General features: G+C 42.8%; 1 protein-coding gene across 1 annotated transcript; it reads left to right on the forward strand.

The window, feature by feature from the left end:
- The first annotated feature begins 30,714 nt into the window (after positions 1-30,714).
- Positions 30,715-35,202, forward strand: LOC127341818 (nuclear pore complex protein NUP35). The gene is made up of 3 exons (XM_051367749.2): positions 30,715-31,321; positions 33,606-33,717; positions 34,706-35,202. Exons 1-3 carry the CDS (start codon positions 30,795-30,797, stop codon positions 35,033-35,035), a joined length of 969 nt encoding a protein of 322 aa, XP_051223709.1. The 5' UTR covers positions 30,715-30,794; the 3' UTR covers positions 35,036-35,202.
- Positions 35,203-72,089: the final 36,887 nt, after the last annotated feature.

A 72,089-nucleotide genomic window follows, 5' to 3' on the forward strand; every position in this document is an offset into this window, starting at 1 on the left:
CGGATGAGTGCTGGATTCCGGCTAGGACAAACCCCGTCAAGCTCTCCATCGTCCCAATTGGCGGCATTCACATCTTCATCGGGGAAACCGTCGATTCCGACGGAAACCCACTGGTAAGTAACGCACGCGACCGCCGCATGAGCCGGACGGCCGTCGCGAAGGTCCGATCTGAGATGCAGGAGCTTCCCAAGGAAGATTCCGCCTTGGATCTGGAAATTTCAAAGCCCACCCAATCCGCCCCGAGCGGGAAACAAAGGTGGAAGACCAATGCGAGATCCGCTGGGTCTCCTGGTGTTAGAAAAGCAGGTGCCACTTCGTACACTTCTTGGCCCACACCGCCGGAACCGCCCTCAAGCGATCGGAGCTGGTCTGAGCAGGTAGAGGCACCGGAGCACAACGCGGATCCGGATCAGGCTCAGCTTGTCGGAGAAAGCGAAGCTCCGGTTGAAGAGTCGATCTTGGGCAATCGGAGCCCAATTTCCGGCGACACCCCGTCCACGGAATCTGATGACTTCGTTCGCAAGATAAGGGAGTACGGATATGGCGATCAGCCTGAAGTCGACTCCGCCCAGCCCAAGCAGGTTCTCGCAACGGTAGCAGCGCTGGGGCAAACTGGATCCGGAGACCAAGTGAGCCAATCGACCCCAACCATCCCATCAAGGATCTCCAATGTCTCGGGTGCGACCCCAAAGGGATTCTCCCTCGGAGGAAATCTTGTCGGCGAAGAGGTGGCCGCGCGAGCAGTTCTTAACACACCTATAACCCCGGGCGGCGCCGCAGATCCGGAGGCCCTAGAGACCGCCGAAGGAAATACGGCCACAGCCAAGAGGCTCGCCGACACCGAAGCTGCGTTAAGGATAGGAAGAGGCAGATCATGCGGCACGGACGGAAAACTTCGAGAGACAGGACCGCGAGATTGCTGCCACACTCGAGCAAGTCAAGAGCATGAGGGCTGAGTGGGAGGTAAAGATGACCTATGCGCAGGCGGAGGCCGATCGAATTGTTAGAGAAGCAATTCCGCCTCGCAGAATACCCTTCAACACGCCCGCAGATCACCAGCCGCTGGAAACTCCCAAGGACAACATACAGAAAGCAGCGGAATTGCTGAAGAAGAAGGACGAAGAAGTTGACATCAACTATCTCCGCACACTTGTCGCTTCAGCAATGCAGCAGCAGAGCAAGGCAGATACTTCGCGCAGGTTGGAATCCAATCCGGATAACTGTGTATCTACCGCGCAGAAGGACGATGAATCGCACACCGGATCGTCGGAGCGCAGAAGAAGGGCCAGGGAGCACCCAAATCCGATCCCCGTTCCGTCACAGACGCCTCCGTCGGATCCAAGGAAGGGAAAGGACGCGATGTACTCCGGAAGAGACAAATACCGCAACCCCTCACCTCCACCCAAGGGTTACCCGCGACCCCCTCGCCGCCGTAGTCCAGCCGGAAACACCAGGCCCGTAGGGCATGGTGCGCTTGTTATCCGCGACAACGTGCTGCCAAGAAACAGAAACAGGGAGCGCTCGCCGGAACCTCGCCGGAATCAGAACAATGTTCATGAGCCCGAGCCCGGGAGGAGTCGGAATGAAGACCGCGGTCCAGAGCCTCGCCGGAACCGCGATCCGAACCTCGTAGGAGCCGGGACCCGAGCCTCGTCGGAGCCGTGACCGGATCCTCGCCGGAACGACCAGGGCAGCCAGCGCCAAGGCGAAGGCAGCCACGGGAGCCGGAGTCGGCACCAGGAAGGCCGAGGAGATTCAGACGGCGGAAGCAAGAAGTCAGACCGCCCACCTCGCAGGTCTCCCTCCCCACCACCTAGCGGTGGCGGCGGAGGTGGAGGCGGAGGCAATGGCCGGAGATCTCGCTCTCGCTCTAAGTCTCCTCGCCACGGCTCGTGCGACGCGCGGGACCGCCTTAACGAGTACAGAACCGACTACATTGGCCCGAAGTGCTTTGGCAGGAAGATTCGAGAGGAACCAAACCCAAGGATGAACCTCAAGCTACCCGGAAATCTGAAGCACTACGATGGCACCGAAAGGCCGGATACCTGGATCGAGGATTACTACAATGCTGGAACCTTCGCCGGAGGAACCCCTAACATCGCTGCCGCATGCTCCAGATTGTACCTTGTAGGTCCAGCCCGGATACGGCTCGGTGACCTCGAGAAGAACTCCATCTTTTGCTGGTTCGACCTGAAGAATGCTTTTGAGAAACACTTGGGGGCACCTACAAGAGACCTGCCACAACAAGCGACCTACGAGGCTTGCATCCGAGAAGAAGGGCGAAACATCGAGAAACTTCCTCACCCGATGGTTGGCATGCGAAACGAGTGCGAGAACGTTGACAACCGCACAGCAATGCACGCCTTCATTGGGGGCTTGCAGCGAGGAGGATTGCTGCGACACAAGCTAACCTGCATGGTCAATGCAAATCAAGCGACGTTGGATGACATGATCACCATCGCTAGCGACCACACCGCCGCCGATGATGACGCGGCGGTGATCTCGCAGCCTACAGCAATCCCCTGCACCAACAAAAGAAGAACCGTGACAATGGCGGCAGCAGCAGCCATAAGCGCAAGAACACGATGACCGGAAGAGTGGCGGATCCGAGATGGTCGCCATGGCGTTTCAACGCGGAGGTCCAGGAGGCGGAAGAGGACGCGGACGCGGAGGCGGAGCCGGCAGGGGTCGGCGGCATACCTCCGAGGTCACTGCTTGCCGGATCCCGCGCACCGCAAACCTATGAGGAGTACAGAGACATGCCTGCCCGGCCCATCCGGACCCGGTTACGGGGAAGTCCACTCATACCAACCGCAGCGCAAGTGGGTCAATGATCTAAAAAACGACCCGGAGGCCGGATACAAGCGCGCCGGAAGCACCGCCCTCGCGGAAAAGGTGGCAAGGGCAAGAACAAGGACAAAGAGGATGATAGTTCCGAGGCGATGGATGAGGATGATAACTCGCCGGATCCCAAGGCAGGATCCGCAGGAAAATCCAACCCATTCGACAAAAAGAGCGTGGGGGCTTACCACACTTTCCTCGGAACCCCAACGATGCGCGCCTCCAAGTCAGCTACCCGGATCTGAACGCCATAGTTCCGGCTGTGCCGCAGTACGTCAGGTGGTCGGAAATTCCGTGCACATTTGATCGGAAGGATCATCCCGCAATTGTGCCAAAGGAGTGCTACGCCTTGGTTGTAAGTCCCCGCATAGACGGGTATGACTTCTCCAAGTGCCTCATGGATGGCGGAGCTAGCTTTGAACATCATGTACCTGGAGACTCTAGAGCGGATGAACCTCACCAAGGAACAGCTCAAACACAGCACCACCGAGTTTCATGGCGTGGTTCCGGGTAAGAAGGCGAATTCCCTCGGCGACATCACACTTCCCGTGGCTTTTGGCGATGTTCATAATTTCCACGAAGAGAAGATCACGTTTGAAGTTGTGCCCTTCAAGAGCTCCTACCACGTCATCTTCGGCAGGCCCACCTACCACAAGTTCCACGCAAGAGCGTGCTACATCTACAACAAGCTCAAGATTCCGGGTCCTAAAGGTATGATTACCGTATCCGGAGACTACAAAAAGGCTCATGAGTGCGAGTTAGGCGAAGCCGCCTTCGCAGAGTCTGTGATATCCGGAGAAGAGCTGAAAGGCTATAGAGCCGCGGTGGATCCGACTGAGATGCAGACCACCAAGAAGCAAATCTCCGAGCAGAAAACCTCCTTCAAGCCCGCGATAGAAACCAAGAAGCATGACCTCATTCCAGGTGACTCTTCCAAGCAGGTTTCAGTCGGAGCCAACATGGACCCCAAATAGGAAAGCGCGCTCGTCGAGTTCCTCCGCGCTAACATGGATATCTTCGCATGGCAACCTTCTGACATGTCCGGAGTACCTAGGGAACTCGCCGAGCACTACCTCAACATAAATCCGGGGGCCAAACCAGTGAAGCAAGCTATGCGACGCTTTGGAGATAAGAAGCGCCGCGCCATAGGGATGGAACTAGCAAAGTTATTAGAAGCAGGTTTTGTAATGGAAGTTATCCACACCGATTGGGTCGCGAATCCCGTCCTTGTACCCAAAAAGAACACTGAAATACTAAGAATGTGCATCGATTACTCTGGCTTGAACAAACACTGCCCGAAGGATCCGTTCCCCTTGCCGCGCATTGACCAAGTCATTGATTCGACGGCGGGGCGGAACTTCTGTGTTTTCTTGATGCGTATTCCGGGTATCATCAGATCCGGATGAAGGAATCCGACCAAAAGGCGACTTCATTCATTACCCCGTTCGGTACTTACTGCTATGTTACTATGCCCTTTGGTTTGAAAAATGCAGGTGCTACCTACCAGCGTACGATGCAGCGGTGCCTGAAGGACCAAATTGGCCGGAACGTGCACGCTTACGTCGACGACATCGCGGTCATGACCGGAAAGGATCCGACTTGATCAGCGACCTCACGAAACCTTCGACAACCTCCGCAGGTACACGATGCGGTGGACGCCGCGGAAGTGCGTCTTTGGCGTGCCAGTAGGAAAACTCCTTGGCTTCATAGTCTCTCATAGAGGCATTGAGGTTAACCCGGAAAAGATCAAGGCAATCCTGTGCATCAAAAGGCCAACTTGTCTCAAAGATGTGCAACGACTAACTGGTTGTGTTGCAGCAATCAGTAGGTTTGTTAGCCGTCTTGGCGAGAAGGCATTACCTCTCGTACAAGCTGCTGAAGAAAGCAGACAAATTTATGCCGGGACGACGCAGGTGATGCAGCTCTTCGAGGGTTGAAGGAAATACTCACCTCCCCGCCTATCTTGGCAGCTCCGGTAGAGTCGAGCCAATGCTCCTTTATCCGGCAGCTACCAACAAAGTCGTCGACCTCGTCATCGTGGTGGAGCGAAAGGAAGAAGGTCATGAATATGACGTCCGAGAGACCTGTCTACTACATCAGCGAGTCTTTGACGGAATCAAAGCAGAGATATCATCACTTTCAGAAGCGTGCTTATGGCGTGTTCCTAGGCAGCCGGAAGCTGAGGCATTATTTCCAAGAGCATCCGATGAAGTTGTGAGCAAGGCTCCGCTGTCAACAATTCTCAACAACGCTGACGCAACAGGACGTACGGCTAAATGGGGCATCGAATTATCCGCCTTCGACATCGCTTACAAGCCAAGGACCGCGGTAAAATCCCAGGTTCTGGCGGATTTCGTTGCAGATTGGACGAAGCTCGGATGCAAGTCTGGAGCCGGAACCGAGACATGGGTCATGCACTTCGACGGATCCAAACAGCATCAAGGCTCGGGAGCCGGAGTCACCTGAAATCCCCTACCGGAGAAGAATTGCGGTATGTTCTGCAGATCCACTTGAAGCTACCAACAACATGGCAGAATATGAGGCTCTACTGCACGGTCTGCGCATCGCTAAGGAAATTGGGATCAAGCACATCATATCTTGTGGAGATTCCGACCTGGTGGCACAACAAGTAGCCGGAACTTGGAACGCCGAAATTCCGTCATGGCGGCCTCTGAGACGAAGTTGACGAGATTGCCAAGAGCTTCCTCGGATACGAAGTCAAGTACGTCGGGAGAGACGATAACACAGCGGCAGACATGCTATCCAAGCTCGGATCCGGCAGAAACCAATTCCGCTGGCATTTTCCTGGAGCATCTCCGGATACCCTCGATTAAGGGCGCTAACCGGAAAACCCCGAGAGGTGGCGGTGTCTCCGGCTAGGGAAGTGATGGCTATCATTCCGGCTTGGACCCAGCCTTTCTGGACTACCTCATCGATCGAAGTTGCCGGAAGGACGAGGTCCTCGCACGACGATCATCGACGAGCAAGAACCTACACAATAGTTGATGGACAGCTCTACAAACGAAGTGCAGCGGGGTATTTCTTAAATGCGTCTCCAATCAAGATGGCATTGAAATCCTCGAGAGAGATCCACGCAGGGGATTGCGGGCATCACGCCGCTCCCGGATCACTCGTTGCAAAAGCTTTTCGGTTAGGCTTCTATTGGCTTACGACTAAAGAAGACGCCGATAAAATAGTCAAGACCTGCCGAGGTTGTCGGTACTACGCTACTCAACCAAACGCTCCAGCCCAAGAGCTGAAGACCATACCTATCACCTGGCCATTTGCGGTGCAGGGGCTCGATATGGTTGGTAAGTTAAAAGATCATCTCCTGGCGGTTTTGAGTACCTCCTGGTCGCTGTTGACAAGTTCAGCAAATGGATCGAGGCTAAGCCAGTGAGAAAAGCCGACGGTGCTACGGCACTAAAATTCGTCTGCAGCCTCGTGATGAGATTCGGCATCCCGCACGGCATAATCACGAGATAATGGCACGAACTTTGCTCAAGGAGAATTGAGGGATTATTGTGAGACAATGGGGATACGTTGGACCTCGCATACGTGGCTCATCCACAGTCCAATGGTCAGGTTGAAAGGGCTAACGGCCTAATATTATCAGGAATTAAACCACGCCTTGAAGGACCGCTGCGACGAGCAGCCGGAGCTTGGGCTGATGAGTTGGAGGCTGTTACGTGGAGTTTACGAACTACCCCTAACAGATCAACAGGGGTTTACCCCTTTTTCCTGGTATACGGATCCGAAGCCGTACTTCCCTCCGACATCATCCACGATTCACCGCGAGTTTCCGCCTACAATGAAGAAACAGTGACGAGGCCGGACAGCTATCTGTGGACCTGATCGAGGAAGCTCGGAACTTAGCAGATCGAGATCCGCCATCTATCAGCAAAAAGCTCCGACGTTATCACGAGTCGTCGAGTTGAAACGCTCCTTTATGGCAGGAGACCTGGTCCTCCGCCTTCGACAGGTGAAAGACCATAAGCTGCAATCTCCATGGGAAGGACCCTTCGTCGTTAGCAAAGTGCTTCATAACGGGTCGTACTACCTTGTTGATTTCCGCGAGTTAAGGGATAGACCTGCTAACTGGCACCGGAAACGCAAGCGTGAGGATCCGGATGACATCTACGATGAAACAGATCGCCCTTGGAATATCGCACAGCTACGTCCTTTCTACACTTAGCATATATTTTCCGAGTTCTAAACTCTGTAATAGTTATACATGATCAATGAAATAAAGCTTCTGGTTCACTCTTTTGAGTCTTTTACCTCCTTTACTTGTTCATTTTAGATCGTGTATGTTTTTTCCGACTAAAACCGCAGAGCTGGATTTTTTCCGCCTAGGCGTGTATGAAAGTTGTGATTTTTCAAAATCGTCCTTTAGGACGTAAGCTTAAGTTTTCTGATTAAGTTGTTATTTGTTGCGAACTCGTGGATTCCTAGTAGCGATCTCCGGCACCTATGCCTGGGGGCTTGTTTCCGCGGTTATGGACGGACTGCCATTGGGCTTCGTCGCCGGCGGCGCGTTTCCGGCTAAGGTTTTCCGGCTCGTGGAAGGTCAAGCGAGCAAGCCGGAAAATAGCGAAATCAGCACTTGCTTTCCGACATAAAACGAAACATGCACATAATATTTAACGGATAGCAGGATAAGTGTTTCCGCCCCATGCATTATCGTTTCATTCCTAGCTACTTAAGAATTTAGTCTTATTACAAACCCTCGCTGGGGCCAAAATGATGCAACTTTTTTCAATGTTTCAAACAGGAACTCTACTCGGAGTCCTCCTCTTCAGATTGCTGGTAGCTGGAGCCGTCGTCACTGCCACCAGATCCGGCTTCAGAGTCGTCTCCAGAGTTTTCTCCGGAGAGCTCGCTGCTGGACCCGGATCCTTCCCCATAATACTCGGGCTCGCCCGTTTCCTCCTCCGCATCGGAAAAACCTTCGGGCAGATTGTGCTGCTTGTACCAGAACGAGTGATCCACTCGCCTGACAAACAGCTCTTCATAGCCTTCAGTTTCCGCGAGGAGGGCGCTCATGTCGGAACTCTCGGGGGCTCCGCGTGCAGCTTGCGCCAGGTTGAGTGAGGGGAAGAAAGCCTTGCAGGTGGCCAGGACTAAGGAGGCGGCTCCGCGCGCTGAAGACTTTTGCCAGTCCTTCATAAACTGCGGCACCTGTCGCATAAGTTTGGTCATCGTGTCGATGACACTGGTTTTGGCCTTCTTTAGCCGCAGAGCCGTGGCGATTCCGCGACAAGCTCCAAACAGCGCATCAATTGATTTCCGCGCTTCTTCGTACGCCTCCGTCCTCGTCAGATTTGAATCCTTTGTCCATTCAAAGCCAAGGCTCGCTGCGGAAGAAAGAGGATCAGTTCCGTCAGAGAAAATATGCAAAGGTGGTCGGAGCAACGACGCGGAAACATGCTTACGGAAGATAAGTTTGTCAATGGCTTCCGCCTCCGCTTCCAGGGCTTTCTTCTTGGTAATTAGGGAGAGCGCGCGACCTTGGCTTTTCTCCAGCTTGTCGATCAGTTCCGCCTTCTCACGAGCATGCTTCTCGGAGAGCTCCTTCCTCGCCTCAGTCTCTTTGCTTGAAGATTCTTTCATGAAGTTTTGGAGGGACTCGTTCTCCGCCTCAAGCACCTTGACCTTGGCGGATAGTTCATCAAGCGAGGAATGTTTGGCAGTTTCTTCTGAAAGCAGAATTGAACATGTTATGCACCCTGAACAACTGTCAGCACAAGTGAATATCCGGATCTCGTACCTTGAAGTCGGGTCTCAAGCAGCTGGATAGCCTTTTGGCTATTTTCCGCGTGTTCGCGCAGTCCCTCGATCTCCTTGATTTGCTCCAGCACGTGAATGCGCAAATCTTCGTGCAATTTCCGCGTGGGTGAGAAGCAGCGAGAGAGTTAGTCGGATATTAAAATGGGGGTGGCGAAGATTTCAGACTTGGCGAAGATTTCAAATTTCCGCCTAACAGTACATTTTGAGAAAGCATTGGCTAATACATTTTACACGAAACTATATCACCCAATGCTTGGGGGCTAGTATTACCTGCCGCACTTCCTTGTGCTTGGCGAAAAATTCCTTCAGGCTATCCTCCAGTTCCGCGAGATAACCCACTTCCTCCTCCGGTTTCCCCCATACCTTGTTCAGCATGGCGGAAACTTCCGCGTGACGCTCTGCGAGGGTAAGTTTTCGGAGGGACGGAGTTGGCTCGAGGCTCACGCGGGTCGCATTGGTAACTTGGAGGAGCTTGGCCTTTTGCTCTTGCTCCTCATCAGTAGGTCCCGCGAAAGCGGGCCGGTTGATCTGGTGGAGGCATGGGAGAGGAGGTCCCCTGGGTGGAGTCGCCATGGTGGGCAGGGCCTTCCGGAAGGTCATCAAGGTCAATGATGTCCTTCGGATCCGGCTTGCTGGCAGATGAAGCCTTAGGTGGAACTTCCACCTCAGGAGTGATAGGGAAGGAAGCCGGAGATGGTTTGGCCTTCTTCTTGATGACCCTTGGGGCCTTGGGAGGCTGGCTTCCGGAACTTCAGGAAAAACATACAAATATAAGAGCAAGTGTTAACCAGAACTTGGGTCTCGGAAGAAGACGCTTACCCGGAAGGCTTGAAAAAGTGCTGGATGGCAGGCTGCCCCTTGTTGCTGGTATTGATCAGCGCGAGGCGCTTCTTTTCCGCTTCAGCTTTCCGGGTAGCCGCGATGCTGAGAGTTTCGCGGGGGCGTTTCGCGTAAGGGCTGGAAGGGGCTGGCTTCTTCCTCTTCGCGGGACGTGGAGCTTCAGGAGCTTCCGCCTCTGACGTGGCTTCCGGATCCGTGAGGCCGGTGGATGGGACTCGGAGGAGAGTTCCGAGCTCATTTTCCTCAAGCGCCTCGAGCTAGTTCAAAGTTACACTTAGCCAAAAGTTTGAAGAAAAGCGATAAACCAAAGTCAAGACGACGTACCGCAGTTCCGGATCCCTCCGTGTGGATGTCTTTGTTGCATACGTGAACGTGGAGTTCACGTGGGATCTTGATGAGGACCCGGATCCTTTTGTCGATGGCGTCGGCGGAGAGGTTATCCTTGGTGGCGCGCATCGGATCGTCGCGCCCTGTGTATTCAAACATCAGGCGGTCCCGATGTTGCAGCGGCTGGATCCGCTTCGTAAACCACGAGAGGGTTAGGTCTTTTCCCGTCAGCCCCTCCTCCGTAAGCTTGCAGATCCGCCTGACAGCGCGGGTCAGCTGAGGCGAGTCGGAGAAGTGGGGGCAGTGCGTCCAAGACGGAAGCTCGGTGGCGGGGCAGTTCTTGAAAGGTGGTAGCTTCTTGTCGCTCGCAGGGTCGGAGACGTCCTTCAGATAGAAGAAGCCCCAGAGACCGGTATCTCGCGGATTCGTGGCGGTCGGTGGGGGTAAATGCGGCCCGGGCGGATGATGAAGGTGACGGATCCGCAAGTCGCCAACTCGGAAGTTTGGCGGATCTTCTCCTTCTTGACGAAAAGTAGTATTGGAAGAGAGAGAGCTCGGGGTTACCCGGAGGTGGCCTTCGCAGAGCAACGTGGTTGCTGATGGCGAGCACGCTGTTCGGAGATATGTTGTGAGGTTGGAGTCCGTATGTCTTGAGAGAATCTCCTGGAAGAAATCTGAAGGCGGAAACGAAAATCCGCGCTCCACCAGTGCCTTCGTCAGCACCATCTCGTTGTCCCTTGGAGCCGGAGCTGGTTCATTTGGAACTGTTCTCCAGCTTCCGGGTTGCAGGAAGCCCTCTGACTCGAGATTCTTTAACTCCATCTCGGTGGTGGTACAGGGCCACCACTTCCCCTTAGCTTCGGAGTCGCGCTTCCGAGCTTTTGATTTCTTGGCAGCCTCTTCTGTTTGCTGCTCCGGTAGCCCGCCTCGGAGGTTTTCTCCGGGTGAGCAGAGGTCCCCTCAATCTCCTTGCCGGAATCCTTTGTAGGATCCAGCCTGATGGGAACAAAGGGAGGAGGGGCGGAGGAAAGGGGCGTCGCCATGATCGGTTCCGAGCTCGGAGGCGGAGTCGTCGAAGACATCTGAAGAAAAAAAGGTTGGCGGAAACTTTCCTTAGTCGGATCTCAATTCGTCTTCCCCAAGTTCATCCCTACCAACTACGGCGCGAAGTTTGAGCTCGAGGATTTACCGTAATGGCGCGTGCGGTGGTCGGGGTTGCCGGCGACGAGTTTTTCCGCGCGGTGGTTCGCCGGAGTTAAGAACACGAAGAACACTGCGGCGGAGGGCTTGCTCCGGCGATGCTCCGGCGACTTTCCGGCAGGTTCCGGCGCGGCGGAGAAGGGGCTCGCGGGCGGCGCTCGGAGGAGAGGTGAAAAGGGGGTGAATGGGGTGAGAAGGGGTCGACGGCTGATATTTATAGGCTGAGGGGATAAGATTCGTGTTCCGCATCCTGTGGTCGAAACGCAAGCGTCGCGCCGTTGGATGCGTGACACGTGTCCCAAACCCTAGCGGTAAAAATGGCTAGAGATAAGTTACCGCGCAAATCGCGCGAAAATGGCGCCAGAATTGGCGGAACCGTTTGAGTCTTTTAAGATTCCGGGTGATTGCGTGAAGATAAGTTGGCTCTTGTTCGCAAGCAGGGAGTAACCCGGAAATGTTCTTTGGAACGTCGATGGATGAAGTCCCGCAGGATGAGAGCATTTTCCGGCAATAAGATGGAAAAAGACGAACCTGCAAAGTTTGAGCTCTTCAAGTTTCTCCGCGTGGCCGACGCTGCCCGAAACCTAAGAAACAAGCATGGCGGAAAGCTGCAGCGAAACTCGGAGAACTCACGGGGGCTACTTGTTGTGGGTATACTTCATGGGTGTACCATCGACGGTGCCTAGATCCGGCAAGCCCGGGTGGCCCACAGAGACGGTGATGAGGCATGTGGCCCATCGGGTGGCCCGATTCTTGTTGATCATGAAGGAAGAAGTCCAGCCCAGGATCAGCAGGCCGGATCCGCACCGACCTAGGAGTGACCCGGATCCAGGGAGGCCCATGAGGAACCCGGATCCAGTACGACATGTATGGAAGGCGGATCCGTGACGTGCACGGCAAGATATTGTACCGTAGCTAGGCTATCTGTAATCCGGCTAGGACTCTCCGTGTAAACCCTAGATCCGTGCGCCTTTATAAGCCGGATCCCGGGAGCCCTAGAGGCACAACCACAACTCATTGTAACAACGCGAAAGCGCCCAGATAATTCGGACAAGCAAGCGGTAGGCCCTGTCATCGTGCAGGTGTTCCGAAGCTGGGTAACTCGCGTACCACCGTCCCGAGAGCACTCCGCCCTATGGCCCCTACTTCTTCTCCCCCTCGTGAGGATCCCTCCTCCGGGGTACCGTCGATTAGGCAACGACACACAACTCCTCCAACCATCCTGGAAGAGCTACTTATCATTGGAACCATCTGTGGTTTTAGTTCCTTTTGGATCAGCTTCAAGCTGCTCCTTTGTCAACTTTTCTGGTGCAATGCCCAAAGCAGCCCCAACTCTCTGCATGACATGTAAAGGGGTGACTGGAATCTGATGCTCAGCATGTTCTGTGGATCCCTCCTTCTCCTCCTTATCTTTCATATCATCAGCCTCCTCTGATGGAGTATTCACTAACAGCAGCTTAGCTCTGCTTTTCTTCTTAATCTTTGGCTCAACTGTCAACATAGGCTGTGGCCTGTACCCTTCCTTATTAAGACAGCTTCTAGTAAATCTTCTTTCAGACAACTGTACCACAGGAGTGGCACTTCTCTTATTCCTTCTTTTCTTTGGAGTGGAAAGGGTCATAGACACATCCACTGTCAGCACAGAATGTACATCAGCAACTTTCTTCTGCTGCTCATCATCATGCAGCAATATATTGGGGCTCATACCCATCTTACTCCTACCCCATGTAGACTTATCAATAAAAGCAAATACTGATCCTTGCACTGGAGCAGCAATAAACTTGGACAACATAACAGGCAATAAGCTGCCCTTTAGTCTATTCCATTTCATCAGAGGTGGTAGATCAGGCCCAATAAAGCAAAGGGACAATTCACAGTGCATAATCTGGACATTAACATTAACATTACCATGCTGCAACTGCTGTGGCACTTCCATAGCCAACATATTAACTGATGAACCAGAGGAATCAGATAAATTGACCACCATAGACTCCTGCTCCTCTTGCTGCAAGTCATCCATCTGAACAGGCTGATTCCCATTATCTTGTCCTGCTGCATTATCTGGAAAATCTTGCACTGCATCCCATCCAATCTCAGGGTACTGGGGATTCACAAACAGATTCTGGTTTGGCATAAGTTCACCAGGGAAAGGATGTGGATTGCCATCCAGAGGCATAGGGTCCTCATCAGCTGGCAGGACCTCAGCAAAATCAGCTGTAAGAATATAAACAGGGGCAGTCCAAGATTCCTTAACTCCACCAATAGATGCAAATTTCCCAAACACTACATCCCTAGGAACCAGCTGAGGAGAAGGGAACGAGGCATAAACAAGAACTCTGTCCTTCACTGGATCATTGCTATTCCAGGTATGGTATTGACCAAATGTAGCAACAGCATTAGCAATATCAAGATTATTACGATAATCTGGATGTACCCCCAAGAACATAAGCCATCCCCTTTTTTGTATCACTATTCATCTATGTGCTACTCTAGTGATGTTATTAAAGTAGTCTATTCCTCCTGCACGGTGTAATGGTGACAGTGTGTGCATCGTGTAGTATTTGGCGTAGGTTATGATTGTGATCTCTTGTAGATTATGAAGTTAACTATTGCTATGATAGTATTGATGTGATCTATTCCTCCTTTCGTAGTGTGAAGGTGACAGTGTGCATGCTATGTTAGTACTTGGTTTGGTTATGTTGATCTGTTATGCACTCTAAGGTTATTTAAATATGAACATTGAATATTGTGGAGCTTGTTAACTCCGGCATTGAGGGTTCGTGTAATCCTACACAGTTAGTGGTGTTCATCATCCAACAAGAGGGTGTAGAGTCTAGCATCTATTTATTTATTCTGTTATGTGATCAATGTTGAGAGTGTCCACTAGTGAAAGTATGATCCCTAGGCCTTGTTCCTAAATACTGATATCGCTGCTTGTTTACTGTTTCTTTGCATTTATATCGCTGCAATATTACTACCATCAATGCACGCCTTGACAAGCACTTTTCTGGCACCGTTACTACTGCTCATATTCATTCATACCACTTGTATTTCACTATCTCTTCGCCGAACTAGTGCACCTATTAGGTGTGTTGGGGACACAAGAGACTTCTTGCTTTGTGGTTGCAGGGTTGCATGAGAGGGATATCTTTGACCTCTTCCTCCCTGAGTTCGATAAACCTTGGGTGATGCACTTAAGGGAAACTTGCTGCTGTTCTACAAACCTCTGCTCTTGGAGGCCCAACATTGTCTACAAGAATAGAAGCACCCGTAGACATCAAGCTATTTTAAAGCTTTGTTGCCGGGAGGAAAGGTAAAAGGCACTCATACTCCGGTCCCAGGTAAAGTACTTTTCTGTTGCCGTTGTGTGTATGCTCGAAGCTATTTCCTTTAGATCCTGCAATTGCATCTTTTTGTTTCTTGTTTACACTAGTTAGGCATAATGGACAACAATGAGCTTCTTATTCTATTTCCTGATTTAAGACATGGATGGTTTGATGCGAAAATTAAAAAACCTATGGAACATATTAGTATGAACGCTTTGAACACCATTGTTGCTAATGATATGGAAAATTCTAAGCTTGGGGAAGCTGGCTTTGATGAGCATGATATTTTTAGTCCCCCAAGCATTGAGGAGAAAATTTACTTTGATGATACTTTGCCTCCTATTTATGATGATTATAATGATATTGGTCTTTTAGTACACTTTGTTATGGAGGATAAATTTGATTATGATTACAATATGCCTCCTATATTTGATGATGAGAATAATAATGATAGCTACTTTGTTGAATTTGCTCCCACTACAACTAATAAAATTGATTATGCTTATGTGGAGAGTAATGATACTTTTATGCATGTGAATAAGAATGCTTTATGTGATACTTATATTGTTGAGTTTGTTCATGATGCCACTGGAAATTATTATGAGAGAGGAAAATATGGTTGTAGAAATTTTCATGTTACTAAAACACCTCTCTATGTGCTGAATTTTTTGAAGCTACACTTGTTCTATCTTCCTATGCTTGTTACATTTTTCTTCATGAACTTGTTTATTTACAAAACCCCTATGCATTGGAAGCATGTTAGACTTAAATTTGTTTTGAATTTGCCTCTTGATGCTCTCTTTTGCTTCAATTGCTATTTCTTGCGAGTGCATCATTAAAACTGCTGAGCCCATCTTAATGGCTATAAAGAAAGAACTTCTTGGGAGATAACCCATGTGTTTATTTTGTTACAGTACTTTTATTTTATATTTGTGTCTTGGAAGTTGTTACTACTGTAGCAACCTCTCCTTATCTTAGTTTTGTTGCATTGTTGTGCCAAGTAAAGTCTTTGATAGTAAAGTCAATACTAGATTTGGATTACTGCGCAGAAACAGATTTCTTGCTGTCACGAATTTCGACCTGCCTCTTTGTAGGTAGCTCAGAAAAATATCCAATTTACGTGCGTGATCCTCAGATATGTACGCAACTTTCATTCAATTTGGGCATTTTCATTTGAGCAAGTCTGGTGCCACTTTAAAATTCGTCTTTACGGACTGTTCTGTTTTGACAGATTCTGCCTTTTATTTCGCATTGCCTCTTTTGCTGTGTTGGATGGATTTCTTTGTTCCATTGACTTCCAGTAGCTTTGGGAAATGTCCATAAGTGTTAAGAATGATTGTGTCACCTCTGAACATGTGAATTTTTGATTATGCACTAACCCTCTAATGAGTTTGTTTCGAGTTTGGTGTGGAGGAAGTTTTCAAGGGTCAAGAGAGGAGGATGATATACTATGATCAAGAAGAGTGAAGAGTCTAAGCTTGGGGATGCCCCGGTGGTTCATCCCTGCATATTTCAAGAAGACTCAAGCATCTTAGCTTGGGGATGCCCAAGGCATCCCCTTCTTCATCGACAAAATTATCAGGTTCCTTCTCTTGAAACTATATTTTTATTCGGTCACATCTTATGTACTTTACTTGGAGCGTCTGTTTGTTTTTGTTTTTGTTTGTGTTTTAATAAATGCTTGTGTGGGAGAGAGACACGCTCCGCTGGTTCATATGAACACATGTGTTCTTAGCTTTTAATGTTCATGGCGAAGGTTGAATCTTCTTCGTTAAATTGTTATATGGTTGGAATCGGGAAATGCTACATGTAGTAATTCTAAAATGTCTTGAATAATTTTATACTTGGCAATTGTTGTGCTCATGTTTAAGCTCTTGCATCATATACTCTGCACCTATTAATGAAGAAATACATAGAGCTTGCTAAAATTTGGTTTGCATAATTGGTCTCTCTAAAGTCTAGATAATTTCTAGTATTGAGTTTTGAACAACAAGGAAGACGGTGTAGAATCTTATAATGTTTACAATATGTCTTTTATGTGAGTTTTGCTGCACCGGTTCATCCTTGTGTTTGTTTCAAATAACTTTGCTAGCCTAAACCTTGTATCGAGAGGGAATACTTCTCATGCATCCAAAATCCTTGAGCCAACCACTATGCCATTTGTGTCCACCATACCTACCTACTACATGGTATTTCTTCGCCATTCCAAAGTAAATTGCTTGAGTGCTACCTTTAAATAATTCAAAATTTATCACCTCTTATTTGTGTCAATGTTTTATAGCTCATGAGGAAGTATGTGGTGTTTATCTTTCGATCTTGTCATTTACTTCGGACAGACTTTCACCAATGGACTAGTGGCTCATCCGCTTATCCAATAATTTTGCAAAAAGAGCTGGCAATGGGGTGCCCAGCCCCAATTAATTAACTTGCATTAATGATTCTCTTCACATGTTTTGCTCTGATCTATCAGTAAGCAACTTAATTTTGCAAATAGACACTCCTCCATGGTATGTGAATGTTGGAAGGCACCCGAGGATTCGGTTAGCCATGGCTTGTGTAAGCAAAAGATTGGGAGGAGTGTCATCCATAAATAAAGAAAAACTAAACTAAATTACATGTGTAAACAAAAGAGAAGAGGGATGATCTACCTTGCTGGTAGAGATAACGTCCTTCATGGGAGCCGCTCTTGAAAGTCTGGTTGATAAGGTAGTTAGAGTACCCACTACCATTCGTTGACAACAACAAACACCTCTCAAAATTTTACTTTTATGCTCTCTTTATGTTTTCAAAACCAAAGCTCTAGCACAAATATAGCAATCGATGCTTTCCTCTTTGAAGGACCTTTCTTTTACTTTTATGTTGAGTAAGTTCACCTATTTCTCTCCATCTCAAGAAGCAAACACTTGTGTGAACTGTGCATTGATTCCTACATACTTGCATATTGCATTTGTTATATTACTCTATGTTGACAATTATCCATGAGATATACATGTTATAAGTTGAAAGCAACCGCTGAAACTTAATCTTCCTTTATGTTGCTTCAATACCTTTTACTTTGAATTATTGCTTTATGAGTTAACTCTTATGCAAGACTTATTGATGCTTGTCTTGAAGTACTATTCATGAAAAGTCTTTGCTTTATGATTCAGTTGTTTACTCATGTTATTACCATTGTTTTGATCGCTGCATTCATTACATATGCTTACAATAGTATGATCAAGGTTATGATGGCATGTCACTCCAGAAATTATCTTTGTTATCGTTTACCTGCTCGGGACGAGCAGGAACTAAGCTTGGGGATGCTGATACGTCTCCGACGTATCGATAATTTCTTATGTTCCATGCCACATTATTGATGATATCTACATGTTTTTTGCATACTTTATGTCATATTTATGCATTTTCCGGAACTAACCTATTGACGAGATGCCGAAGGGCCAGTTCCTGTTTTCTGCTGTTTTTGGTTCCAGAAATCCTAGTAAGGAAATATTCTCGGAATCGGACGAAATCAATGCCCAGCATCCTATTTTTGGACGAAGCTTCCAGAACACCCGAGAGCCGCCAGAGGAGGGCCCTGTGGGCCCCAGACGACAGGGTGGCGCGGCCTAGGCCTTGGCCGCACCCCCCTAGTGTGTCGTGGCCTCGTCGACCCTCCGACTCCGCCTCTTCGCCTATATAAAGGTCCCTGACCTAAAAACCTCGACACGTTCGACGAAACCAGAGAAAACCTTCCAGAGCCGCCACCATCGCGAAGCCAAGATCTGGGGGACAGGAGTCTCTGTTCCGGCACACCGCCGGGACGGGGAAGTGCCCCCGGAAGGCTTCTCCATCGACACCACCGCCATCTTCATCAACGCGGCTGTCTCCCATGAGGAGGGAGTAGTTCTCCATCGAGGCTCGGGGCTATACCGGTAGCTATGTGGTTCATCTCTCTCCTATGTACTTCAATACAATAATCTCATGAGCTGCCTTACATGATTGAGATTCATATGATGATGCTTGTAATCTAGATGTCATTATGCTAGTCAAGTGGATTTTACTTATGTGATCTCCGGAGACTCCTTGTCCCACGTGTGTAAAGGTGACAGTGTGTGCACCGTGTGGGTCTCTTAGGCTATATTTCACAGAATACTTATTCACTGTTATGAATAGCATAGTGAAGTGCTTATTTATATCCCTTTATGATTGCAATGTGTTTTGTATCACTATTCATCTATGTGCTACTCTAGTGATGTTATTAAAGTAGTCTATTCCTCCTGCACGGTGTAATGGTGACAGTGTGTGCATCGTGTAGTATTTGGCGTAGGTTATGATTGTGATCTCTTGTAGATTATGAAGTTAACTATTGCTATGATAGTATTGATGTGATCTATTCCTCCTTTCGTAGTGTGAAGGTGACAGTGTGCATGCTATGTTAGTACTTGGTTTGGTTATGTTGATCTGTTATGCACTCTAAGGTTATTTAAATATGAACATTGAATATTGTGGAGCTTGTTAACTCCGGCATTGAGGGTTCGTTTAATCCTACACAGTTAGTGGTGTTCATCATCCAACAAGAGGGTGTAGAGTCTAGCATCTATTTATTTATTCTGTTATGTGATCAATGTTGAGAGTGTCCACTAGTGAAAGTATGATCCCTAGGCCTTGTTCCTAAATACTGCTATCGCTGCTTGTTTACTGTTTTACTGCATTTATCTTTTGCAATATTACTACCATCAATCGCACGCCTTGACAAGCACTTTTTCTCAGCACCGTTACTACTGCTCATATTCATTCATACCACTTGTATTTCACTATCTCTTCGCCGAACTAGTGCACCTATTAGGTGTGTTGGGGACACAAGAGACTTCTTGCTTTGTGGTTGCAGGGTTGCATGAGAGGGATATCTTTGACCTCTTCCTCCCTGAGTTCGATAAACCTTGGGTGATCCACTTAAGGGAAACTTGCTGCTGTTCTACAAACCTCAGCTCTTGGAGGCCCAACACTGTCTACAAGAATAGAAGCACCCGCAGACATCAGTGTGCATGCTATGTTAGTACTTGGTTTGGTTATGTTGATCTGTCATGCACTCTAAGGTTATTTAAATATGAACATTGAATATTGTGGAGCTTGTTAACTCCGGCATTGAGGGTTCGTGTAATCCTACACAGTTAGTGGTGTTCATCATCCAACAAGAGGGTGTAGAGTCTAGCATCTATTTATTTATTCTGTTATGTGATCAATGTTGAGAGTGTCCACTAGTGAAAGTATGATCCCTAGGCCTTGTTCCTAAATATCGCTATCATCGCTTGTTTACTGTTTTACTGCTTGTTTACTTCCTGCAATATTACTACCATCATCTGCACGCCAGCAAGCACTTTTCTGGCGCCGTTACTACTGCTCATATTCATTCATACCACTTGTATTTCACTATCTCTTCGCCGAACTAGTGCACCTATTAGGTGTGTTGGGGACACAAGAGACTTCTTTCTTTGTGGTTGCAGGGTTGCATGAGAGGGATACCTTTGACCTCTTCCTCCCTGAGTTCGATAAACCTTGGGTGATCCACTTAAGGGAAACTTGCTGCTGTTCTACAAACCTCTGCTCTTGGAGGCCCAACACTGTCTACAAGAATAGAAGCACCCGTAGACATCAAGCACTTTTCTGGCGCCGTTGCCGGGGAGGAAAGGTAAAAGGCATTCATACTCCGGTCCCAGGTAACTAAGTACTTTTCTGTTGCCGTTGTGTGTGTGCTCGAATCTATTTCCTTTAGATCCTGCAATTGCATCTTTTTGTTTCTTGTTTACACTAGTTTGGCATAATGGACAACAATGAGCTTCTTATTCTATTTCCTGATTTAAGACATGGATGGTTTGATGCAAAAATTAAAAAACCTATGGAACATATTAGTACGAACGCTTTGAACACCATTGTTGCTAATGATATGGAAAATTCTAAGCTTGGGGAAGCTGGCTTTGATGAGCATGATATTTTTAGTCCCCCAAGCATTGAGGAGAAAATTTACTTTGATGATACTTTGCCTCCTATTTATGATGATTATAATGATATTGGTCTTTTAGTGCCGCCTACTATGGAGGATAAGTTTATTATGATTATACTATGCCTCCTACACTTGATGAGAATAATAATGATAGCTACTTTGTTGAATTTGCTCCCACTACAACTAATAAAATTGATTATGCTTATGTGGAGAGTAATGACACTTTTATGCATGTGAATAAGAATGCTTTATGTGATACTTATATTGTTGAGTTTGTTCATGATGCCTCTGAAAATTATTATGAGAGAGGAAAATATGGTTGTAGAAATTTTCATGTTACTAAAACACCTCTCTATATGCTGAAATTTTTGAAGTTACACTGGTTTTATCTTCCTATGCTTGTTACTTTGCTCTTCATGAACTTGTTTATTTACAAGATTCCTATGCATAGGAAGCATGTTAGACTTAAATGTGTTTTGAATTTGCTTTTTGATGCTCTTTTTTGCTTCAACTCTTATTTCTTGGGAGTGCATCATTGAAATTACTCAGCCCATCTTAATAGCTATAAAGAAAGCACTTCTTGGGAGATAACCCATGTGTTTATTTTGCTACAGTACTTTTTTTTATATTTGTGTCTTGGAAGTTGTTACTACTGTAGCAACCTCTCCTTATCTTATTTTATTGCATTGTTGTGCCAAGTAAAGTCTTTGATAGCAAGGTTGATACTAGATTTGGATTACTGCGCAGAAACAGATTTCTGTCTGTCACGAATCTGGGCAGAATTCTCTGTAGGTAACTCAGAAAAATCTGCCAATTTACGTGCGTGATCCTCAGATATGTACGCAACTTTCATTCAATTTGGGCATTTTCATCTGAGCAAGTCTGGTGCCACTTTAAAATTCGTTTTTACGGACTGTTCTGTTTTGACAGATTCTGCCTTTTATTTCGCATTGCCTCTTTTGCTGTGTTGGATGGATTTCTTTGTTCCATTGACTTTCAGTAGCTTTGTGCAATGTCCAGAAGTGTTAAGAATGATTGTGTTATCTCTGAACATGTGAATTTTTGATTATGCACTAACCCTCTAATGAGTTTGTTTCGAGTTTGGTGTGGAGGAAGTTTTCAAGGGTCAAGAGAGGAGGATGATATACTATGATCAAGAAGAGTGAAAATTCTAAGCTTGGGGATGCCCCCGTGGTTCATCCCTGCATATTTCAAGAAGACTCAAGCGTCTAAGCTTGGGGATGCCCAAGGCATCCCCTTCTTCATCGACAACTTATCAGGTTTCTTCTCTTGAAACTATATTTTTATTCGGTCACATCTTATGTACTTTACTTGGAGCGTCTGTTTGTTTTTGTTTTTGTTTGAATAAATGCTTGTGTGGGAGAGAGACACGCTCCGCTGGTTCGTATGAACACATGTGTTCTTAGCTTTTAATGTTCATGGCGAAGGTTGAAACTGCTTCGTTCATTGTTATATGGTTGGAAACAGGAAATGCTACATGTAGTAATTGGTATGATGTCTTGAAAAACTTGATACTTGGCAATTTTTGTGCTCATGATTAAGCTCTTGCATCATATACTTTGCACCTATCAGTGAAGAAATACATAGAGCTTGTTAAAATTTGGTTTGCATGAGTGGTCTCTCTATAGTCTAGATATTTTCTGGTAAAGGTGTTTGAACAACAAGGAAGACAATGTATAGTCTTATAATGCTTACAATATGTTCATATGTGAGTCTTGCTGCACCGTTTATACTTGAGTTTGTTTCAAATAACCTTGCTAGCCTAAGCCTTGTATTGAGAGGGAATACTTCTCGTGCATCCAAATCTTTGAGCCAAAAACTATGCCATTTGTGTCCACCATACCTACCTACTACATGGTACTTCTCTGCCATTCCAAGCAAATACTTCATGTGCTACCTTTAAACAATTCAAAAGCTATTATCTCTTATTTGTGTCAATGTTTTATAGCTCATGAGGAAGTATGTGGTGTTTTATCTTTCGATTTTGTCATTTACTTCGGACAGACTTTCACAATGGACTAGTGGCTCATCCGCTTATCCAATAACTTTGCAAAAAGAGCTGGCAATGGGGTTCCCAGCCCCAATTAATCAACCTTCATTAATAATTCTCTTCACATGTTTTGCTCTGATTCATCAGTAAGCAACTTAATTTTGCAAATAGACACTCCTTCATGGTATGTGATTGTTGGAAGGCACCCGAGGATTCGGTTAGCCATGGCTTGAGAAAGCAAAGGTTGGGAGGAGTGTCATCTAAAAAATAAAAAAATAAAAACTAAACTAAAGTACATGTGTAAACAAAAGAGAAGAGGGATGATCTACCTTGCTGGTAGAGATAACGTCCTTCATGGGAGCCGCTCTTGAAAGTCTGGTTGATAAGGTAGTTAGAGTACCCATTACCATTCGTTGACAACAACAAACACCTCTCAAAACTTTACTTTTATACTCTCTATATGATTTCAAAACTTGAAAAGCTCTAGCACATGATTTAATCCCTGCTTCCCTCTGCGAAGGGCCCTTCTTTTACTTTATTGTTGAGTCAGTTTACCTATTCCTTCTATCTCAGAAGCAAACACTTGTGTCAACTGTGCATTGATTCTTACATGTCTACCTATTGCACTTGTTATATTACTTTGTGTTGACAATTATCCATGAGATATACATGTTGAAGTTGAAAGCAACCGCTGAAACTTATATCTTCCTTTGTGTTGCTTCAATACCTTTACTTTGAATTTATTGCTTTATGAGTAACTCTTATGCAAGTCTTATTGATGCTTGTCTTGAAAGTATTATTCATGAAAAGTCTTTGCTATATGATTCATTTGTTTACTCATTGTCTCCATCATTGCTTTGAATCGCTGCATTCATCTCATATGCTTTACAATAGTATGATCAAGATTATGTTGGTAGCATGTCACTTAAGAAATTATCATTGTTATCGTTTACCTACTCGAGGGCGAGTAGGAACTAAGCTTGGGGATGCTTGATACGTCTCAAACGTATCTATAATTTCTTATGTTCCATGCTACTTTATTGATGATACTTACATGTTTTATACACATTATATGTCATATTCATGCGTTTTCCGGAACTAACCTATTGACGAGATGCCGAAGTGCCAGTTCCTGTTTTCTGCTGTTTTTGGTTTCAGAAATCCTAGTAAGGAAATATTCTCGGAATTGGACGAAATCAACGCCTAGGGTCCTATTTTTCCACGAAGCTTCCAGAAGTCCGAAGGGGAAACGAAGTGGGGCCACGAGGTGGGGACACAGTAGGGCGGCGCGGCCCAAGCCCTGGCCGCGCCGGCCTAGTGTGTGGCCCCACCAGGACTCCACCGACCTTGCCCTTCCGCCTACTTAAGGTCTCCGTCGCAAAAACCCTACCATGTTCAACGAAAAAGCCACGGTACGAGAAACCTTCCAGAGCCGCCGCCATCGCGAAGCCAAGATCTGGGGGACAGGAGTCTCTGTTCCGGCACGCTGCCGGGACGGGGAAGTGCCCCCGGAAGGCTTCTCCATCGACACCACCGCCATCTTCATCAACGCTGCTGTCTCCCATGAGGAGGGAGTAGTTCTCCATCAAGGCTCGGGGCTGTACCGGTAGCTATGTGGTTCATCTCTCTCCTATGTGCTTCAATACAATAATCTCATGAGCTGCCTTACATGATTGAGATTCATATGATGATGCTTGTAATCTAGATGTCATTATGCTAGTCAAGTGGATTTTACTTATGTGATCTCCGGAGACTCCTTGTCCCACGTGTGTAAAGGTGACAGTGTGTGCACCGTGTGGGTCTCTTAGGCTATATTTCACAGAATACTTATTCACTGTTATGAATGGCATAGTGAAGTGCTTATTTATATCTCTTTATGATTGCAATGTGTTTTGTATCACAATTTATCTGTGTGCTACTCTAGTGATGTTATTAAAGTAGTTTATTCCTCCTGCACGGTGTAATGGTGACAGTGTGTGCATCGTGTAGTACTTGGCGTAGGCTATGATTGTGATCTCTTGTAGATTATGAAGTTAACTATTGCTATGATAGTATTGATGTGATCTATTCCTCCTTTCGTAGTGTGAAGGTGACAGTGTGCATGCTATGTTAGTACTTGGTTTGGTTATGTTGATCTGTCATGCACTCTAAGGTTATTTAAATATGAACATTGAATATTGTGGAGCTTGTTAACTCCGGCATTGAGGGTTCGTGTAATCCTACACAGTTAGTGGTGTTCATCATCCAACAAGAGGGTGTAGAGTCTAGCATCTATTTATTTATTCTGTTATCTGATCAATGTTGAGAGTGTCCACTAGTGAAAGTATGATCCCTAGGTCTTGTTCCTAAATACTGCTATCGCTGCTTGTTTCTTTGTTTCTTTGCTTGTTTACTTCTGCAATATTACTACCATCATCTGCACGCATGACAAGCAATTTTTAAGGCGCCGTTACTACTGCTCATATTCATTCATACCACTTGTATTTCACTATCTCTTCGCCGAACTAGTGCACCTATTAGGTGTGTTGGGGACACAAGAGACTTCTTTCTTTGTGGTTGCAGGGTTGCATGAGAGGGATACCTTTGACCTCTTCCTCCCTGAGTTCGATAAACCTTGGGTGATCCACTTAAGGGAAACTTGCTGCTGTTCTACAAACCTCTGCTCTTGGAGGCCCAACACTGTCTACAAGAATAGAAGCACCAGTAGACATCAGTAGCAAAAGGATTTTCAAACACCTCATCCCCAAGCTTAGAGCTTTCTATATCATTATGGGAGGAAGCATGGATAGTACTGATACTATGGCAATTATTAACATTATCATTTTCAGAATTAGTTTCCCAGAGATTTGCAATATCAAAAGTAGTATGCTCTTTAAAATCATGGTCACTAATGTAGGTAAAGGGCATAGGAAGATCATTGTACTCAGACTCATTATCATAATAATCATCAGGAGCAACATACTTGCGGTTACCTATCGTTATCTCATACACGCGGGGATATGCCGTTACCTCTTTCTTTTTATTCCCCCTCTTCTTCTTCTTCTTCTTCTTCTTCTTCTTTGTTTCCTTCTTCTTCTTCTTCTTTTCCTTCTTCTCGTTCCCTTCTTCAGGAGGGAGAGGCTTGAAGGGAGGCTTCTCCACATAACCTGATTTATTTCCAGAAACAATAGAAGAAACTTGGGAGGATTCCTCCTTTTCATTAATAAGTTCAAAACACACAGCGGTCCTATCATATTTTGGCAAGGTGTCATCTTCTAAAATGTTTTGTATGTAAGTATTTGTATGGCAATTATCAATGCAATAAGAAAAACACCCATGTAGGACATCATCCTTATCAAGATCACTCATATGTAACAAAGAGATTTTTCTTGATAACTCTTCACACCACAAAAATAAAGTAAGTTCATCATGCTGATTAGGAGTAATTTCATCATCACAATACAAATTTGCAGCACTCATGGGGTTCGAATTATCATTGGAGGAGCATTGAAAATTAAAATGACCCGCTCTATGGCAAAGTTCACAAATAAAGGGATAGAGGGCACAAACTTTTTTACCAAGATCATCTAGAGCCCTAGACCACTTTCTAGTTTTTTCATTCATATGGTGGATACAATATTCATCTTTGATTTGATTAATTCCACAGGGTCTATGCATTCCACAAAAATTAACATGCTTATAAGAAATAGTATTTTCAGAAGTTTGGGCATGCTTATTGCAATCATTAATAACAATTTCATCCTTCATGCAAGCATCTTTAAAAGGTTCATGATACTTATCAAAATTCTTCCTAGGCAATTCAAAATGAGAGGCAAAAGCTTTATAAAGATTTGCAACAACTTGAGAGTCAAGACCATAAGTAGCACTCATATTTCGAATTTTATCAGTATCCATAAAAGTTTCAATGCATTCATAATCATAATTTATACCTGACTCTTTACCTTTGCTGTTCTCCCAACCTTCAGCGTTCTCCTGAATCCGATTAAGAAGGTCCCATTTAAACTCTTCTTTATTGCGTGTGAATGATCCAGAACAAGCAGTATCCAGCAAAGTTTTATCTTGAAAAGAAAGTCTTGCATAGAAGTTATCAATGATGATATTACCAGGAAGCTCATGATTGGGGCATTTGAGCATTAAAGACTTCAATCTCTCCCATGCTTGGGAAATACTCTCTCCATCATGAGGCCAGAAATTATATATGCGGTTTCGGTCTTTGTGAATTTCACTTGGAGGATAGAATTTAGAATAAAATAGAGGCACAATATCCTTCCAATCAAGAGAATGCTCATCCTTCAGCAGTTTATACCAATGCGCCGCTTTACCAGACAACGATATAGAGAATAATTTCTTCTTCACTTCATCCATAGAGATACCTGCACACTTGAATAACCCGCATAATTCATGCAAAAACAGTAAATGATCTCCAGGATGGTCAGTTCCATCCCCTTCATAGTGGTTATCCATAACACGTTCAATAATTTTCATAGGTATTTTATATGGAATACTTTCAGTAGGTGGATTTAAAATATCACAAGCATCATTAGAGTTATCGCATATGGGAGATAAAGTATTATCAGAGCAAATTTTCTCCCCTAAAGATGGGAAGCTAAAAAGATCATGAAAACTAGCTTCCCCAAGCTTAGACTTCTCCATAGCATTAGCAGTAATTGCGTTCATACTAATAACATTGCTACTAGCATGCAAATAAGGTTCAATAGTTTTTTTAATTTTCGCATCAAACAATTCTAACTCAGGAAAAAGATTAAAAAGCTCACCAAATTTTTTGTTGTTTTCCATTATGCCTAACTAGTGAAAATAAAAACAAGAAACAAAAAGATGCAATTGCAGGATCTAAAGGAAATAGCTTCGAGCACTCACACACCGGCAACAGTGCTAGGAAATAGCTTAGTAGTCGGAGGATGTGAATACCTTTTACCTTACCTCCCCGGCAACGGCGCCAGAAAAGTGCTTGATGTCTACGGGTGCTTCTATTCTTGTAGACAGTGTTGGGCCTCCAAGAGCAGAGGTTTGTAGAACAGCAGCAAGTTTCCCTTAAGTGGATCACCCAAGGTTTATCGAACTCAGGGAGGAAGAGGTCAAAGATATCCCTCTCAAGCAACCACCAATCACGATACAAGAAGTCTCTTGTGTCCCCAACACACCTAATACACTTGTCAGATGTATAGGTGCACTAGTTCGGCGAAGAGATAGTGAAATACAAGTAGTATGGATGTATATGAGTGGTAATAGCAATCTGAATAAAATATGGCAGCGAGTAAACATGCAACAGAACAGTAAATAAACGGTGTTTCGATGTTTGGAAACAAGGCCTAGGGATCATACTTTCACTAGTGGACACTCTCAACATTGATCACATAATAAAACCACTCTACACTCTCTTGTTGGATGATGACCACCACTAATTGCGTAGGGCTACAAGAGCTCCCTCAAGCCGGAGTTAACAAGCGCCACAACATTCGATGTTCATATTTAAATAACCTTAGAGTGCATAATAGATCATTGCAATTATACCAAGTACTAACATAGCATGCACACTGTCACCATCACACTATGAAAGGAGAATAAATCACATCAATACTATCATAGTAATAATTAACTCCATAACCTACAAGAGATTATGATCATAACCTACGCCAAGAACTTCACGATGCACACACTGTCACCATTACACCATGAAGGAGGAATAGAGTACTTTAATAACATCACTAGAGTAACACATAGATGAATAGTGATACAAAGCTCATCATATGGATCTCAATTATGCAAGGCAATTCATGAGATCATTGTATTGGGGTACATGAGAGAGAGATTAACCACATAGCTACCGGTAGAGCCCTCAGCCCCGGGGGAGAACTACTCCCTCCTCATCATGGGAGACAGCGATGGCGATGGAGATGGCGGTGGTGTCGATGGAGATGACTCCGGGGGCAATTCCCCGTCCCGGCAGGGTGCCGGAACAGAGACTTCTGTCCCCCGAATTGGAGTTTCGCGATGGTGGCGGCGTCTCTGGAGTCTTTCTGGAGTTTCGTCAATCGGTATCGCGTTTTTAGGTCGAAAGGGCTTATATAGGCGAAGAGGCGGCGTAGGAGGGGCACCAGGGCGCCCTCCCCATAGGCCGACGCGGCCAGGGGCCTGCCCGCGCGGCCCTATTGTCTGGGGGCCCCAGGCCTCCCCTCCGGTTCTCCTTCGGTGTCCTGGTCCGTCTCGGTGAATTATGATGTTTGGTCTTCGTTTCGTCGAATTCCGAGAATATTGCCCGAACAGCCTTTCTGGAACCAAAAACAGCAGAAAACAAGAACTGGCACTTCGGCATCTTGTTAATAGGTTAGTTCCGGAAAATGCATCAAAACGATATAAAGTATGAATAAAACATGTATGTATTGTCATAAAACTAGCATGGAACATAAGAAATTATAGATACGTGGAGACGTATCAGGCGGCCTTCGCCGTTGCTCATCAGATGCAGATAGGCCAGTTCCTAGTCTTCCAGAAGGTGTCCACCTTCCAGTACAATGTGGTCACCTTCGACTACACCTGCAGTGAGGTGATGACCATGTGTCGTTACCATGGCGACACCACCAGGTGTGTCATCCTCCAAAGTCATGTTTGAAGCTACTGGTGTGTTTGTACTTGTTGTTCCAGTCGTCCTATGATCGTCTATGATGTGTCCTGAACAATAATCGTTCTCTGTCCTGAACTATGATCGTCCTGTATCCTTAACTATGAACGTGTTTCAACTATTATCACCGCTAAGTTTGTCTGAACTGTGAACTATGTTCTTCCTTGTGCTGTTTGATCGTTGGTAACCTCACCACCGAAGGTAAGAGGTAAGTAGAAGCAGTTTCTGGATTGCAACCAAACAACAGCGACGCCGTTTTGGGCTGCTACGAGGCCTAAAAACTGACCTACCAAACGGGTAGAGCCCAAATCTCCATGGGGACGGAAAAACTCTATGCAGGCCACCAAACAACGTGGCTTTTATGACCCATGGCCCGTCTGCAACGCGCAGGGGACTCCTTCCCGCTGCGCCAGTGGTGCAGGAAAGTGATGCAGCCTACCAAACGCACCCAAAGCGGCCCACTCTCACACACTTGACCGTGCCACTGCTTCTGCTAGGGTTTCTCCTCCTCGCCCCTCCTCCAACTCGCCTGCGGCCTCAAGTACAATGGTACAATGGTGGGACAGCCTCAAGTATAATGGTAGCATCTTTGCTCTTTCTACAGTACTGTTTATGCTATGCTTTGAGACAATTCTTTCATATCCAATGCATACAATCAAGACTATCAAGCATTTCAGGCCAAACTTTTTCTCATTTATCTCCATCAATTTTTTTATGTCATCCTCATTAGGAGCTCGAAGATATGTTGACCCAAATAACTTGATAATCATGCGAGCAAATCTACGCACGGACTCCATGGTTGTATCTTCACCAGTTCGAAGATACTCATCGGTGTAATTCACATGAATGCCATACGTAATCACCCTCATGGCAGCCGAGATTTTTTGGAACGGGCTGAAACCCATCACGTCGACAACATTTATACGTTGCTTGAAGTAATTTAAGTTTGCTTCGCATGCCTTCACAATTGCGACGAACAAACTATGGCGCATGCGATACCTCCTAAGAAATAGATGGGGCGGATAGGTAGGTACCTCGACGAAGTAGTGCTCCATCAGTTGCTCGTGGTCGAGGAGGCGATTCCGTTGGATGTGGTTCCGGCCAATCACCGAGTCGCGCCTCCGATTCAGCAGCTTCGCGCGGTCCTCCAACTTCTTGACGGGGAGAAGGAGGATGGTGGCCTCCAAGTCATCGTCGTGGAGCAGCTCGTCGAGGTAAAAATCGTCCGAGCTCGACAAATCGAACAGATCGATATCATTGATCTCGTCGGCCGAGCTAATCCTCGATCCGGCCAACGCGGCGACGGCGGGACCCGAAGCTGAGCGAGGAACCGCAGGTGGGATGCGGGGCAACCTACGCTAGTTCCGCTTCGCTGGGCTACGCCGAATCGAGCGGTGGCGGCGGCGGAGTGTGCTAGAGGCGCGCGGGAGGAGGGAGAGACTGAGTGATTGCGTGAGGTGAAAATTCAGCGCGCCCAAGATATGGATCCATGTTCGGTTCGCTCGTTCAACCCATACAAATACATGCCAAATTGAGTTTTCGGTGTCGGGCTGAAAACTTTTTTTGATTTTAGCTCGTTTACAGTGACTGATCGGCGCCGTTTTTCGGCCACCCGTAAACTAGCGGTTATTTTCAGTTTTAGGTCTTTACAGGCTCTATTAGACGTGCTCTAAGTGACGTCTCAAAAAAAAAGACGTGCTCTAAGTCGCTGACAAGTGGGCCAGGGCGCCAGTCCGAGAGACCTTCGATAAACCCAAAGCGGCCACTCACACACTTGACCGTCTCACTGCGTCTACTAGGGTTTCTCCTCCTCGCCCCTCCTCCGACTCGCCGGCGGCGATGAGCGCTACCAGGCCGGACCACCGGCGGCACCAGTCGCCGTTCCTCCGGGACCTCTCCTCCCCGGTATCCTCGTCCTTCCGCATGCCCCCGGCGTCAGTGCGCCGCGAGGCGCAAGCCTCCACCCCGCCGCCGCCTCCGCCGCTGCTCTCCCTCGACGACCTCTCCCGCCACTCACCCTCCCCGCCGCCCTACACCCCTCCGCAGGCAGCCGGGTCCCCGTCGCCTCCTCCCACCCGCGGCGGAATCTTCTCCACCCCGCTCCGCTCCAACGGCTCCCCCGCCCCCGCGGCGTGGTGGTCCGCCTCCAGGGAGGAGAAGGCTAGGGATGGCTCCCCGGTCGACGGAGTCGTGCATCAGCAGCAGTCCCCGCCGACGCCGTCCGGGCCGCAGCAGCAGCAGCAGCAGCTCCAGGTGGCGCTTATCACGCTTCCGCCGCCCAGGGAGGTTGCGCGTCCCGAGATGCCGAGGGATTCGGTTCTCTCCACTGGCCGTGTCGACGAGGAGGAATGGGTCACCGTTTTCGGGTACGTGTGGTCTCTCCTCTTGCTGATTCGATTGGGCAAATGCACTAGGTTTGTGCTGGAATTTTGACTCTGGATTCATATAGTCATATGTATGTCTCGACTGCTTTGTGTTTTGTAATTGTGTAGGTATGTTTATAAGATAAGTGACTTAAGTGAATATGTGTGCAAAGGATTTATAATTCTGTTATTTATGCCTCTAGAAATTATTTGCGTTACGAGAGAGGGAACAATGTGGTGATACGCCGATGCAGTTGAGGGATTTATGTTTTCTGAAATTCAGTTGAGTTATTGATAGAGTGATGCCAAGATTAGCTATATAACCTTAGCTGCAAACAGAAGACTTGTTAAAAATGATCATTGACATCCGTTTCTCCTTATGAATGCTTGAAGCAACGTCCAAATACCCCACTGATGAAGAGCTGGGACCAAATTTTCAATCGTTGGCTTGTTGAACTTTTGGAGATCCATTGGCGAAAGAACTGTCATTCGGTGACACGTTACTGTTATGCTATTAACTCTTGCTCTCTTACCCTAACGGCCTAACCAAACTCATAACACATTAGTTGATTCTGTTCTGCTATTTTTCTTGCTCAGACTGTCTTATGTGGTTTTAGTTATTGGTGTTCTGATGATGAAGTGCTACACTTCTGTTGTTATTTCAACTGTGTATTAGGTAGCTGCTATATCTTTTTTTTTACCACCAAACCGTAGGGGAGGCCCCACGGTATTTTTATCTTATAAGGAATAAAAATAGTATCAGAGTCTTACAGGAAACAAACCACAGGAAAATGAAAATAAAAGCAGTAAACCAGAGAATTAGTCCAAACTTTCAGACTCTCAACTCTAGATTTTTTGATACGGTAGCAGGTTGTTTGCAGATCCTCTTGTTTTAAAAAATAAAACCATTGCTCTCTTTCCAGATGTTCCATGCTGCACAAATGGTTATTTCCAAGAAATTAGGCCCTTGAAAGTCTCTTTTAGCATTCATCAAGATGTCACTCATAGAAGCTCCGGACTGCCAAGTAATCTTGCAGTGGGCCCAGCAGCGTTTTGCAAATGGCATGGTTTTAAAGGCGTCTCAAGGCGGAGGAGGGGCGCTCTGATGCTTAGGTGACGCCTAGGTGCCTAAAGCGGCCATTTTTCCAAGGCAAAGGGGGAGCGCTTGGACGCCTAAGCGTTGCTTAGCCGACGCCTTTAAAACCATGGCAAAGGGACACTCAATGAACAAATGATCTCTGGTTTCAAGTAGGCCACGGGTAACGCAATTTGGTTCAGATTGTAGGTGCCAATGCCTTCTTATCATCATGTCATGAGTATTGAACCGATTTATCAGTAATAGCCATGTGAACACTTTCATTTTTGGCACACACTTGCATTTCCAGAGCTTTGGAAAAATAGGCTGCACCACTACTCCTTGAAACATCAGATCATAATAGCTTGCCGAAGAGAATAACCCAGAATTTGAGCAGCAAGTCCAAACGTCATTTTGCTCTATTTGAGTTGTGTTCAGCCTGATCGTATTTATGATATCATTATCAACTTGGAGCTCCTGGAACGCCTGTTCTGAAAGCGGGAGGTAGAAACAGAGTGTGCAGCTCTGTGCTAAGTTGAACAGATTGTAGCTGCTATATCTTATTAATACATGTTCTGTCTTCTGTGTATTAATACGGCTCACTTAAGTAGACTTTATGATTAGATGCCCTTCAAAGTTTACTGGTTCCCTGATTGTATTTAATGCCCATATGTAGATGTATTAGTCTCGTGCCCAAAAATGATGTTTTCCCGTGCTTGCTTTACTTGCTCATCTGTGATCATGCTACTGGAGATAGCTACATTTGGTGATAATCTGTGGTTATTTGAGTTTTGGGTGCCGAAGTTAGGAATTTGGGAAATGAGAACCACACGCAATTTCGTTGTGAACAGCTTGAGTAATCTTTTATGGCATGTTCTAGTTCTGCGTCTACATTCTGAGTTATGATGTACTATGCAGTTAGACAAACCATCCAGATGTGCTCATCCTTGTTATCTTTGGATTTCCAGAGATTTGATTAACATATTGATAAGACCATAACCCCGCAGTGCCAGTTATACGATTGCATCTGTTAGCTTTCAATGTTGATTCTCATTGTTGTATGTAATTGTTTATTCTGTTGAGCTATCTCATTTAAAGTAAATCGTATCTTCAATGCATGATCTGATTTATTGATTGGTTTGCTGTCCGGATTAAAATCTTTGGGCTCTGCCATTAATTTTATTTAATAATGTATTCATGCCTTTCTTCCAGATTTTTGCCTGGTGACACCAACTTGGTACTACGGGAATTTGAGAAATGTGGGATAGTCTTGAGACATGTTCTGGGTCCGAGGGATGCGAACTGGATGCATATCTTGTATCAGGTAAACATTGATTATTTAACTTTTTTTACATAATAATGTGCCAAATCTCTGTTCCCTACCTATGATGAATAGTTTTCTCAAGAACAAGACCACAAAGTATGATAGATACAATTGTATGTGTGCTAATTGCACCTTATCTTTAAGGATGTGTAGTGGGACAAATGAGATAAGTGGGTTCTCCTTCTACATCTCTATATCCCACTTATTACACTTTTAATAAATCCGATTTTTATTATCCTGTTTATTCCACAAAAATAAGGGTATATAGTCTAGATGTGGAAGTAGAATCCCACTTATCCCACTTGTCCCACCTACACTATCTTGGTTTGAGAATTTCAGGCTCCTTTTTTCATGTATGCTTCCCTCTTTTGTAGCTCTTTGCATACTTTTTGCTTTTCCTTTGATTTTCCTGAAAGCCTCATGCTTCGTGTTTTTTGAGAACATGATTATTGTAAAATAAGTGTAGGACAGTCTGTGATTACAGAAGCAACTAGCTGCATTACCTAGGAGAAAGTAAGCAGCTTTTATTGATATAAATAGGCAATCAAATTCGTCTGAGGATAACTCAAACCTGAGTGGTTTTTGTAAACATCAGCACCTCATACAGTCCCACCAACTGGGTTAGGCTCAGTTCCTAATTACAGAAGCAACTAAATATACCTGTTTTCTTCTATCTTATTATTCGTTGTAAGAGTAGTGATAAATGAGAACTGAAACAAATCGTGGGCGACAAAACAGTTCCTTTAGGCATCTAGTAGTATCAGCATATCATACGAAATGACGTTGGTCTGCGTTTATTTTGATTGTCTTGTATCATTGCACAGTGCCTTGATGTGATAAACTCTGCCTACCACCAATAATTTCTCGTGGGACCATGCTAATGTGCTTAAGTTACATGTCAACAGCTTCTAAATATATGAAAATTCCACTGGAGGCTCAAGTTGATACATCTCATCACTGATCCGCATCTTTTTTATATCCTTTTTAGAGCCGTCATGATGCACATAAAGCACTAGCCAAACATGGTCAGCAGTTAAACAGTGTTCTTATCATTGGGGTGAAGCAAGTGGATCCATGGCAGAGACAGTATCTGAACGACAGCACCAATGAGAACTACCAAGGCAGCGCATCAGTTGGATTTCCATCCCAGCCTGTAGCTCCGAGCGGCTTTGCAACCAGGAATGCGCTTGCACCTTTGCCTAGCAATGCCATGCAAAATGGCAGCTGCAACGAGAGCAGCCGTGGTGCTTCTGGAGCCATTGCTTCCCCAGCAAAATCAGCGTTGTCCAAAGTGATGGACCTAATGTTTGGTCTATAAAATCTGTTATCAAAGCTGATGTTGGAAGAAAAATATATTCTTTGCTTTTGCAAGGGGCTAGTGATTATTGGTTACGGACTTATCTTAACATGGCGAAACATCTCTGCGGACGACACTTATGTTGTGTTTTGTTGTGTGTGCTAGTGATGGTGATTCTCACTTGTCAACCTGTGGTTGTGTGCTCGCGATGGTGGTTATCACCTCTTCTTAACATGATAAACCTAATCTCAATCTGATCTACATGACCTCAAATGCAAATAACTTTTAACCACTTGGTCTACGATCTTTTCTACATGACCACAAATGCAAATAACCTGAAACCACTTGGTCTATGATCGTTGAAATAGAATCTAACGACACAGAGAGTTGTGGACAAAAGCAAGATGAAGCTACATATTAAAGAAATTTTTAACCGATTAACAAGGTGAGATGATTTTTCAGAATTGTTCTAGAAAGGTCCAAAGATAAAGTTGAAATTGCATGCTAGTGATAGTTCTTACCTCTCAACATGGTAAAACATATCTACTGTTTGGTCTAAACCACCCACATTTGCAAATAACTTGTAACCACTTGGTATGTGACAGGCGAAATGAAAATTTTACAAAACGAGAGTTGTGGAGAAAACAAGCTGAGGCTACTGGCCAAACAAATAGTGAAGCCATTGAATTTGATAAAATTGGTCTTTTCGTGTCGACCTCATTAATAGGTAAATAGAGACAAACCAAGAACTCCTCAACCTAGGAGTATAGAGATAAATAGCAAATTGAAAAGTTGCAACTAACAAAACTCGGAACCGATTTCTGAATGGAATCACATTGTCAATGCACATGTTGACCTCATCATGAACCAACAAATAGTTATGTAGATAAAAAAAGAGACACGTAAAATTGTTGTAAGCAGGTGAGTAGAACAGATTTGTATACAAGGTCATCTACAATGGTTTGAGTAAATGCATCAGTATAATCATCGCATGTAACCGCATTGAGAATTCTCGAGCAAAGCTTGCCTCTTAAAATGGCCGAATCAAGCCCTATGCTAGAGTAGTCGCATGTATGATTTGTGCAGTCACATCTACCACTAGAAAAAATCAATAATGCTGAATTCGGCTTAGTAGGCCCAACTAGTTCTCCTGATAATATCACCACTTTGTGCTTAATATTGTGTTGACATATGACATTTTGTCTCTGGGTTTACCGTGTTCCATTCTAAGCATTGAGGATTCAGGAGTTGAGTTCACATTTCATATGCACATTGGAATTTTTACACATCATGACTTTTAATTTTGTAGCGTTAGTGATTGCTGTGTATTGTTTGTCACTTTCTAAATTTTTTTATGAAGTTTTTATTTAACACAAAAGAAGTGGTATACCAACACGAGTTAACTAAATATAGTTTATACCAAACTTTTATATTTCCTTACAACATTATAGTATAGTCTTAAGGAGTGTATGCACAGTTAAAAAATATAAGATATTACTAATATTAATTGTAACGTTATTTGTATTATTATGTACATTAAAAATAAATGTACCTTGTGCAAAATTAAATATATTTCTACAATAAACTATGTTATTTTTCTACATATATACTGTATATATATTCCAAAAAGTGAAAATTGTACCCTTATTTTTTGCAGCTGCACCAATATTTAAATATATTTAATATTTCAGTAGACATATCTATTACAAACAATCTACCAAATATCTTAATGTCACTTCATAATGTATCATTAGGTAAGAACATTTATAAACCCTCTGATTCAAATTAGTTGACTCAACTTTGTCTAGATACGGATGTATCTAGATGTATTTATTGACCAAATACATCTATATGTAGAGAAAGTTAACTCCAATTAACATGAATCGGAGGGAGTGTAAATTTCAATTTCTACATAATAAATTGAACCATTAGCTTGGCTCTCTACCTTTTTTTGCAGTTAATTAAATGTGTCCAAGTTACAACATGCCCAATTATAGTCTGGCAACACATGCATTTTATGGACCTGATATTGAAATATGATCACTAATCACCAACGATCATAAATATGTTACGGGTTCTACAACTTTCACATAAATAATACTTGATCTATTAGGCTCATCGATCGTAATGCGTTTGATATCATCTATGTACAAAATCATACCAGGTTTTCAAATAAATAGTCGTGCACAATATTGAGACTGAAATTTTAGTTTACCATAGCTTTTAGTAGGGCTTTCATCGGAGAGAGAGTAATGGCCTAGATAAACATGTCAGCCCCGATCATATTGCCAAATATTGGTTTGTTCCCACGTGACACGCGGTTTGTGGTGCGGACTTGCTCCAGCAAACGAAATGTGTTTTTTAGATGTTCAATAAGATAGATAATAGTGCAATGATTATAAGAATACCTTACTTGTTGGAGCCATTGCTTCTAGCAGCTGTCGTGATGTCCATTGGCCTGGAGAAAAGGGCACAAAGTGGTGGTGATAAATTTGGTGAGATAAAACTAGATTAAATTTTGGGAGAGACCGGCGGGGTGCTTCAGGAGCCATTGATTGGCCTGCAAAATCGTGATGGACCTAATGCTTGGTCTCTAAAATACTCCCTCCGTTCCTTTCTATAGTGCCTATTGTTTTTTGGCACGGAAATTAGCGCGAGCCATTTTTTCACACAAAACCCCCTAGCGATATCACAAACAAAATAGGAAACTGAAAACAGATCTCAGAAATACATGACCAGATCGGTTTCCAGATTTTCTGGACTTGACCTGATCGGTGGAAGGGGTTCTTTGCAAAAAAAACATAGCTTTACTCTTATATTCTGAAACAAATGCGAAAAAACAATAGGCATTATAGAAAGGAACGGAGGGAGTACGTTTTGTCATATCTAATGGTGGGAACGAACATTTATTTGCTTTTGCGAGCCGTTAGTGATTATTCGTTGCACGGACTTTTGTGTTTACTGGCTTTCCACTATCGTTTTGTAAGACGGAGCTATCTATGCTGGTGTCTACATGACGCAGTTCATCAGAAGTATAATGTGGTGCGGCTCCATCGTGCTTCATTCTAAATTTGACACATTCGGGATGCAAATTGCAAAATTTATCCTGCCTGATCTTGCCTCCTAGCTACTGAACTTATTGTTCTGGCATATATGTTCATCACGTCTTTAAAATCGTAGCTGAAGGATTTGTTTATAACACACACAAAAAAGAACAATATCTGGTCGGCTGGTCAACCTGGAAACAGGACGGGAATGGTTTCCCCAGTGGAGACACCGGACCCGGCTTTGCTTTTTGTTCGGTTGTTCTCTGTATCTTGCCGGAGCAAAATTGGAAAACACAGAAAATAGTAGCACGTTCTGAAGTCTTCATGATTATGATACGAAACAGCAGCGATTTGTCCAATTGGAATATCTGGCAATCGATCATTCGTTGACATAGCACATAGCATGGTTGAGTCAATAGAGCTCACTAATTCAGCATTACTAGCAGTACTACGGTACTTAGTAATACATGTTAGAGATAACGAAATATAAGTACGTACGTACCGGTGGATCCAGGTCACAACTTCAGCACGTCTATTGAACAAATCAACGATGAATGCACTACACGGAAATGTCAACCAAAATTAATATTGTAGTACAAACTGTACTAGATCTTTCCAAAATTTGTGGGTTAGCCTACACTGACAAAATGTGTGAAGCCACCACGTTGCGATCTTTGCTCAGACAAAAAATTATATATGTCCACTCCAAGTACACAATAATGAACATTTGTTTGAATCAAACCTGTACATGTATTGTACCATTCAGTTAATCTCCAAGGTTTTTCTTAGAGATAATATTATCCAGGAGTACGTCCCACAGCATTAATATTCAAATTTTGTTGAGTCGGCCAAGTGTCTCGCACAAAGTTATCTTCGTTGCCGAATACCACACACAGAAACATTGCATTTTATACAGACCTGGGGTTGTCATCTTGCCTATCCTGGACATTTTGTATCATGTGGAAGCAAAGAGAGCACATACTTAAAACCTATAATATCAGTACTTGGTGTACCAAACATAATTGATTTATGCAATAACGCTATCATTTGGAATCTTGCTATCATGTTATGACACAAACCTCCTAACCGAACCGAAGAGGCAACTTGCAATCACTATATGCATAGAGTTTTTAATTAAGAAATACAGTAATGACCCAATTGGGAAGGGCGAGGTGGGATCATCGTTAGTTTGGTCATCGGTGCTGAGCAATCTTTGTCAAAAGAAGGTAGTTAATGACCTGATCATAACCGTATGAGTTAGAAGTCTTAAGAAAACCGCACCACAAATACTCCTTTTAGTAGTAGCACTGTAGCAGTACTCTGCCTATTAGCTCTGTGGTCACTGTTTAATTTGGAATTTGGTTGTTACTTGTATGTACTAATTCCACCAAGATCTTATCTTTGCACTATAGATTTATGCTTGCAAGCTGCAACTAGTTATGCATACAGAACTTAAAAAAAAGTGCACCAATCCCGTCAAATTGATTGTATAACTTATTTTTCGGCCATATACTCCAACAGCAAAGTTCTAGGATGATAAGTCAGAACCGTTTTCGGAAACTTGGAGAAATCATCCTTTTAACTTAAAAAATATAGCATACTCCTGCACATCCCTATTGGGTTGAAACTTCTGAGTGCCACAAAAAGAGTTAGTCGTTTGCTCTAGTACAATCCCCTCCGCCCCCACCCCCACAAAGTTAGATAAACTCAAACATAAAAACTGAGATCACTCGATATTTCTTCATAATTAAGGGCATGTTGGTCTTTTAATTAAAAGACTAAACAGGTATACGTAGCCTTATATAAAACCCGTATGACTCAAATTATTTGTATGAATATGTAGAGTACATATAGGTAGGAGTAGTATGTATCTTTGTCATTTTTGACTCATCGGCAATAACTTAGCCTGGCAGTAGCGTTCGTGTCCGGAGGGCAGGGGCATGACAAGGTGGTGCTTGCCGGCCATGAGGCACTGCGAGGCAGTGCAGGCCTGCACGAGCCTCGGCAAGGCCTTGTAGGTGCATGCCAGCAGGGGTGACGACGTGAAGGACGGCGATGCAATGTGTCTCAAGACTAGCCGGATTGTATAGAGGCTAGCTGGACTGTCTAGCTCCATTTTTTGAAAGTCTCGCTAGACACGCGCCGTAGTGTCCGGCGTACACTTGATCGGAGAGATAAGCAAATATTTGTGTTTTCTTTCATGAGCCAAACTGTTTTGCGCTAATGGCCGAACTGTCTTGTGAATAGTATATGGTATACCTATACGTATGTATACTGGGTTTGTATATGGGCTTAGAAGGGCTTACAATTAATTAATTAGCTAATTATCCAGGAGTCCAAACTAAGTTTCGGGGGAGTGTACCGAAGAGCTATGAAACAAAAAGGCCAAACTAATCGTCAATCAGTTCCTGTCAGGAAAATCATGTCAGTTATATGACTGAGATAACCCCTTTACTCTAGAATCTTCAAGCAAGTTAACTGACTCAAAGGTTCATGCTGGTTAATATTTCGTGTCCACTAATCCTCATCAGTGGTTACACACGGTAACAAATCACGAATATCCGCATGAGCGAGTGGTACAAATCAATAGGTAAATTGGATTGCGAGAGTAATAACTAAAGTACATGGAAATGGTTCATCTCAAGCTAAATAAAACAGCGAAGTTTTTTTTTGAGAAACACAGTATAAACGCAGACGCTCATATACACGCGCATATAGCACATCCCTATGAGCACCTCCGGAAGACTGAGCCGGTGGATTGGATCTTGAAATTGACAAAGTCACCACAGGCGCCTCGCTATCGACGGGAACGTCGCCTCCACTGAAAAAATATTCCGCCTTTATAAGACACACAGATGTCAAACATGGGGTTTGAACTCTGGTGGGCTGGGGGTACAACCACCCTCCTAACCAACCAACCTCAGGTTGGTTCTCAAAGCAACAAAGATTTCTTACATGTTTGTGGAATAAAAGATAAACCACATGTAAATAAAGAAAATAAAAATGTCCTACTGAAAGACACAAAAGTTACGTTTCAATCTAACCAAGTTGACCATGATCAAGGCGAAATGAAAACCCCTTAAATATAAGACAAAATATCTAAAAAAAACATCATAGAGCGTACTACCGTACACGTGTTGCCAACTTTATAAGCACATCGTAAATATATTTAGATGTTGCATATTCCCTTTCATTTTTTCCAAATGGCGGATAAGCGCCCCAGCCACTGAATTAATCAATGCACACATCCTTTGCATAATTCCTTTTGTAAATGTTAGAAAACATCATAGTGTTCTGAACATAGTTAGCTCCTTTTGTCGGGAAAATTGTTATGATATTCTAATTCATCGTCTGTTACTAAGAATATTCCTTTGTTGATGTTTACTGAAATTTTCTTGTACCATTACCTGATGAAATACATATGACAAGGACTTAAGCATGTGGGAGAGAATGGATGGTAACCTCCACCAGAATGATGTTGATGAACTGTAGTCTGAACTTTCGCAAATTCTTGAACTGATGAATGATTCGCCAAAAAAAAAATTGTAGTCACATATTCTTGACGTCTTTACCTTAATTCTCTCTGATGATCGAGCTGTAATCACTTTTTTTTGCAGGACTGCAATCTGTTTATGTTATATTATCATCTCTAATTATTCTTTATCAATAGATCTTTAGACAATGCTATTTGCCTAAACAAAATCTGACTTGTCGTATTTTACAGAATTTTGGGTCGGTCCTGATGACCCAGTGGGTCACTGAGGCCGTGACTTTCTTTTGTTAAAATGGGCCGACCCACGACCCCTCTAATTGGCCTTTGGGCCACGGGACTAGGTCCGGGGCCAGCTGGTCCGGGCTGACCCAATCCCATCATGACTTTAAGTATACATATTTCAAAAGTATGATTTTTTTGTGTGGTTTTTGAAATACAAAAAGCTTTGTCTATTTCGTAGTCATGGATGGCCTATCACATATATATCACGATGCTCAATCTTGTCTCTTGGGTCAAGAAAATGTAAACATGGTTCTAATATTATCTATTTTTTTCTTTATTTTCTAGTTCTATATCCTTTTTTTGCATCAATAAAAACATGAAAATAAATATTATAGCACTTAGTTTCATTCTCGCTCCGTTTCTGTCCCTATTATGGACAACCCTATTTTTTGTGTGCAGCACTCCTTGTGGGTGAGCGAACCGTAAATTGCATATCCCACATGATAATGTTAACCACCTGGCTGGTGTGCTGATAGAGTGATAGGGAGAGTATACCAAGTATATGTATTAATGAGGATAGGGAAGTATTAATACGTAATACATAAAATGGCAATAATTTATAGGTGGAGATTATTTTATGCCTCAGTATAGACCGGTTGAATATACTACTAAGAAACTATAGAAAGAAAGAAATCAATTCACTCCAAATATTTACGTGCTCACTAGTTTTCAATATTTTATTTTCCTCTATATAAACACCAGTGCAGGCAAGGAACATGACTACAATAACATCTACCAGCAACACTAGAAGAAGAATAAGAATAGGAAACCTCACATGGCACGTATCAGGAAGTACACCCAGGCTCTATGCTTTGTAGCTCTTCTGGCAATGGCCACCACTTTCTTGTTAGGTCATGCAGAAGCAATTGACGTAGGTATGTTCTGCTTCATTCTTTCACAATATCTACACTCTTAGTTGCCGACAAGTTATGTGTGTTACTTGAGCTATCTCTATTGTCTTTGTGCATAGGTACACTTGATGGCCAGTGTATATTTCTGGATGTGGACTATTGCTCGCCCACAGATCGAGCTAAAGGCAACATTGCTTGCAAGGCTGACTGTTTTTCCCGAGGTTATGACAAAGATAAGAGTGGGTGCTTCGACGGAAGTAGCAGTAGCTGCAATTGTTGTGGAAAGAAAATCTGAGAAATGTCATGGAAAACATTTATGCTATGTGAGTGCTAGAAATATCGCGAAAGGAATCAGTAGTTTGTACGTGCACAACTTGATTCGGTTCGTACAAAACAATAAATAAACTATATACAAATGTTTATTTAGTATATGTGTTTTCAGCTTGTTTCTTAAAAAATATTTGAAGGCCAAGGCGCACCGAAATAAATCATGATTATCAAAATCGAATATCAACACTGATACTAGTCACCCATGATCATGAAAGCGTTACGGATTCTACAAATTCCGCATACACGTAATTTAATTTATTAGGCTTATTGCAACAAACTTTGGCCCCCTCTGTGTACATAACTTTTCATGGCAGTTTTTCAAATAAATAGCCTTACAGAATATTAAGAGTTTAAGACTGAAAAAGTAGTTCTGAATTTCTCATAGTGTTCAATGGGGCTTTCATCGGAGATCACATGCTCGCGGCCTAACTAAGCTCACCAGCGCCAGCCAAGTTGGATTGTTCATACCTCATATTGATACATAGTGTGTACTCGCTCCAACAAACGAACCAGGCCTTTTTTTCTATCTATTGGATGCAGTAGATAAGGTAATATAGTGCTCCCAATGTTGTGGCTTCAATTTAAATTAAATTTAAACTAAAACAAAGACATTATGGATCGAAGGGAGTACAATGATTGTGAGAAAACATTACTATTGCGGCCCTCCTACTCGCCAGGCTGGGAGCAGTGGCCCTGTTTTCTCAGCCCATGGGCCGGGTCTTGTCACAACATAATGTCTAATGAGGTCTAGGTCGTGGCGGAGTCAGGGGTTGACAGCATGAGCAGCCAAGTTCAAAGGAAGACGAGAACCAACCTGTGGTTGGATGGTTAGGAGGGCAGTGGCACCCCCAGTCCACCAGAGTTCAAATCATAAATTTGACACTTTGGTGTCTCATAAAGACGGAATTTTCTTCAGTGGGAGGCGACGTTCCCGTCGACAGCGAGGCGCCTGTGGTGACTTCGTCAATCTCAAGACCCGTCGGATCAGTTCTTCGATGCAGTATCTTGAAGGTGCTCATAGGGGTAGGGTGTGCGTGCGTGCGTTCATAGGGGTGAGTGTGTGCGCGTATGTATGAGCGCCTTTGATTGTACTGTGTTTCGCAAAAAAAAAAAGTTCAAAGGAAGACTTCAGTGTAGCAACAAAATATGATGTCATGTCTAATGGTGGAAGAATTAAATTGTTGGCTTTTGCTTGCGGTTAGACATTTATTCGTTGCACGGACTTCTGTGTTTACTGGCTTTCGACCATCGCTTTGTAAGATGGCGCTAACCCAACTACGTGACGCAGTTCGTTAGAGATATAATGTGATTCATCTGTATCGTGCTTCATTCTAACTTGACATATTCCGGACGCAAATGGCAAATTATCCTGCCTAATCTTACCTCCTACTTGATTTAATGATTCTGGCCTATATGTCCATCACATCTTTAAAATCGTTTCTGAAGGATTCGTTTAACGCACAAAAAAAAAAGAACAATATCTTGTCGGCTGGTCAACCTGGAAACAGGATGCGAATTGTTTCCTCAGTGGAAACACCGGATCCGGCTTCGCTTTTTCGTTCAGTTCTATGTATCTTGCCGGAACAAATTTGATAACACGGAAAATTTTGTTTGATCCTTTTTCTAGTCAGCTAGCTATGGTTAGACTTTCACCACGCATGCTAGAGTTTCATGATTAGGATACGAAACATCAACGATTTCACAAGCTGAGACAATGGCAATCGATCATTCGTTGACATCCAATGATCCAACTCACTAATTCAACATTACTAGCAGTACTATGCTGCTTAGTATTACATGCTAGGGATAATGAAATATAATTAACTTGATGCAATGAACGATATCAACTACGCACGCCCCCGGTGATTACATGCCAGAATTTCAGCACGTCTATTGAGCACAACAACAATAAAGAAGCACACAGAAATGTCAACCATATTATTTTAGTACAGTCTAAACTAGATCCTTCCAAAATTGTGGGTTAGCTTAGGCTGACAGAATGTGTGAAGCCACCACGTTGGGATCTTTCTTCACGAAAATTAACAATACTCTATGTCAACTCCAAGTACACAAAAGTGAATATTTGTTTGAATCAAACTCGTACATGTATTGTACTACTCAATTAATATCTGAAAGTTTTCTTTAGAGATAATATTATCAAAGAGTGCACCTCATATCATAATAATTTGTTTGTGCTCTGAGCTGGCTTATCTCGCACAAAGTTGTCTTCGACGCCGAATGCTATACACAATAACATTGCATTTTATACAGACATATGCTTGTCAACTTGACAATCCTACACATTCTAAATCATGCGGAAGAAGAGAGAGAACGTACTTAAAACCTATAATTATAAGTACTTGGTGTACCAAACGTTATTGATTTATGCAATAACGTTATCATTTGGAGTCTTGCTATGACACAAACCTCCCAACCGATGAACCGAAGAGGCAACTTTCAATCACCATATGCATAGAGTTTTTAATTAAGAAATACAGTAATGACCCAATCAGGATGGGTGACATGGGCTTGTCATTAGTTCGGTCATGGGGGCCGAGCAATCTTTGTCAAATAAGGTACTTGAGCACCTGCTCTAAAAAAGGTACTTTTAAGGACCTGATCATAACTGTATTAGTTAGAAGTCTTAAGAAAACTGCACCACAAATATTCCATTTAGGAGTACTCTGCCTATTAGCTCGGTGATCACCGTTTCATCTGGAATTTGGTGGTTAGTTGTAGATGTCTGTACTAATTCCACCAAGATCTTATGCTTGCAACTCTGAAATTATGCTTGCAACAAGTTGCACATATATAAGTTAAAGAAAACAAGTGCACCCATCCCATCAAATTCACTATGTAACTCATTTCCTGCCATATAATCCAAAAGCAAACTTCAAGAACCTGGATACGCCAGAACCATTTTTGGAAAAACTTAGAAAAATCATACTTTTATCTTAAAAATTATACAATACTCACGCACATAGATATTGGGTAGATACTTCTGAGTACCATAAAAGTCATGACCATCTAGAATGTGCGAAAAATAGAATATCAGAAAGTTACGGTACAAGTTTTCTCCTTTTCTTATTTTTGTACAAGCCATTGGTGGCCATATTGTTACATAAAAATGTACAATAGTAAACTTCTACGCAATACCTATGTGTACAATTGTTTTTTGTAATTATGTAAAACATATATATATATGATTTTTTAAAATTTCAAAGAGGGTTAGTATAGTAGGCCTATGAGGCCATAATCCCGTTATTAGAAAAGTGGAAAAAACCTCTATATGCATGGTGGACAATATCATAATGGTCACTTTTCCATTTGGAATTTGGTGGTTAATTAATTATACATCTCTAAATTAATTTCTTCAGATTTTATCGTTGCAACTCCAAAACATATGCTTGCACGTTGCAATCAGTTGCGCATAGAAAAAGTAAACAAAATGCTCTTGATAAGCAATGCATTAGATTCAGATAACTAGTTTTCCACCTTATTATTTGAAAGAGAATTTTATGAAATGTATACACAAGAACCTGTTATTGAAAATTTGAAATTTAGCGAAAACCAAGCTCCTAAGTTTTAAGAGAGTAATTCAATTAAAAAAATCATGCATGTACATGTTCGGTAGGAAGTTACTCATCTGGTATATGAAAAATAAACTACTTTTGTCCAATCTTTTTATTTCATACTGGCCACAGATGGCCAAATTGTTTTATGAAGATTTGCAAGATTAAGTTTCTACTCAATACTAGCGTGTATAATTTTTCGCAATTTTGAAAACTAAAAATAGGATTTTTCTGAATTTTGAAACTGGATCAAATATGTACCCAGGTTTCTTGAGCATGTTCCCATATAATCAGATCATGTTACAAAATATCTTCCAGCTGTGTTCCTTTCACATGTTTTTCTCTTTTTTTTTTGAAGTGTATACATCGGTAAGGTGTATAGCCATGCTGAATTTCGGATCCATGTGCATTGATTTGTACACATTTTCATTGAGAGGAGCGTTATCATTGTTAAAGGGCTGTATATTTGAAAAATGTAAGAAATCTGCTACACAATAAATAACTAGATGGAAATGCGGCTGACGCCTGTTGGACATCCATGGGGTCAACACAACCTCTTGACTAGATCCACCATGGATCGTGAACATTGATTGTTTTATTAGTTATAAGTATGCTTAGGTATTCGAGTTGATTACGTCCACTGTTCTAGTTAACAAGCTGATTTCATTGTCATGGATCCACAGTACAAGGATACATAAAAGATTAATAAATTACGCGGTCATGTAGTTAACATTGATAGTTTCATTAGTTAAGTATAAATGTATAATTATGTATTCGAGTTGATTATGTCCACTGTTCTAGTTAACAAGATGATTTCATTGTCACGTATCCACACTACAAGGATACATAAAAGATTGATAAATTACGCGGTCATGTAGTTAGCTTATAGTAGTATGTACATATGGTATGTGCACCAGACAATCTATACTATAGTAACTACGAACAATTAAATGATTCACGATTGATATTTAAATGAGTCTATGGATATTTTTGATGAAACGAGCATAGGTACTAAGTACAGATTATTGTATAATTTATGTTAAATAATAATGCACTGTGATGATAAAGGATGACATTTTCAATTTTAACCTAGTCAATTGTTGTGTATATGTTTGCATGAAGCTAAACCTATTTTTTTTATCAACTTATGATAGTCATGTTCAAAAGTGTAGTTATTATTTATACAAACAAGCCTAATCACTACAATCCATGCAGAAATTGACCATTCAGATCAAATTGGTTGGTCACCCTGAAGGCTACAGTTGAAAAAGGTGTCAAATTATAAGGAACGACTACGCTATACATTTTCCGTGATTGGTAAAAAAAGCTCTATTGTGCTGGTAAGCAGGGTTTTGCGCTAATTTTGCTTTGAGGTGTCCCAAGGTGGGCTAGAGGTGCAAATAATTATTATTTAGAATATGTGGTATGAACGCTCAAATATAATATTGCCACAAATTCGTACTCTCGGTGTAAGAATGACTATAAATCATAAAGGTCCAATTTTTTTTGTTCACTATAGCTTCTAGATAACTGAAAAACCTTTTTTTGTTGCAAAACACAATATTGACGCAGACGCTCACACATACGAATATACATTCATCCCTATAAAAGCACATCACATACGCACACACTATCTCTATAAGCACCTCTGAAAGACTGAGCCCAAGAAGCTGATCCAACTGGTCGATTAACAAAGTCACTACGGACGTCTCACGAAAACGTCATCTACCATGTAGAATATTCCCCTTTTTAATGGAACAACAAAGTATCAAATCTGGGATTTGAAAATGAAGATTGCCACTAAGAAACCTTTTAAAATGTACACGTTGCATCCATGGATTTTTTTAAATTAAGGTCGACGAGGAGCTAGACTGTTAAAAACTCTGAATGCTCTGCACCACCCATGCATGCACCCGTACGTCATTGATTATACCGGGCAATTTCATCCAGCTCAGAGTTGTATTAATTTTCTCAATTGCTACGGCGCGCCTGGATGCATCTCCGTCTGACTGCTGTACATGTAGACATCGACACAGGCGATGCAGTTAGTGGCATTCATGTATACCGAATCTCCGGTAATCTTGAACCAGCCTATTGTAGGCCTACGCTTGTGCACAGGTGGCAACAACTTGTGTCCAACTTAGAGCAAGTACAATAAGTCATAGTCAGCTGGCTACAAGGATTAAAATGGTATATTTGTGTCTAGTTGGAGAAGAGAGAAGAGGAGAGAGATTGTAAGAGCAAGTATAATAAGTCCTAGTCAGCTGGCTATAAGGGTTAAAATAATATATTCATGCTTAGTTGGAGGAGTGAGAGGAGGAGAGAGAAGAGGAGTGGGCTCTCATGCAAGAGCCAGCTCTAGCACGTGCTCCTAGGCACTTTGTGAGAGTGAAATATGGGTCATCCATTGATAAAGTAGTACATGATTATAGCTCACTATTATACATGTTGGCTCTATATTAGCTACAAATGACATGGCACAATGACTTATAGCCAACAGCTGGCTATACTATTAAACTTGCTCTAAGTGGGCTCTTATGCAAGAGCTAGCTCTAGCACATGCTCCTAGGCAAGTTGTGTAAAGTAGTACATCTTTATAGCCAACTATTGTACTTGTTGACTATATGTTGGCTATAGATGACATGGCATCTTGCTTATAGCCAACAACCGGCTAACAGGAGTAATATACATCGCGTTCATACAGAGATCCAACAGGGCTTGTACTCCTATCCTAGCAACAAAAAAATGACCGTACCCGAGTGGCGACTCTGCCACTCCGCCGCCGGCGAGGGACTGTACAGTGAGGTTGGACGGCGCGGCACCGGAGCGCCCTCTCGAGGGTCGGTTCTGGGTTTTGCAGACGCCGCACGAGGAGGAAGATGGGGATACGGAGGAGATCGCGCCGGAGGAGGGTAGCGATGAGTTCAAGTATCTATGTCGCACTCCACCTTCTGTTGGCGACAGAGACGTCCAAGAAGACACGGTGGAGATGGCTCGGCGGGCTCGCAAGAGGATCGAGAGGCAGAAGGGTCAGAGGATGGCGGCGATGGCATTCTTGTCGTCTGCAGGTACGGCGTGTTCACCCTCAATGCCGTTGGGCATGCCAGTTAGCAAGTCAAGGATCAAATCCATGCCGGTATTGGAACCGTCGGTGTTCCATGATGAGAATACAGATGGCTCGACTGTTGTTCGCCCGAGGCATTGGCCGCCGGCGATCAGCACCGATGCTCATGATTCAGAAAAGTTGGGTTTTTCAAAACCCAAAACCCATTGTTTTGGGCTCGGACAAGAATCGGGCCGGTGTCAAGTTGGATAGGGCTCGTTGGGGCCCAATCATCCGAAAAAGCGGAGGCAATCGGTCGTACAAACGCACCGTGTTGACGGTGTAGACCGATCGCATCAACCAAGGACAGGTAACCAAGTCACTGGTCATGCCTTTCAAAGAATCTTAGGGTTAGCGCGGCGGAAAATCGAGTCTGGCGAGGCTGCTGTACCGCGGCGCTGCTTGTCTCTCTCGATGAACGGCGACGGTGGCCAGGGAGGCTTCAACCCTGGGCGAGGAGGTTTTAACGCGGGGCACGGCGGCTTCCAGGGTCGGGGAGGTTTCGGTGGTGGCCGCGGTGCCAATAGGGCGCGAGGTCGGCAGCAACACAGAGGAGGCCGAGGCGGCCATGGTTTTGGTGTTGGCCAAGGCTATGGAGGTGGCCGTGGTACTCAAGGTAATACATCAAACAATGGCTTTGGGTGAAATTTTGTCCAAGGAGATTCTAGTGGCACATCCGGTATGAATGGCGGACAAGGCTATCATTAAGACAATTGGGGAGGTGGTAATGGGAATTACCAAAGAGGTGCTACTTTTCACAATAGAAACAGGAATTTCGGTAGCAACCAACAGAGGTGGAACAATTCTGGTCGAGGTGGGTATGAACAACGCTTCAGGGCTAGTGGGCATGAGGTGCCTGCACGTACTGGTATTGATGCAGATCTTCTTCGGCAAACTGTGCAAGCTGTAGTTGCGGCGGTGACGGCAGCTCAGAAGTCCACTGGTACTGGTGGGAGATCGTTAGTGCATGCGGCAGTAGGGCATGAGGTTGGGTCTGGAGCTCCAATATATCCAGCCTACGGTGGTGTCGGTGGCGGCACCATTTGTATTGTAGCAACAAGAAGAGGCGCCAAACCAGGAGGTTGAGGATGCTCAGGTGGTTGGATCTAAAGGGAAGGAGAGTGAGGGGCCGGGTCCCTCAAAGAAAAAGAAGGAGGATAAGATATATGGCTTGCTTCCGATGTAAGAAACCAGGACATTATATTGATGATTGTCCTACACCCTTTTGCGATCTATGTGAGTCCATTCATCATGTGGCCTCTGCTTGTCATCTACTGCAAGCTCTGAAACCTACTGCGATAATTCATGGATATGCTAATGAAGCCCTTACGTTTTTTTGAGTTACTGATACGTCCAATTTGCATCACTATTTTATATCATAATTTGCTGTTATTCATTGATATATATTTCATATTGGGACACAATACTTATGTTATTTCATCTATTTTGCATGTTTCATCATTATTGGAGGATCGAACACCGGAGCCAGGATTCTGCTGGAAAAAGCACCGTCAGAACGCAATATTTCGGAAGATCAACTCTGGAAGGAAATTATACCAAAAATCCTATTTTTCAAGATGACGAAGGAAGCCAGAAGGAGGAGCCAGGGTGGGCCCACACCCTAGGGCGGCGCGGCCCAGGCCCTGGCCGCGCCGGCCTATGGTCTGGGGGGCCCACGACCCTTTTCGCCTCCTTTTCTTCGCCAAACCCTTCGTCCCGAAGACCTAAGCCACAGAGGGTACCTCGCGAAGAGTTACAGCCGCCTCTGCGGGGCGGAGAACACCAGAGAGAAAAGAGCTCTCCGGCGGGCAGGAATCCGCCGGGGAAATTCCCTCCGGGAGGGGGAAATCGACGCCATCGACACCGTCATCGAGCTGGACATCATCGCCATCACCATCATCATCATCTCCACCATCATCACCGCCGTCTCCACCGCTGGACACCGTCACCGCCGTAGCAATTTGGGTTTGATCTTGATTGTTTGATAGGGGAAACTCTCCCGGTATCGATTTCTACTTGTTGTTGATGCTATTGAGTGAAACCATTGAACCAAGTTTATGTTCAGATTGTTATTCATCATCATATCACCTCTGATCATGTTCCGTATGATGTCTTGTGAGTAGTTCGTTTAGTTCTTGAGGACATGGGTGAAGTCTAAATGTTAGTAGTGAACTATGGTTGAGTAATATTCAATGGTGTGATATTTAAGTTGTGGTGTTATTCTTCTAGTGGTGTCATGTGAACGTCGACTACATGACACTTCACCATTTATGGGCCTAGGGAATGCATCTTGTACTCGTTTGCCAATTGCGGGGTTGCCGGAGTGACGAAACCTAAACCCCGTTGGTATATCGATGCGGGGAGGGATCGCGAGGATCTCGTAGTTTAAGGCTGTGGTTAGATTTAATTCTTAATTACTTTCTTGTAGTTGCGGATGCTTGCAAGGGGTATAATCACAAGTATGTATTAGTCCTAGGAAGGGCGGTACATTAGCATAGGTTCACCCACACAACACTTATCACAACAATGAAGATTATTTAGCCGTATGTAGCGAAAGCACTAGACTAAAATCCCGTGTGTCCTCGAGAACGTTTGGTCATTATAAGTAAACAAACCGGCTTGTCCTTTGTGCTAAAAAGGATTGGGCCACTCGCTGCAATTATTACTCTCGCACTTTACATACTCGTACTTTATTCAACTGTTACATCAAACGCCCCTGAATACTTGTCTCGTGAGCATTTACAAGTGAATCCTTCATCGAAACTGCTTGTCAATACCTTCTGCTCCTCGTTGGGATCGACATTCTTACTTATCGAAGATACTACGATACACCCCCTATACTTGTGGGTCATCAAGACTATTTTCCGCACCGTTGCCGGGAGTGAAGCGCTATTGGTAAGTGGAATTGGTAAGGAAAACCTTCTTGTTGTGCTGATTTTATTTCTGCTGCTGCTATAAGTCATTATGGAGAGATCTTCTCTTCAATTTCTATTTGGGAAATCTACTACTACTGCAACGGTAGTGGATGAGGCGCCAGGTGAGGAAGTGATACCATATAAAATACCTATGAAAATTATTGAACGTGTTATGGATAACCGCTATGAAGGGGATGGAACTGTCCATCCTGGTGATCATTTACTGTTTTTGCATGAATTATGCGGATTATTCAAATGTGCAGGTATTGCTATGGATGAAGTGAGGAAGAAACTATTCTCTTTGTCGCTGTCCGGTAAGGCGGCGCATTGGTATAAATTACTTGGATAATGGGGATTCTCTTGAATGGAATGATATTGTGCCCCGGTTTTATTCTAAGTTCTATCCTCCAAGTGAAATTCATAAGGATCGAAATCGCATATATAATTTTTGGCCTCATGATGGAGAGAGTATTGCCCAAGCTTGGGGAGATTGAAGTCTTTAATGCTCAAATGCCCCATTCATGAGCTTCCTGGTAATGTTATTATTGATAATTTCTATGCAAGACTTTCTTTTCAAGACAAGACCTTGCTGGATACTTCTTGTTCTGGATCATTTACACGCAACAAAGAAGAGTTTAAAAGGGACCTTCTTGATCGGATCCAAGAAAATACTGAAGGATGGGAGAACGACAAGGATAGAGAATCAGGTATAATTTATGATTATAAATGCATTGAAGCTTTTATGGATACTGATAAATTTCGTAATATGAGTGCTATATATGGTCTTGATTCTCAAGTTCTTGTAAATCTTTATAAAGCTTTTGCCTCTCATTATGAATTGCCAAAGAAGAATTTTGATAAGTATCATGAACCGTATAAAGATAAAATTGATTCATCTATTAATAAATGCGTTGTAGTTGAAGCTGCTGATCATGTTATTCCTGAAGTTTATATTGAAAAAACTCCTTTCCACTGCTAAAATGAAGGAGTACTCGTTATAAATAGTGCGGTTCATAAAAGTGAAAAGAAACCTGTAGAACCTGAAGAACAAATAAAAGTTGAACCTGCTTTGTTGCAATAGTTAAAGATCTTGTGACTGAAAATGTGGAGGATGGTCATATTATTTTCTGTGAAGATGCTTCTAATATTGTCTCACATCCTAATAAACCCAAACAAGCTAGTGTTCCTATGCTATCTGTTAAAATTGGTGATCATTGTTATTATGGATTATGTGATATTGGTGCAAGTGTTAGTGCTATTCCGTATGAGCTTTACACGGAGATTATGCACGAAATTGATTCTTGTGAACTTGAAGATATTGATGTGGTTATTCAGCTGGCTAATAGAGAAACTATTTCTCCAATTGGTATTGTTCGAGATGTGGAAGTTTTATGCGGTAAGATTAAATATCCTGCTGACTTTTTGGTACTTGGTTCTCACTGCTAGTGATTATTGTCCTATTATTTTTGGTAGACCTTTTCTAAATACTTGTGGAGCTATTATAGATTGCAAGAAAGAGAAAATTTTGACTAAATTCGCTGGTGAATCTTATGAGTTTAACTTCTCTAAATTTACTAAAACTCCTTATAAAGCTGATTTGCCTAGTAATGATTTTAAAATGGAGCAATGTGCATCTATTGTTCTTGTTCCTAATAATCCTTTGCAGCAACATTTGGAGGATAGCGAGAGCGAAATTTTTAGGAAAGAAAGAGATGAGCTTGAGGAAATTTTTCTTCGCCAAGCTATTCTCAAGCATGATTTACCGGTGGAAGATTTGGGTACAACACCGCCACCAAAGGAAGATCCTGTTTTTGATTTAAAGCCTTTACCTGATAATCTTAAATATGCTCATATTGATGATAAGAAAATGTATCCTGTTATTATTAGTTCTAAGCTTTCAGAGATTGAGGAAGAAAGGTTATTGGAAATATTGAAGAAGCATCGAGGCGCTATTGGCTACACTCTTGATGATTTGAAGGGGATTTCTCCGTCTATATGCCAACATGCTATTAATATGGAAGATGATGCAAAGCCTGTTGTTGAACCTCAGCGTCGTCTAATTCCGAAGATGAAGGAAGTGGTAAGGAATGAGGTATTACGACTTCTTGAAGCTGGTATTATATATCCTATTGCTGATAGTAGATGGGTTAGTCCTGTGCATTGCGTTCCCAAGAAAGGAGGTATGATTTTTGTGACTAATGATAATGATGAGCTCATTCCTCAAAGAGTAGTTGTAGGGTATAGAATGTGCATTGATTTTCGAAAAGTTAATAAAGTTACTAAGAAAGATCATTACCCTTTACCATTTATTGATCAAATGCTAGAAAGATTGTCTAAAAATACTCATTTTTGCTTTCTTGATGGTTATTATGGGTTTTCACAAATTGCTGTTAAAGCTAAAGATCAAGAGAAAACCACCTTTACTTGTCCTTATGGAACTTATGCTTATAGACGCATGCCTTTTGGTTTATGTAATGCTCCTGCTACTTTTCAAAGATGCATGTCTGCTATTTTTCATGGTTTTTGTGAAAGTATTGTAGAGGTATTCATGGATGATTTTTCCATCTATGGGAATTCTTTTGATAGTTGCTTGCGAAACCTTGATAAAGTTTTGCAGAGATGTGAAGAAACTAACATTGTTCTTAATTGGGAGAAATGCCACTTTATGGTTAATGAAGGAATTGTATTGGGACATAAAATTTCTGAGAGAGGTATTGAAGTTGATAGAGCTAAAGTTGAAGCAATTGAGAAGATGCCCTATCCGAGGGATGTTAAAGGTATTCGTAGTGTTCTTGGTCATGCTGGGTTTTATAGGAGATTTATTAAAGATTTCTCCAAGATTTCAAAGCCTCTTACTAATCTTCTTCAAAAAGATGTACCATTTGTTTTTGATGATGATTGTAAGGAAGCTTTTGAAACTCTTAAGAAAGCCTTAACAAGCTGCTCCTATAGTTGAACCTCCCGATTGGAACTTACCATTTGAAATTATGTGTGATGCTAGTGATTTCTTTGTAGGCGCTGTTCTTGGACAGCGAGTAGATAAAAAACTGAATGTTATTCATTATGCTAGTAAAACTCTTGATGCTGCTCAAAGAAATTATGCTACAACTGAAAAGGAATTATTAGCTGTAGTCTTTGCTTGTGATAAATTTAGATCTTATATTGTTGATTCAAAAGTTACTATTCATACTGATCATGCTGCAATTAGATACCTAATGACAAAGAAAGATGCTAAGCCGAGGCTTATTAGATGGGTACTTCTTTTGCAAGAATTTGATTTACATATTGTAGATAGGAAAGGTGCTGATAATCCTGTTGCTGATAATTTGTCTAGATTGGAAAATATTGCTTATGATCCTGTTCTGTTAATGATAGTTTTCCAAATGAACAATTGGCTGTAATAAAGGTGAGCTCGCGAGACAGTCCTTGGTATGCTGATTATGCTAACTTTATTGTTTCCAAGTACTTGCCTCCAACCTTTTCAGCTCAGCAAAGGAGGAAATTCTTTTATGACTTGAGGCATTATTTCTGGGATGACCCACACTTATATAAAGAAGGAGTGGATGGTATTATGCGAAGATGTGTTCCTGAGTATGAACAACAAGAAATATTGAGTAAATGTCATGGTAGTGCTTATGGAGGACATCACTACTGGAGAAAGAACCGCACAAAAGGTTTTACAATCAGGTTTTTATTGGCCAACTCTCTTCAAGGATGCGAGAAAGTTTATTTTATCTTGTGATGAATGCCAAAGGGTTGGTAATATCTCCAGACGCAATGAAATGCCTATGAATTATACTCTTGTTATTGAACCGTTTGATTGTTGGGGATTTGACTTCATGGGACCTTTTCCGTCTTCGGAAGGTAACACTCATATACTTGTTGCTGTTGATTATGTTACTAAATGGGTGGAAGCTATACCTACGAAAAGTGCTGATGGTGAGACCTCTTTAAGAATGCTCTTAGATATTATTTTTCCTAGATTTGGAGTACCTAGATATATTATGACTGATGGAGGTTCTCATTTTATTCATGGAGGTTTTAGAAAAACTCTTGCTAAGTATGGTATTAATCATAGAATTGCTTCGCTTATCATCCTCAAACTAGTGGTCAAGTAGAATTATCAAATAGAGAGATTAAATCTATTTTGGGAAAGACCGTTAATAAAACTAGAAAGAATTGGGCTAGTAAATTGAAGGATGCACTTTGGGCTTATAAAACTGCTTATAAAAATCCCATGGGAATGTCACCTTATAAAATGGTTTATGGGAAAGCTTGTCATTTACCTCTAGAACTAGAGCACAAAGCTTATTGGGCTGTTAGAGAATTAAATAAAGATCCTAAACTTGCCGGTGATAAGAGGTTGTTGCAATTGAGTTCTCTAGATGAATGGAGAAGTGAAGCATATGAAAATGCTAAACTCTTTAAAGAGAAAGTTAAAAAATGGCATGATAGGAGGATTATCAAAAGAGAATTTAATATTGGGGATAAAGTCCTATTGTATCGGTCTCGTCTCAGATTCTTTGCAGGGAAATTACTCTCGAAATGGGAAGGACCATATGTTGTCGAGGAGGTGTATCGTTCAGGAGCAATCAAAATTAGCTCTCTCCAAGGCAATGCTACGCAAGTGGTGAATGGACAAAGACTCAAGCATTATATCTCGGGTGATTCTTATAATGTTGATGTTGATATTATTCAAGTGGAAACACCGGAGGCCTACATCAAAGGGCAAATTGACAGTCCGCCAGAACTCGACTTCGAATAGGTAACGATCGGTAATGAAAAGTACGCAATTTACTTTCCGAACTATATTTTTGCTGTTTTTGGAAAATATGAGAAATTACGAGTTCGAAACGGAGTGGAAAGGACGCACGAGGGGTGCCACCATAGGGCGGCGCGTCTCGACCTGGGCCCGCGCCAGCCTATGGTTTGGCCGCCTCGTCGCCCCTTTCCGACTACGGTTCGATCTGGTGCTTTCCGTTTGTCGTGAAAATTTTTGCTATATAATCCCAGGACCCCTGGAGGTCCGTATATCGTTTTCTCGACGTGTTTTGTTTCGAGCTGTTTCTGCCAGGATCTGTTTTTGGTTTAGAAGCACCATGGTCTCCAAGAACAAGGGCAAGGAGTTTCCGGATGAAGATGATCTAGATCTCGGGTGGAAAGAGGAAGACAAGGACGTCAAGGAAGAAGATGAAGAAGAGGTGGAGGAAGACTCGCGCGCACGCCCGCGTGCTACCATCGCAAGCATCAAGGTGGTGGACAACCCTTTTTGTGCAAACAAGAGCGCAAGAATTCGCACTGGAGGAGCAGTCCCACGTCATTACCTAGCTCCGAAAACATCTCCATCAGGCACTCATCACCCCTTCCACAATCTAATTTTCAATAATCAAATTGAAGGGACTCCCAAGGCAGCATTGCCTAGCCAATGGGATATAGATCGCTCTAACACTGCAGGAGAGAAGGAGCCTGAGGCTGAAGAGTGGGGAAATAACTCCAAGAGCTGGGACTCGCCATCAGACAGACTCTTTAACCGCGTCGAGCACAATTCAGAGATGATTCGCAATCTCATATACAGGATTGACGAGCTTCAGGAGCTTATTGAGAAGCTTGTCAGGAATTCATCACCACCATCACCGAAGGAGTAATTCATCATCGGTATTGGCATCCCCTTGGTTTGTTCCAAGCTTGGGGGAGTGCCGCGGTATCACATTATCACTACCTTTTACTTTTATTGTCAAGTAGTATCATATCATGAGTAGGGAAGTTATCATATAAGATGGGTTGCGTTTGGAAGTATCTCTCCTTTATTTGGTTATCTATGTATCCCTTGGTGTGAGTTATCGTTATGGAATATTAATGAGAAGTCTTATCATTTACATATTGCACATCTTATTTTAGTTTGCAATCTCTACTATATGATTCACCTTGTTGTTAGTATTGGTATCACTTTGGGAGCATTGAATAAATCTATTTGGTTTTGGCAAACTTAGCATTGGTCAATAGCAACAACACTTTGAGGTTTAAATAGAAAAGAGAAATACATGTAGATGTTTCATTGTCTTTCTTGTTAGCTCATAGCTTACTATTCTGAAGTTAAAATTGTTTGTGCTTACAAGGAAGATGCATGATTGTTTCTATCATATGTATGTTTGTTTGTTTCCCTCGACTCTTATGCTTGCTAATTAACCTTGCTAGCCAAAGACCAGGACCGAGAGGGAATACTTCTCGTGCATCCAAACCTTAACCCAAACCTATGCCATTTGTGTCCACCATACCTACCTACTACATGGTATTTTCTGCCATTCCAAGTAAATACTTCATGTGCTACCTTTAAACAATTCAAAACTTAGTATCTCTTATTTGTGTCAATGTTTCATAGCTCATGAGGAAGTATGTGGTGTTTTATCTTTCAATCTTGTTGGGCAACTTCCACCAATGGACTAGTGGCTTCACCCGCTTATCCAATAATTTTGCAAAAAGAGTCGGCAATGGGATTCCAGTCCCAAATTGATTAAACTAAATAGACACTCCTCCATGGTATGTGATTGATGGACGGCACCCGAAGGATTCGGTTAGCCATGGCTTGTGTAAGCAAAGGTTGGGGGAGTGTCATCATCATAATAAAGCTAAAATAAAAGGCACTCCTTCATGGTATGAGATTGTTGGCAGGCACCCGAGGATTCGGTTAGCCATGGTTTGTGAAAGAAAGGTTGGAAGGAGTGCCACACAAAATGAAAATAATATGGGAGCCGCTCTTAGGAGGTTGTCCGGCAAGGGGTTAGAGTACCCGCTACCGATCGTTGACAACAACAAACACCTCTCAAAATGTTACTTTTATTCTCTTTATATGATTGCAAAAATTGAAAAAGCTCTAGCACATGATCTAATCCCTGCTTCCCTCTGCGAAGGGCCTGTCTTTTACTTTATGTTGAGTCAGTAAACCTATTTCCCTCCATCTCAAGCAAGCATTTGAGTAGTTGTGATCAAACCATTATATTGTGATTTGCTACATCATGTCTTTTATTCTTCTTTGTTTAGTACAAGTTTTATCTGAATGAATATAGCTTTGCAAGTTATCAATGATCATGAGAAAACCATTATGATTGAGTATGCAAGTTGTGCCTTATAAACTTTAACATGGGAGCGCTGCTCAATGAGATATAATCTGTTAATTGTTCTCTGACCAAGAACGAAGTTTGCCATCACCAATTATGATTTCTTATGCACCTTTACTTGTGATTACCTTATACTTGTTTCAATATGAGTTATAAGAGATTGTTTACTATAATGTCCTGTGTGAATGAATATGATGCTTCTTGTCCGTATTTTATTCATCGACTCTTCACTCCATAAACATGTGGTCATGTCTATCGAGCTCAGTTTCGCTTGGGGACAAGCGAAGTCTAAGCTTGGGGGGAGTTGATACGTCCAATTTGCATCACTATTTTATATCATAATTTGCTGTTATTCATTGATATATATTTCATATTGGGACACAATACTTATGTTATTTCATCTATTTTGCATGTTTCATCATTATTGGAGGATCGAACACCGGAGCCAGGATTCTGCTGGAAAAAGCACCGTCAGAACGCAATATTTCGGAAGATCAACTCTGGAAGGAAATTATACCAAAAATCCTATTTTTCAAGATGACGAAGGAAGCCAGAAGGAGGAGCCAGGAGGAGCCAGGGTGGGCCCACACCCTAGGGCGGCGCGGCCCAGGCCCTGGCCGCGCCGGCCTATGGTCTGGGGGGGCCACGACCCTTTTCGCCTCCTTTTCTTCGCCAAACCCTTCGTCCCGAAGACCTAAGCCACAGAGGGTACCTCGCGAAGAGTTCTGACCGCCTCGCGGGGCGGAGAACACCAGAGAGAAAAGAGCTCTCCGGCGGGCAGGAATCCGCCGGGGAAATTCCCTCCGGGAGGGGGAAATCGACGCCATCGACACCGTCATCGAGCTGGACATCATCGCCATCACCATCATCATCATCTCCACCATCATCACCGCCGTCTCCACCGCTGGACACCATCACCGCCGTAGCAATTTGGGTTTGATCTTGATTGTTTGATAGGGGAAACTCTCCCGGTATCGATTCCTACTTGTTGTTGATGCTATTGAGTGAAACCATTGAACCAAGTTTATGTTCAGATTGTTATTCATCATCATATCACCTCTGATCATGTTCCGTATGATGTCTTGTGAGTAGTTCGTTTAGTTCTTGAGGACATGGGTGAAGTCTAAATGTTAGTAGTGAACTATGGTTGAGTAATATTCAATGGTGTGATATTTAAGTTGTGGTGTTATTCTTCTAGTGGTGTCATGTGAACGTCGACTACATGACACTTCACCATTTATGGGCCTAGGGGAATGCATCTTGTACTCGTTTGCCAATTGCGGGGTTGCCGGAGTGACAGAAACCTAAACCCCCGTTGGTATATCGATGCAGGAGGGATCGCAGGATCTCAGAGTTTAAGGCTATGGTTAGATTTAATTCTTAATTACTTTCTTGTAGTTGCGGATGCTTGCAAGGGGTATAATCACAAGTATGTATTAGTCCTAGGAAGGGCGGTACATTAGCATAGGTTCACCCACACAACACTTATCACAACAATGAAGATTATTTAGCCGTATGTAGCGAAAGCACTAGACTAAAATCCCGTGTGTCCTCGAGAACGTTTGGTCATTATAAGTAAACAAACCGGCTTGTCCTTTGTGCTAAAAAGGATTGGGCCACTCGCTGCAATTATTACTCTCGCACTTTACATACTCGTACTTTATTCAACTGTTACATCAAACCCCCCTGAATACTTGTCTGTGAGCATTTACAGTGAATCCTTCATCGAAACTGCTTGTCAATACCTTCTGCTCCTCGTTGGGATCGACATTCTTACTTATCGAAGATACTACGATACACCCCCTATACTTGTGGGTCATCAGTTACCATGTGGGGCTTTCAAAGCCAAAGTTGAAAATCCCAAGTTGGCCAAGGTTAGAGTTGATGGTGATGCAATGACTATCCCGGAGATAATTGATCAGTTGAAGAGAATTGTACCATATGACATATTTAATTGGGAGGTTTTTCACTTCAAGGAGAATATTTTCAAAGTCAGGTTACCAAGGAAGCAGGAGGTTCAGAGGTTGAAGAACTTTGGTACATATATATGTCAAGATAGGGAATCTTGCTTATCTTTCTATCTCTGGTCATCTGTGGCAGAGCCTCTTTATATACTACCAGAAGTTTGGGTTCTGGTCTCTGGATTACCATCAGATATGAGTGTTGGAGATATGCCCGAGAGGCAATAATAAAATATTTATTGTTATATCTTAGTTTTCATGATAAATGTTTACACTCCATGCTATAATTGTATTAACCGGAAACATTAATACATGTGTGTTGTGTAAACAACCAGAGTCCCTAGTAAGTGATACGTCCAAAACGTATCTACTTTCCCAAACACTTTTGCTATTGTTTTGCCTCTAATTTGTGTATTTTGGATACAACTAACACGGACTAACGCTGTTTTCAGCAGAATTGCCCTGGTGTCTTATTTTTGTGCAGAAAATCAACTTTCAGGAAAATTCCCGAAAATAATTGCAATGGGCCTATTTTTACAGAAGACCCACGGAGCCAGAAGACGTGACAGAGGGGGGGGGGGGGGCCACGAGGCGCGCATGCCACGTGGTGGCGCGGTGGGCCCATGGCCGCGCCGCCACATGGGGATGCCGTTGATACGTCTCAAACGTATCTATAATTTCTTATGTTCCATGCTACTTTAATGATGATACTCACATGTTTTATACACATTATATGTCATTATTATGCATTTTCCGGAACTAACCTATTGACGAGATGCCGAAGGGCCAGTTGCTGTTTTCTGCTATTTTTGGTTTCAGAAATCCTAGTAAGGAAATATTCTCGGAATTGGACGAAATCAACGCCCAGCATCTTAGAATCACACGAAGCTTCCAGAACACCCGATAGCCACCAGAGGAGGGCCCTGTGGGCCCCAGATGATAGGCTGGCGCGGCCAGGGGGTGGGCCGCGCCCCCCTATTGTGTCGTTGCCTCGTCAGCCCTCCGACTCCACCTCTTCGCCTATTTAAAGGTCCCTGACCTAAAACCTCGATACGGAAAAACCACGGTACGAGAAACCTTCCAGAGCCGCCGCCATCGCGAAGCCAAGATCTGGGGGACAGGAGTCTCTGTTCCGGCACGCCGCCGGGAAGGGAAAGTGCCTCCGGAAGGCATCTCCATCGACACCACCGCCATCTTCATCAACGCTGTTGTCTCCCATGAGGAGGGAGTAGTTCTCCATCGAGGCTAAGGGCTGTACCGGTAGCTATGTGATTAATCTCTCTCCTATGTACTTCAATACAATGATCTCATGAGCTGCCTTACATGATTGAGATTCATATGAGTTTTGTATCACTATTCATCTATGTGCTACTCTTGTGATGTTATTAAAGTAGTCTATTCCTCCTTCACGGTGTAATGGTGACAGTGTGTGCATCGTGTAGTACTTGGCGTAGGCTATGACCATAATCTCTTGTAGGTTATGGAGTTAATTATTACTATGATAGTATTGATGTGATTTATTTCCCCTTCGTAGTGTGATGGTGACAGTGTGCATGCCATGTTAGTACTCGGTTTAAATTGCAAAGATCTATTATGCTCTAAAGGTTACTTAAATATGAATGTCAAATGTTGTGGAGCTTGTTAACTCCGGCATTGAGGTGCTCTTGTAGCCCTACACAACGAATGGTGTTCATTATCAAACAAGAGTATATGTAGCACAAAGGAAGAGAACTTATTTATTATGTGATCAATGTTGAGAGTGTCCACTAGTGAAAGTATGATCCCTAGGCCTTGTTTCCAAATACTGCAATCATCGCTTGTTTCTTTGTTTCTTGCATCTTTACTTCCTGCAATATTACTACCATCATCTGCACGCCAGCAAGCACTTTTCTGGCGCCGTTACTACTGCTCATATTCATTCATACCACTTGTATTTCACTATCTCTTCGCCGAACTAGTGCACCTATACATCTGACAAGTGTATTAGGTGTGTTGGGGACACAAGAGACTTCTTATATCGTGATTGCAGGGTTGCTTGAGAGGGATATCTTTGTCCTCTTCCTCCCTGAGTTCGATAAACCTTGGGTGATCCACTTAAGGGAAACTTGCTGCTGTTCTACAAACCTCTGCTCTTGGAGGCCCAACACTGTCTACAAGAATAGAAGCACCCGTAGACATCAAGCACTTTTCTGGCGCCGTTGCCGGGGAGGAAAGGTAAACGGCACTCACACTCCGGACCCCGGCAACTAAGCACTTTTCTGGCGCCGTTGCCGGGGAGGAAAGGTAAACGGCACTCACACTCCGGACCCCGGCAAGTAGCCACTTTTCTGGCGCCGTTGCCGGGGAGGAAAGGTAAAAGGCACTCATACTCCGGTCCCAGGTAACTAAGTACTTTTCTGTTGCCGTTGTGTGTGTGCTCGAAGATATTTCCTTTAGATCCTGCAATTGCATCTTTTTGTTTCTTGTTTACACTAGTTAGGCATAATGGAAAACAACAAAAATATGAGAGATCTTTATGAACTTTATTTTGAATTAGGACATGATGTGTTTGAAGAGAGAATTAAAAAAACCCATGGAACTTTATATGCATGCTAATGGGAATGTTATTACTATGAATGCTTTGAACACCATTGTTGCTAATGCTATGGAAAATTCTAAGCTTGGGGAGGTCGGTTTTGATGAAAATGATCTCTTTAGCCCTCCGGGTATTGAGGAGAAAGTTTATGTTGATTATGATATGCCTCCCTTATATGATGATTATAATTATAGTGGTATTTTGGTGCCTCCTACTATGGAGGATAAATTTAATTATGATTACAATATGCCTCCTATATTTGATGATAGCTACTTTGTTGAATTTGCTCCCACTACAATTAATAAGAATGACTATACTTATGTGGAGAGTAATGATACTTTTATGCATGTGAATAAGAATGCTTTATGTGATACTTATATTGTTGAATTTGTTCATGATGCCACTGAAAGTTATTATGAGAGAAGAAAATATGGTTGTAGAAGTTTTCATGTTACTAAAACACCTCTCTATATGCTGAAATTTTTGAAGTTACACTGGTTTTATCTTCCTATGCTTGTTGCATTATGCTTCATGAATTTGTTTATTTACAAGATTCCTATGCATAGGAAGCATGTTAGGCTTAAATTTGTTTTGAATTTGCTTCTTGATGCTCTCTTTTGCTTCAACTCTTATTTCTTGCAAGAGCATCATTGAAATTGCTGAGCCCATCTTAATGGCTATAAAGAAAGCACTTCTTGGGAGATAACCCATGTGTTTATTTTACTACATCAACTTTGTTTTATATTTGAGTCTTGGAAGTTGTTACTACTGTAGCAACCTCTCCTTATCTTATTTTATTGCATTGTTGTGCCAAGTAAAGTCTTTGATAGTAATGTTGATACTAGATTTGGATTACTGCGCAGAAACAGATTTCTGTCTGTCACGAATTTGGGCATGGTTCTCTGTAGGTAACTCAGAAAAATCTGCCAATTTACGTGCGTGATCCTCAGATATGTACGCAACTTTCATTCAATTTGAGCATTTTCATCTGAGCAAGTCTGGTGCCTCTAAAAAATTCGTCTTTACGAACTGTTCTGTTTTGACAGATTCTGCCTTTTATTTCGCATTGCCTCTTTTGCTGTGTTGGATGGATTTCTTTGTTCCATTAACTTCCAGTAGCTTTGAGCAATGTCCAGAAGTGTTAAGAATGATTGTGTCACCTCTGAACATGTGAATTTTTGATTATGCACTAACCCTCTAATGAGTTTGTTTTGAGTTTGGTGTGGAGGAAGTTTTCAAGGGTCAAGAGAGGAGGATGATATACTATGATCAAGAAGAGTGAAAAGTCTAAGCTTGGGGATGCCCCCGTGGTTCATCCCTGCATATTTCAAGAAGACTCAAGCATCTAAGCTTGGGGATGCCCAAGGCATCCCCTTCTTCATCGACAAATTATCAGGTTTCTTCTCTTGAAACTATATTTTTATTCGGTCACATCTTTCGTACTTTACTTGGAGCGTCTGTGTGCTTTTATTTTCATTTTATTATTTTCATTATCTGAATAAATACATGCTTGTGTGGGAGAGAGATACGCTCCGCTGTTGCATATGAACACATGTGTTCTTAGCTTTATTCTTAATGTTCATGGCGAAGGTTGAAACTGCTTCGTTCATTGTTATTTGGTTGGAAACAGAAAATGCCGCATGTGGTAAATGGTTTAATGTCTTGAATAATGTGATACTTGGCAATTGTTGTGCTTATATAGATCATGTTTAAGCTCTTGCATCATGTACCTTGTACCCATTAATGAATAATTACATAGAGCTTGTTAAAATCTGGTTTGCATGATTAGTTTCTCTAGAGTCTAGATATTTTCTGGTTGAGGTGTTTGAACAACAAGGAGACAATATAAAATCTTATAATAGTTACAATATGTTCATATGTGAGCTTTGCTGCACCTTTTATACTCGAGTTTGCTTCAAACAACCTTGCTAGCCTAGCCTTGTATTGAGAGGAATTCTTCTCGTGCATCCAAATCCTTGAGCCAAAAACTATGCCATTTGTGTCCACCATACCTACCTACCACATGGTATTTCTCTGCCATTCCAAAGTACATTACTTGAGTGCTATCTTTAAAACTCTATCCTTTGTCTTTGCAATATATAGCTCATGGGAAAAATAGCCTTCAAAACTATTGTGGTGAAGAATATGTAGCTATGTATCTTATTTCTTATAAGTTGCTTGTTGAGCGGTAACCATGTTTCTGGGGACACCATCAACTTTTACACCTTTGTTGAATATCATGTGAGTTGCTATGCATGTTCGTCTTGTCTGAAGTAAGGGCGATTTTCATGATCAAATGGTTTGAGTATGCATATTGTTAGAGAAGAACATTGGGCCGCTAACTAAAGCCATGAATCATGGTGGAAGTTTCAGTTTGGACAATCAATACTCAATCTCTTATGAGTATATTATCTGTTGTTAAATGCTTATGCATTAAAGAGGAGTCCATTATCTGTTGTCTATGTTGTCCCGGTATGGATGTCTAAGTTGAGAATAATCAAAAGCGAGAAATCCAATGCGAGATTTCTCCTTAGACCTTTGTACAGGCGGCATAGAGGTACCCCTTTGCGACACTTGGTTGAAACATATGCTATGCAATGATAATCCGTGTTAATCCAAGCTAATTAGGACAAGGTGCGAGCACTATTGGTAATCTATGCATGAGGCTTGCAACTTATAAGATATCTTATACATAACACATATGCTTTATTACTACCGTTGACAAAATTGTTTCTTGTTTTCAAAATAAAAGCTCTAGCACAAAAATAGCAATCAATGCTTCCCTCCACGAAGGGCCTATCTTCTACTTTATTGTTGAGTCAGTTTACCTATTCCTTCTATCTTAGAAGCAAACACTTGTGTCAAATGTGTGCATTGATTCTTACATGTTTACCTATTGCACCTGCTATATTACTTTGTGTTGACAATTATCCATGAGATATACATGTTGAAGTTGAAAGCAACCGCTGAAACTTATATCTTCCTTTGTGTTGCTTCAATACCTTTACTAAGAATTTATTGCTTTATGAGTAACTCTTATGCAAGTCTTATTGATGCTTGTCTTGAAAGTACTATTCATGAAAAGTCTTTGCTATATGATTCAGTTGTTTACTCATTGTCTTCATCATTGCTTCGAATCGCTGCATTCATCTCATATGCTTTACAATAGTATTGATCAAGATTATGATAGCATGTCACTTCAGAAATTATCCTTGTTATCGTTTACCTACTCGAGGGCGAGCAGGAACTAAGCTTGGGGATGCTTGATACGTCTCAAACGTATCTATAATTTCTTATGTTCCATGCTACTTTTATGATGATACTCACATGTTTTATACACATTATATGTCATTATTATGCGTTTTCCGGAACTAACCTATTGACGAGATGCCGAAGGGCCAGTTGTTGTTTTCTGCTGTTTTTGGTTTCAAAAATCCTAGTAAGGAAATATTCTCGGAATTGGACGAAATCAACGCCCAGCATCTTAGAATCACACGAAGCTTCCAGAACACCCGAGAGCCACCAGAGGAGGGCCCTGTGGGCCCCAGATGATAGGCTGGAGCGGCCAGGGGGTGGGCCGCGCCCCCCTACTGTGTCGTCGCCTCATCAGCCCTCCGACTCCGCCTCTTCGCCTATTTAAAGGTCCCTGACCTAAAACCTCGATACGGAAAAACCACGGTACGAGAAGCCTTCCAGAGCCGCCGCCATCGCAAAGCCAAGATCTGGGGGACAGGAGTCTCTGTTCCGGCACGCCGCCGGGACGGGGAAGTGCCCCCGGAAGGCATCTCCATCGACACGACCACCATCTTCATCAACGCTGCTGTCTCCCATGAGGAGGGAGTAGTTCTCCATCGAGGCTAAGGGCTGTACCGGTAGCTATGTGGTTAATCTCTCTCCTATGTACTTCAATACAATGATCTCATGAGCTGCCTTACATGATTGAGATTCATATGAGTTTTGTATCACTATTCATCTATGTGCTACTCTTGTGATGTTATTAAAGTAGTCTATTCCTCCTTCACGGTGTAATGGTGACAGTGTGTGCATCGTGTAGTACTTGGCGTAGGCTATGATCATAATCTCTTGTAGGTTATGGAGTTAATTATTACTATGATAGTATTGATGTGATTTATTCCCCCTTCGTAGTGTGATGGTGACAGTGTGCATGCTATGTTAGTACTCGGTTTGAATTGCAAAGATCTATTATGCTCTAAAGGTTACTTAAATATGAATGTCGAATGTTGTGGAGCTTGTTAACTCCGGCATTGAGGTGCTCTTGTAGCCCTACACAACGAATGGTGTTCATTATCAAACAAGAGTATATGTAGCACAAAGGAAGAGAACTTATTTATTATGTGATCAATGTTGAGAGTGTCCACTAGTGAAAGTATGATCCCTAGGCCTTGTTTCCAAATACTGCAATCATCGCTTGTTTCTTGTTTCTTTGCATCTTTACTTCCTGCAATATTACTACCATCATCTGCACGCCAACAAGCACTTTTCTGGCGCCGTTACTACTGCTCATATTCATTCATACCACTTGTATTTCACTATCTCTTCGCCGAACTAGTGCACCTATACATCTGACAAGTGTATTAGGTGTGTTGGGGACACAAGAGACTTCTTGTATCGTGATTGCAGGGTTACTTGAGAGGGATATCTTTGTCCTCTTCCTCCCTGAGTTCGATAAACCTTGGGTGATCCACTTAAGGGAAACTTGCTGCTGTTCTACAAACCTCTACTCTTGGAGGCCCAACATTGTCTACAGGAATAGAAGCATGCGTAGACATCATTATGCTTAATGCTTGTCACTTAGGGCCCGAGTGCCATGATTTCAGATCTGAACATGTTATTGATTCATGATGATATTCATTGTTTTATGATCTTACCTGCAAGTTGTATACACATATTGCTGTCCGGAACCCGAGGCCCCAAAGTGACAGAAATTGGGACAACCGGAGGGGAAGGCTGTGATATGAGGATCACATGTGTTCATGGAGTGTTAATGCTTTGCTCCGGTACTCTATTAAAAGGAGTACCTTAATTACCAGTAGTTTCCCTAGAGGCCCGGCTGCCACCGGCTGGTAGGACAAAAGATGTTGTGCAAGTTTCTCATTGCGAGCACGTACGACTATATACGGAACACATGCCTATGGTTATTTAGTACTTGGATACTGTTTTATTATTATCTGCAAATGCCTTGTCTTGATTATTACATGAGTTATCTTATCCATGCAGCGCCCGTTCATCCATCCCTATGCCTACAGTATTTTAATCCTGCTGTTTACTATAATCACTACTGCTGTCTTTATTACACTGCTGCTTATATTTCACTACTGCTACTGCTATAAAACTGTTGCTACTGATAAACTATTGCGAGCAAGTCTGTTTCCAGGTGCAGCTGAATTGACAACTCCGCTGTTAAGGCTTACAAATATTCTTTGGCTCCCCTTGTGTCGAATCAATAAATTGGATTTTAATTCCCTCGAAGACTGTTGCGATCCGCTATACTTGTGGGTCATCAAGACTATTTTCTGGCGCCGTTGCCGGGGAGCATAGATTTATTTGCAAGTTCACCTGAATTGACATTGTTCGCCGCAAATCCTCCATCATGGGTAAACCTCACGATTCTAAAGTCGCCATATTACCATCCACTACAAGAAAAGGTACAACTCTGAGTACCTCTGCTGCTCTTGATTCACCATCTGTGATAAGTCAACTTGTTTCACCACCACAAGCTTCACGTGTTGGTACTTCTGCTGAATCTAAAAATTTCTCTTATAATTTTTATGATGCTTCTACTGTGCTTGATGATAATGGTTCATTAGGTCCTTTTCTAGATACTACAATTGCTAGGTCTAGACAAATTGAAAATACTAAAATTCCTAATGAAAATACTGTTACACCTGTTAATTCACCCGAGTCTGTTGAACACTCTAGTGATGATCCTGATGAAGATTATGTGGAACTTGATGACGATTTTATTGATAAATGTAATGCTACTACTGGTGCAAGTAACATTAAAAAGCTTCTTGCACAACATGCTGTTAGATATAAACTGTCTCCTGATCCTAAATTTGCCACATCTCCTATAAACATTAAGGATAAGGATTATGATTTTTCTCTTGATTTATCTCATATATCTATTGTTGAAAAAACACCTTTTTGTGGTACTGAAAAAGAAAGTGCTGTAGAGCACATGAATGAGCTTTCTACTTTGAGTAGCTTGTTTTCTGATGATATCAAGAAGCGTACTTATTTTGTTGCTAAATTTTTTCCTTTCTCATTAAAGGATGATGCTAAAACTTGGTATAATAGTTTGCCTCCTGATTCTATTGATAGTCCAAGTGGTTTGCTTGATGTTTTCTTTCGAAAATATTTTCCTGGTAGTGCTCAACATATTGCTTTGCAGAAAATTTATAGTTTTAACCAGGAAGATTGAGAGAAATTGCCTGAAGCTTGGGCAAGGTTTTGCTCTCTTCTTAAAGCTCGGCCTGGACATGATTTGGAAACGCATGACTTACTTGATATATTTTATAGTGGACTAACCATTGAGTCTAGGGCATACCTGGATAGTTGTGCTGGTTGTGTTTTCAGGAAAAGAACTCCAGGCAATTTGAAGAATTAATGGCTAGAATAAGCCAAAATCATGATGATTGGACTACACCTGAACCAACCCCAACACCAATATTGAAGAAGAGGGGTATGATTGAATTAAATGATGAAGATATGAGGGAAGCCAAGAAATCTCTTAAAGTGAAAGGTATTAAATCTGAAGATGTGAAGAATTTACCTCCCATAGAAGATTTATGTAAGATAACCCCCCTTCATCCACAATTGAGGTACATTCTCTTCAACGCTTTGATAAAGGAGACATTCCTTACTCAAAACCTCCTGATCAATGTTTAGATGAATTTGATAATTATGTTGTTAAGCAAGATAACTTTAATATGAGAGTAGAGAATCATTTAATGGAAAATTCTCAAGCTATTAGTAAATTACATGATATTGTGGAGAGAACCTCCAATGATGTTAAGATGCTTGTTAAACATTTTCATATGGTTCAAAATCAAATTGATCAACTCACTAAAGTGCAAAATGACTTGTTAAAAAATACTTCTAAAGAAAAACATGCTTATGAAGTAACAACTAGAGGTGGTGTTTCTACTCAGGATCCTCTATATCCCGAGGGGCATCCCAAAAGAGTTGAACAAGATTCTCAACGAACTAAAGAAACTAGTGCTCCTTCTAAGAAAAAGAAGAAGAAACATAAAACTGTTGTAGAATCTTCTCAACCTGTTAATGATCCTAATAGTATTTCTATTTCTGATGCTGAAACTGAAAGTGGTAATGAACATGATAAAGATAATGATAAGAATGATGTTTCTGATAAAGAAGAGGTTGAAGATGAACCTGAAAAGCATGCTAAAAATAAAAAGTACACTAAAGAAGATTTCATTGCTAAGAAACATGGTAATGAAAGAGAACCTTGGGTTCAAAAGCAAATGCCTTTTCCTGTTAAGAAACTAAAATCAAAGGAGGAAGAACACTATAATAAATTTTGTGATTGGATGAAACCTTTGTTCTTGCAAATCCCTTTGACTGATGCTATTAAATTGCCTCCTTATTCAAAGTATATGAAAGATATTGTCTCTAACAAAAGGAAAATTCCTAATGAGGAGATTTCCACTATGCTTGCTAATTACTCTTTCAATGGCAAGGTTACAAAGAAGCTGGGAGACCCAGGTATACCAACTATCCCTTGTTCCATCAAGAATAATTATGTTAGAACTACTCTATGTGATTTGGGAGCAGGAGTTAGTGTTATGCC

This window comes from Lolium perenne, chromosome 3, assembly GCF_019359855.2.
Source record: "Lolium perenne isolate Kyuss_39 chromosome 3, Kyuss_2.0, whole genome shotgun sequence".
NCBI classification, from domain to species: domain Eukaryota; kingdom Viridiplantae; phylum Streptophyta; class Magnoliopsida; order Poales; family Poaceae; genus Lolium; species Lolium perenne.

Coding starts and splice junctions, on each gene's coding strand:
- LOC127341818 (XM_051367749.2), top strand. CDS start 30,795: ATGAGCGCTACCAGGCCGGACCACCGGCGGCACCAGTCGCCGTTCCTC. Junction 31,322..33,605: donor GAATGGGTCACCGTTTTCGG/GTACGTGTGGTC, acceptor CCTTTCTTCCAG/ATTTTTGCCTGGTGACACCA. Junction 33,718..34,705: donor GGATGCATATCTTGTATCAG/GTAAACATTGAT, acceptor TATCCTTTTTAG/AGCCGTCATGATGCACATAA.